Raw genomic sequence first — 60948 nt, forward strand, 5'->3', positions numbered from 1 at the left:
GTCCAGTACCATCCCAACAGTGAAGCATGGTGGTGGCAGCATCATGCTGTGGGGTTGTTTTTCAGCAGCAGTGACTGGGAGATTGAGGAAAAGCAGAAGGAGCAAAAGACAGTGATGTGCTAAAGCAAAAACCTGGTCCAGAGCTCTCAGGAACTCTGACTGGGTAGAAGGATTGACCCAGTCTGAATGTCCTTGAGTGACCCCACTAGAGCCCTGACTTAAACCCAGCCTGTGGAGAAACTTGAAAATGGCTGTTCACTGACGTCCTCATCAAACCTGACAGAGCTTGAGAGAATGACAAAAAATCCCCAAGTCCAAATGTGAAAAGTTTGTTGGGTCATACATAGACTAAAAGTGACAACAAAGTCTTGATTAAAGGGTCTGAATATTTATGTCAATATGGTATTTCAATTTTTCCTTTTTAATAAATTTGCAAAATTTATAAAATTCTATTTTCACTGTCATGAAGGGGTATTAATTGTAGATTGATGAGGGGAAAAAATGAATTAAAATGATGTTAGCACAAGGCTGCAACATAATGAAATGTGAAAAAGTGCAGGGATCTGGATACTTTCTAAATGCACTGTATAAACAAAAGCAAACATTTAGAAAAAAAAATGTGGGGAGTATCACCATGATGGTAACATTTTAACAATGAAAAGTTGCTGCAAAAAAAAAAAAAGGTCTTGCATAATTTTAAAACAACACCACCTGTAGTTGTGCATGTAAAGGTGAAAAAAAATACGTCACCCAGATTATTTTACTCTTTTACTGTCCATCCATCTCTTAAACATTTTCAGTCAGCCATTAAACCCAGAACTAGTAAGTGACATTAGTCTGGCTTTCAGGCTTGTTGTCAGAGTGGTCTAAAGATGAAAGTTTCCTTGGAAGATAGTTCAATGAGTGCTAATGAGATCTGTTTCCTGTGCCTTGCAGGCTGCAGATTAGTTTACTATCGATGGTGCTGTCCAAGAGCGACCATTAGTTTGGGGAATACCCCAGTGGAGACATCTCTGGCGGCATGACTGATAATCTTTGTGGAAAAGAAGACTGAATAAAAACACAGCATTGGACTTCATTTTGGCTGAGAAAATAGATTTCAGCCTCTTTACGCTCACCACACACTGGCAGCTGCTCTGTGGTTCCCAAAATGTAGCAAAATGAACAGATATAAACATAAAAACATTTCTCCATTTTGCCCATTGGTTCGATTGGTTCTTCCTGTAATTTATAAATTGTGTTACGTGTCTTATTGAATTTCCCCCCTTTCTCACACAGAGCTAAATGTTTAGTATGGATTTTCATTAGAGGCAATGGAGTGAAAGCTCTGTTAGCAAACTATCTTTGAGAGAGTGGAGCGCCTCAAGCTGATAGTGCAAACCAACACCTCAGGAACATGCAGTGCACAATGGCCACTAGACAAAAGGAGACAAGACAATGAACAATGGTCTACTATTCCTGTCTTGCCTGTTTTGTTGTTTTCAAAACTTCAGAATAAGAGTTGCTAGCTGTGTTTTATTGTAGTATTTGTGTTCACTGGCTTGTACCTGATGCACCTAGTTATACAAACATACTAGAGAGATCTTTAAAGTGGAAAGTGGCTCAAGCCTGAGAGAAAAGTAACATATTTTTTTAGTTTGCTTCTGTGCTCCACATTTCCAAGATATATATGAGCTATACACAAGGATATTTTCAAGTATATAAACTGAAAATACAAATATGTACGTCCACACAGCTCCAGAATAAGCCTACAGTATTTTGGCATGCCAAAGGTAATCCAAAAATGCCTGTGTTGATGCTTTGCATCACTTGAGCTGGATGGCTAAAAGCTGGAGAGTTAATTGTTTACCACTTGTCAGTTCAGATGCAACAGCTTTCATATAACAGAGAAGAATGAATCTGTTCAAATAATATGATACTAGGAAAATGTGTGAAAAATGCTTTGTTTTTTCATTAAATTGTTATCAGATGATATTTAATATACCTTAAAATAACAGAAAACAAATAACAAGGTGCAAATGTCATATGTCATTTCATAGCTGAAGTGCAACCCAAAGCCAGAATCTGTCCCTGGCAGTACATACAGATCCTGACTGTACTGATCATATCTTCTCTACTTTAACAGCTGAATCTGAAGAGTTTGCACAGCTGAAATGCAGCTTCCTCTTCTCCAGATCTCCCCCTCTGATTGACCTTCCTACCACACATATCTTTCTTGCCTGCTGTGGTGCTACCCAGCATGGTTGACCCAAAGAAAACCCTAACTACCAAGCGCCCATCCAACCTCATGTTTATACTTCCATGATGAGTCCAACCTGCCCAATCAGACTTCCACTGACTGGCCTTGAACTGAAACTGTATACATCTTAACCATCCCAGCCATCCGAAGCAGCCAGTGGAGACCAAGGCTGCATTAATTGCACCAACCAGCCGTGGAAGTGCACCGAGTCCAATGCATTTAGCGTTTCTAATTGGGGAGGGATTGCCGTGTTTACACTGGCGCTAGTTGATAGAGCTGGACTCTCAGCCCTCCAGCCAACTGAACTAAAGCTCTCTGAAGGAGAAAACCCAAACTGCCTTGCCTCTAAATTCTCTCTGGACAGAGCTGGGAGAAAATTATCTGGAATAGAGCTAGAGACAGCTATTTACTAGGATTTATCAAGGGGGATGGAGAGGAGATTAATCTTTTTTTTCCTGTCAGATCTTTCTCTTAAATCTACAGGGTATGAATTTGATCATTTGTGGTTACTAGGGTAATGCCATACTGTGAGAGGGTCAAAGGATTTTAAGAGTTTCTAAAAAGGTTAATGTAGAAGCACCGGGCAAAAGTGTAGCATGTGCTACAGATACTCACTTAAGGCCCGGCCACAGTTGCAGATAATACATATTTTCATTGTCAATTAATCTGCTGCCCTTATTATTTTTTATTAAATGATAAATTGTTCTGTTTGTAAAACACGAGAAAAATAGTAAAAAATGTACATCACAATTTTCCCAGAACCCCGGGCTACATCTCGAAGTGGCTTGTTTTTTCTGACCAGCAGTCCAAAGCCAAAGAGATATTTTCACAATGCCATGATTTTATTTCAGTGTTACCTTACTAGAATTCCCAAGCCCTGGAACACAAAAATTCTATGATTCATCAAGGGATAATATAATATGAGGGCAGTTGTGAAGACCTTTCATAATTTCCTATAAGAACTACAGTGGATGAAGTGATACCATGCAACGTGCAAGAAATTCCACGTCAAGAATTTAATTGCAAATTCTACCGTCACCACAACGTTTACCCTCAGTAAAAAGTCTATTATGTGAAAGAATATTTTATTTGTGATTTTAAGTTGGACAGGGAACACTACTGTACTCAGTCGACTCCAACACCATGTCTCAGGCCATATGTAAGTTCATGTACCTAACATATAATGAGAAATCCAAAACCTTGGAAAAAGCATACCACATCCAACATGAAGACTGCAACGGGTTACCACACGCACCAGTCGACCACAATTGTTTTCTCATTCCTTTTTCTGTTTATGTTGAATCTCACATAGCTAAAATTATGTCAGTTGGAAACATTGGCCGTAACTAATTTTTCTATCCTCTTGGAGTGTGATTAACCCGCTTGAGCTTTTGCCATATATTGATGCAGATTTTTGATGTCTTGTACTGTAAAGTAACCCATGCAGTCTGGAATAAAGTCATAAACAGGGAATTTGAGCAGAACTTTTGTTTTTATTGTCATTGCTCATACGATCAGAATAAAATCCTAAATTTAAAGGATTAGGATTTATTATTTTAGGTGATTCCATTTGGATTTGGAAACACTACAGATGAATCAGCAGCAGGAAAATGGGGTTTTGTCTGTATCTCTCAGCTTCCAGGGTATGACTGATGAAGAAAAACATGTCTAATGTTGCCATGATTCCTCCAGCAGATGAATGTGGACTAGTTTTCCTTGTTGCACCAGCCTGCTGTGTGACAGTTTTAATCCACCGTCTGTGCTGAAGTGTACAGCTCAACATTTTATTTACCACAAACTTCATGAAGCACTGGGGCCTTTTGTGATCCCAGCCAAGCCGAGATGCAGACCCACTGCACCAGTACAGACACACAGTCCACCTGGACACATTTTTACCATCAGCCCACTCATGATTATCTTTTCCACTGTGGCAAACCAGACTGAGCAGCCACAGACACAAACCCACAAACAGATAAATGGGTACATACACGCACACATGGCTCAGGTACATATGTATACATTCACTGTCTGTATAAACAACCATAGGACACACACACATTAGATCCTTGGTCCCTCCTGGCTGTCTGTGACCAAGGAAGGAAAATTTCCATACATCAGTGAAGGCTATATGAATGGAACAATTGGTTGTGCGCTGGCAGCACAGACTCAGTCACATCTCATTAGTTTGACGGGATACCCAAAAGGTTCTGACAGCATCCTGGCTGTGATTGGTGTGGCCCCGGGCGATGGGGACATACCTGTGGCTGCCTTGTGTACTCTGTGGGCACGTGGTGAAGACTAAGCACACGTAGCAGCTGAGGCCTGGCAGCAATGGTAGCTAAGGTTCTGGGTGTCCACGCCAGCCGCCGCCTCACCATACACGTCTTCAGCAATAATAAAACTCACTCTCACTTATTTTGCTGTTATATTTTACTCTCACTTTCACCGTCTCATGCCCTCTCTCACTCTCTTCTGCCCACACACACTCACATTACACAGACATGAGGGGAAACAGTGGGTGATTCTGTGCCTGATGAGCTCAGTGCTAACTTTGAATGTTAACCAAAAGTCCATTTGGAAACCAGAAGACTTTGCTACCTTTGGAGGCTAGTTGTTTCCCATGCTTTTGGCCTTTATGCTATGCTAAGCGAACCAGCTGCTGGACTAAGCTATGTATTTACTGTACAGATGGTGGTATGAATCATCATCATGAATCATTTTACATTGAGCAAGTAAGTAAATTAGAATATTTCTCAAAAAGTTGAACTATTGCTTTAATATTAGAAGACAAAGTCTCTGGAGATTTCTTTTTTTCACATTTGCATTTTTGGTGAGCACTAGTGTTCTTATGCTCTAAAAAATATAAGATTCAGAAAGATAATTTTTGGCATATCCATATGTCCAGTTTAGGATGACACACAGTTCTTCAATGATGTGCTGAAAATGAGCCTTCTGCTGCATTTTCATTCAGTCCCCCGTAGATGTCTCTCTGAGGGGTCTTTGGGAGAACACATGTTTTTAATAAGGTTCTTTGCGTCTGGCCTTGCATAAATGTTTAGCAGCGTTCCTTCTGGGAACTGGGGCCTGTCTTTACAGTGGAAGCTAATCAGCTGTAAATTCTCTTTTAAAAAGGAAAAGGAAGGCATGGAAGGAGTTAATCTCCAAGGCCCATTGCACTCACCTTGTATTCTCTCTATCTCTCTCTCTCTCTCTCTCTCTCTCTCTCTCTCTCTCTCTCTCTCTCATCTCTATCTCTCTCTCTCTCATGCACACATGCACATACAGTATATACTCACTCCTCCTTCCAGAAAGTGAAAGGAGGGGATGATGACAAAAAGAAAAAAGAGAGAAGAAAAGCATGAGACTTTGACAAATGATCTAATAAACGGGCAGGGAGATTACAGGCAAGGTGCCCGCTGGGAGAGGAAGTGGGGCAGTAAATATTTTTTAAAAGCTGTCAATAAATTTGCAGTGTTGAGTTGAGAGAAGTATCTATGGCTAGAGTCAAGGAGATTGGGCTTCTGTGCTGGGTGGTTGCTTGTTTGTAAGAGTCATTGGTTAATAGCCTGTGTTAGGAGTAACTTAAGGACCACAACATTGTTTGAAAAAGCTGTTGGTGTAAACAGAAATGAAACAGAAATTTTAACGCTGAAAATCACCTTGTTTGTTAAGTAAGCTACAACACAGTCAAATAAAAATCAATGCTGTTATGCTGTCAACATGTTGGCAGACATGGTGCAAGGTTTCGAAAAAAGTCATGGTAAAGCAATAAGATAATGTGCTGCTGTCCTCCTCTGTTGAAAAAAATAATACTGATTACTGCCCCCACAACAATAAACTCTAAGTTAATTTACTGTACAAGACAATTTAAGACCAGAAATGAGAAAATATACTGATCTTGTATAATTTAAGTTACTGATAAGAGAGAAAATTGCGTAATTGTTTAGGATGTGGGTTAGGAACTTATAATGTCCTTTCATGACAAAGCCATTGTTTGTGATGATATAGGAGAGTATTTTCACTAGTTCCGCTTCTGCAGTTGGTGGGGAGTCTGTCAGAGCCTAATAAAGTTCACCGACACCAGTCTCTCTTTCCCACACCTTTCAACCACGCTTGTTACTTAGCAGCTCAATTAAAGCTGATTTAAGGGTTCACCTGTGTGCCTATTGGCAAATGCTCCCCTCAGGGAGGTGCTTCCATTTGATTGATGGGTTGATGAGATAATGACAGTCAGCCACAGATCTCACTTGCAGTCACTGGTTTCAGCGCACCAATACTGATTAGCTAATTATCAAGATTAGGCAGATTCTCCAGAAATCTGTAAAAGAAAAGTTTGTCTTGACAGCCAGATTACAGCTCAGTGTAGCAACAGTGAAGGACACAATGTCTTTGCCATTTCAGATATCTGTTTTTGCTGTCTGTTTTGTTGACATTTTTACCTTTTGGCTCACATTGTTATAATTATTGGTGTTATTATCCTTGACAGGTATAATTCACCGCTATTAGCATATTGGACATCATGTTGTCCTTACTTTTACAGTGGATAATTGCTGGATTTGCAAACAGCTGGATTAAAACTGAAGACCAAAATCTATTTTCAAAGGTTTCCTGGAAAGGATGGGGTGAAGTAATACATCTAAGTGGAAAATTTAACAAAAGCAATAACTACTGAGTGTTGAACCTATTGCCACCTATTTCTCTTATTAATAACAAATATAGGAAATTAGAATTGTAACTACTTTTCAGAGCTCCCATAACAATAAAAAACACGGATTTTATTTCCCTTTGCTCCCTCCCCCACCAGTGTGTTCACCTGGCAAAAGATCATCATTAGTGATCATACTGTAAAAATAAAAGTTAGCTCCTTTAATGAAATAATTTTTCTGTATATTCTACAGTAAATTATGTGTTATGCTTCTGACTGCATTAAGTGTCATCTTTGTGATCATTCACGCCTGAATATGTGTGCTCTCTCTCTCTTTAACATGTACACTCATGCACATGAGTTCACACTCAACCACAAACCCAACAGACGCTCCTGAAGATGTGCAAGAAGAGTCAGGATATTGATACTTTGCTTAACACCTTCCTCCTTGCCCTCAGAACAGATCCTCTTAAGTTTCTGTTTGGTAAGCAGAGAGAACATCCTTGAGTCGCTCCTGTTCTCCACTCCTCAGGAGGTTTCCCATCCTATGGATAAGGTTACACTGATCCCCTGACTGTGCTGCTGCTGCCAAGGTGTAGTGGCAAGCAGTTCAAGACACGACCCTGATAACAGGCTTGTCCACTGTATTAGGTGCTAACATTTCTACTGTGTTAGGGTTGATGAGCAAGTACACATTAGAAACAGTCAAATACCAATAAGTGTAGTTTTAAATATCATTTGATTCATTAAATACTACAAAGACCAAATAATAAAGGCTATTTTAAAAATTCAAAAGCTGAACAACTGACATTTGGACATGACACCTGGATGTGACATTGCCTAGATTCATTCAATTCATTAGAATATTTTTATCCAAATAAATAAAGCATTTTGCAATCATAGTTTTCCCATTTTTAAATTACTCAGTATTATATAACAGTATATGTAACAGTCCAATACTTTGCCAGAATTTAAGAAAAATGTTATGTAGGTTTTAATCTATCCCTGCCAGTCTCACTTGATCTCCTGTCAAAGTAACAGTCTTACCTGGTTGCCCTTAGGACAGCATTGGCTAATAAATGCCATTCTTAATCATTCTTCAATCCCTCACACACTTTTGGCCTTAAACTTGCCTAACTGTGCCAGAGACCAAGGTTCAAGCCCCTCTGACATTTATTCAGCTGCCCTTGAAGCAGAAGCAGGAGCTACCAAACAGACATCACTTCCAATCATCATCACAACCTCAGAGCCCTCCGAGAGCAAGCAGCCTGACTCCAGGTCTCCAGTTTCACCTACGAAACTCTTCAAAACCCCACTGGCCTCAGCAGTATTCCCTCGGATTCCCGTTCACTCTAACATACAGGATCTTCTTCTTCTGCAGGAATGCATGTGTTCTCACCCTAACAATAATTGAGAGCAGGAAAAAAAATCACTGCAGGATGATATCATGTTTTTTTTTAAGCCATTATCTTTTTTTGATGGGCAATTGACTTTGGGAACAGGAGTTTGCGGCACGGGAGGGGGGTGGTGGAGTTCGTCTGTGCTTGCCAGTAAGAGCTCCAGGGCCTCCTGCCCTGTTCTGCTGTGATGCCTGTGTGCTGAGTTTGGCTTGGCTTGAGTCTCTGCACTTGATGGTTTATTCATATTCAGCGGTGCAGGAAGCTGTGCCATGAGGTTCCTCTCGCACTTAATATGTCTGCAAGAAAGTGACAGAAAGGAGGTCTGAATCCCAGTTTTGCCGCAAGGGCCTTTGAAATGTTTTACTCTCGTCTTGAGATTGAAACAACAATCATTTTCCAAGTCGGCCAACACCACAGATTTTCAGTATTTCTCTCCAGAAATGCAGATGTTTTATAGCCATAAAACAAGGGGTTTTAAAGTAATTCTGTTGTATTTTATTCTACATCAAGTCAAGTGTAGTCTAATCTTGTTTTTTCTAGAGTCTGTTTTATTCTGTAGTCTGTAGTTTTTCCAGTGTTTGTTTTATTCTCTTAAATTCCAATTCTCCTCTATTCTTCTGTAGTTTCATCGGTTTCAGCCCAGTTTAGTTTCTATTCTTCATCAGCATCAACCCCATGAATTCCTGTGGCTTTCTGAGCCTCTAAGATACTGGAAAAAGAAAGAAGTTACCAAATAAAGCTCACGTCCATCTTACATCAAAGCAAATTAGAGCCAAAACTGAAGAGAAATTTAGACACTGTACATATTCCAGCCTCCCACGTTGTCATCACCCATTCCCATAACTTGAACATGCACATAAATACACAAATAAGTAAATACTGTCACAACTAAAATGCCTAAACTCTGCTCAGTCATTGTGTCGATGGCTTATATTTATCAGTTAACAGGCTACTTGCTATTCAAAAACAAACAACATCAACTTCCCCTGAAAAGGCCAGTCAAAACAAGCAGCAAAGGCTGGCTTGTCCACACTGCCCCTCTTAATCAAAGCCAGATGTCTCCTCAAAAACTATTTCTCTCTTTTCCTCACGGCACCCCTTTCTCCAATCGCTCATTCCCCTTCTCTTCCCCCCACATTCCCTTTCCTGTCTGAGATTGTGTAGACGGCTGGTCCTCAGCAGTCGTGATTTGGCTCTCTTTCTCTCTTTCTGTCTTTTTCTCTCTGTCTCAAGCTTTCTCCCCCCTTTCCCTACCTTTCCCTTTTTCTGTCTCTAGAATCAGCATCTTGTCAAGAAGGCATGGACCTACGATGACCCTCCACAGCATTCACAATCATTCAAGGTGAAAAATTAGACCCACATGGCAGATGCCGCCAAAGAAGTGTGTCTTGCAGAATAACTTCCAGTTGATCTGCCTGCCCATTTGATGTGATGGCGATTTTGAAATACATGCCACAGCCTGCCTGTCTAACTAAGAGCTCTAGACTTCTTTCTGTTTACTTTAGCAGGAGCCATGTCCCTCTAGTTACAGCTCTTTGAAGAGAGCAATCTTGTGGCTGTCGACACACCATTCTCAGTTTGTCAGGGCCGGAGCCAGGCAAAGAGTGAATGCTAATTTACTTTTCCACCTCAGTGCCGAGAGAAAACACCCTTTCCCGGAGATGCTAAACAATACAGGCAGTCCTTTTCTGCTAACTGCTCTTAAGGGGGAAAACCTCTGGAGCTTGTATTCCTACTGCTGCTGCTGTCAGCTGGCTATCTCGCACAGCCTCTTTAATCTGAGAAGCAAATAGCCCCCAGTGTTGTCCTTAGAGCTCAGGCACAACTCTGGACAGCTCAATGGGTCCTTGGAGAGCAGCAACAAAAGCACAAGTCGGGGTGTTTGAAGTCTGCTTAGTGATTGGCACTAATTTACTGGCTCTTTACCCCCTTTGTACATTTGCATTACACAATCTTGTAATACCTTATAGAATTATCTGTGATTTATTCTGCGGTAGTAAGGCAGGAACTGCTTTGTCAAAAGTGTCAAGTGTTCTGCTCTTAGTTGAAATCCTTAGTCATTCATTGTGGAAACCACAGATGGATCCAACAAAATCTGAAATTTTCTTTTTTTCCTTTCTTTTCTTTACAGTAGCTAATAAAAACAAGGACCTAAAGAACTAATTTACTTAGTGCCTGCATTTTAGACATATTGTGCACAGATTTAAGGCAGATTGTTGAAACTTTTGCAAAGCTACCCACATAATAACTAAGCAGTTGCTTACATATTCATTTAACAATATTAAGTAACAGATCTCCACAGGTCAAATATACTCTTTAGTTATTTTAAATTACCATTAAAATGGACATTGAATACAGTACATTACCAGTGCTGGCCTTGGAAAAGGAAACAGGCTGATGGGGGCCATTTAAAATACAAGCAGACTGGCTTCCTTTGGCCTGTTTCACTGCCATTTCCAGACTTTGTTTTTCTCTGCATGGCCTAACAACCATAACAGTTTCAGATACTTCCATTCTGTAAAACTGTATGCAAACATTATCGGAACTAAGTATTGTAAACTATAACTATGCCAAAAATTCTTATTTCAAATTAAGTTTGTGTATTTTAATTCTTGGTGTACAAAATCTAAAAACAAAAAAACATCACTATTTGCTATACAGAAGATGGGTTTTTAGTTAAGTTAATTTAATGCTACTGTTTGTTTAACGTTACTTTACAGCTTCACTGCAATCAGTCCTGGCTCTTATCAGACTGGACTGCATGCCTGATTTGCAGGCGGTGGATGGTGCTTCACTGCTTCACTGGGACTGAAGGGATGGAGGAAGGGGTAGCAGATTCTTGAAGGAGACACTTGTGGGAAGGAAAAGGGTCTCATTGCGAGAGATCAGCTTGTGTAAACATTCAGGTTAATGAAGCTCAGTGGGCCTAATCCTCAGCCCTCTCCCTTGCTGTGGCCTCAAACCCTGTCACCCCTCCCCAGAACACCCAACCCCTCTACCCCACCGTTTTCCACATAATCCTTTGCAGGAGCGGGTACTGTCAATCAAAAGGACCCCAGGGAAGAAAGGCTGGGGAAGACGTGTGCATGCACTTGTGGGTGTGGGTAAATGTGTTTATGTTTGCATACAGTACGTATGTGCATATGTTAACATTTGGGATGGGATATGTGCTTGCGTGCGCAAACCAAAAACCTGTGCACACGCATGTGGGTGCTGCGTGTTTTTAAGGTGGGAGTGAGTTGGGGAACTTCCAATGAGGGCCCAGTCCTACTTCAAACCATATGAGCGGGGAAGGTGGAAGCCCTGGGTCCAGACCTGGACTTGGGGGTAATCAGCAACACATGAACCGTATATGTGCAAGGGGGATGAAGGAGCAAAGATTGGAAGAATGGGAAGGTTCTCCAGGTTTCCAGCCTAAGCTCTCCAAATACTGACATCACACATTGTGGTCAGGCTATCAGACGAAAAACACAGAGCTTAAGGATATTATTTTTTACCCTGAAACAACATCATATGATCAGACTGTACTGGGCCTGTGGTGAAAAATGATTTGCCCTAATGTGCACTGATGGCTACTCCCTCCTGTGAAAATAACATTTAGGCTACAGGTTAACAAGTCAATGAACGTTAGAAGGGATTGTTATATTTCATGGAACTATGATTGATTTTTCATGATGTATCATGAAAAATTGACCACTCGAATCATCTAGTAACAGTAATTGCAAGTCTTGGATTTCTGAAGTTTTGGATTTCTTCACATGCCAAGGCTGTGTGCATGGGTCTGTAATAAGAGGGTTACTTGAGATTTAAAAAGTTTGAAGGGGGTGTTTTTTTTTAGATGATCCAAAACCAAAAACACAAGAGCAAAATTGTAAGAAATGAATTAAACAGTTCAACAGTGTGTTAGCCTGCTCTAACGTAAACCACTGTTAGCTTGTCAGGCTAACTATCTTACTACCTAAAGTAGTAATCAAGCAATGCTTCTGAGGCCAAGAGTAAGAATATCATTAACTCATTACATTAGGTTGATGGGTAACAAGTTCCATTCTGCCAAACACTTCCATTGTGCAGTATTTCCCCGCTTCCACTCAAGCTACCCCAGCCAAAATTGTTTGAGATAAATGCTAAGTTAGCCAAACACATCAGTTAACCCATCCTACAAGGCCTTTCTCTTGTTGCATAGAACTGTTAGCAGAAAGTACTTTTTTGATCTAAAAACTGGGATATAATAGATAAATATACACATTGAGACATTCAAATTACACAGTAGATAGCAAATGTTATGCACATGATTTCAGACACTGGGAGTTTCCTCGTGCATAAAGAGCTTTGTTTACAAGTTTCTCATTCAGTGGAGTTGCCCTAAGGAACAGTAAACAGCATTAACTAACTAACACCTTCTCCACTCCCTCCGAGTGCCTACAACCCAGCTGGCTAGTGGCCACTACATCATGAAACAGATACCTGAGAACGTGTATGTGTTTGTGTGTGGCTTTATATGTAGGCTACAGTATGTGTGTGGATGAATGCTATTTTCACTTCCTTGTTGGTCAACACCCTGTACTGTCTTCTTAACAACAATGCCATTAAAGCCCAAGGACAGGAGCCTGAAATGGCCATTCAACTCTACTGTTACCATATTGGTTCCAGCTCTACGTCAGGGAAAGGTATAGGGAGTATAAAATGTACACTGAGCTCATGTTTTATTTATTGATTTATTTATTCATTGTTTTAAAATGAGACATTCACCATCATTAAAAGAATATGAGCTTCAAATTTAGAGTGACTTTGTTCATGTTCAGGTGGTTCATAACGTCTCAATCCTGAGATCATTTTTACCTAATTCCCCTAAACACTAATGTGACACATTTCAAATCTGGAGGATACCAACAGAGCTTACATCTGGTACCTCACAATACTGGTACCTCATCCAATTTGAAAAATTCAGTTGGGAAGAATAGAATTTAGAAACATGTCTGTATCTGCATCTTACATTAATTAATTTTTCTTTCTTTTTCTTTTCTTTTTTTGTATATTGGAGGCAGCAGAAACAAATGTTAATACTTTCAATTGATATGGCAAACTTATACGCAAAGAGTTGCTTATTTACATATCCAGAAAATACAAACTAACATCAGTATTTATTTGGAGTTGTTCACACATTTTATTTTCCTTTTAGCTCTTTTTCACGCTCCGCCACCTCCAGAGGGAAATAGAAAAGTCCTGTGCTTGAACACCAGAACAATGATCTGAAAGACGATGTAATACTCTGTAGAGCTAAGAGGACCAGTAGAGTCAGCTGGTAATTGTCAGCTGTATAGATTTCATGTGCACACAGTCATTTGATCCACTGTTTTTATAAAATACTAATATTGCTGCCTTAAAGATTTAATACATAAGTGCTCTGTTTTCACACAATAATACATGGCCCAATTAAAAATGTGTTTTTAAAATTAAAATTAAATTGAGAACATTTTTGTAGCATGATTTTTGATTAAAAAGAAACTTGGCAATTCTAGTAGATAGATGGTGTTCAGGGCATGTAGGGTAATTTTGGAAGAGCACTGACGGCATGACTAGTCATGGCAGTATTAGCTTACTGGCCATATCTGGCCTTTGGTCTGTCTCCTTTTTCTCACAGTTCTCATTTTTCTGTCGTCTTTACGGATTTCCCTTTTGCCCCAACCAAAGGTTTGGCTGCCGTTTTATGATGGCGCAGTTATTGTGATGATGATGATTTATGTTCTAATACGCTTCTCTCTCATTTATTCCTTCTCCCTGGGTTCCCATAAATCAGTGCAGATTTGGAGCCAAGCTTGGCTGCGTGCCACTCATGCCACAGCAAACTCCTCTCAAGGGACAAGCAAAGGCTTAAAAACATGGGGGGCGTAAAAGACAAATCAAACATACCTGAATATCATCAACGTCCAGTTCTTCCCCTTTAACAATAAATTCAGTGACAATTATCAATGATCTAAGACCTTTTGTACTTTTTTCTTCACTCATAAAAAAAGCATAAGAAATCCGCAATTATTTATTGCCTGCCTTCAACTATTTATTGGCAAAGCTGTCACTGAAGTTTTCACAGTGAGATTTGGAGAAATAAAATGAGCCCCGTTAACACCACACAGACCAGTATGACTGAGCTGTCTGAGAGCTTCTGTCAAAAGTCTGTTCACTGAAGCCAGATGGCAAAAAGAGAGAAGGGAGAGAGAGAGACAGATGACAGAAATGGCAAAAAAAAAAAAAAAAAAAGAATGAGGTAGGAAAAGGACAGGATGAAAAACTGGGTGGTTTGGGGTTCCCCTGGCATTCTGCATTAAGCTAGGAACACAAACATGCACACAAACCACACACACACACACACTCATGCACACAAATATACCCACACATAAATGCTGAAGTATTCAGTCCAGCTGCTGGCTCTGATCCAAAATTAACATGGTACGGTCCATGGCCACGTGTGGCACCATAGAGTAAGACCAGGTCGTCCTGCCAACTTTCTTCTTCTGTGGTAAAGCTGGTGTGTGGCACCAGAGAACGAAGCCAACAGCATCCCACTCTCCTTGCCAACTCCTTCCTTTTTCTCTTCTTCTGTGGTAGTGGAGCTGATGTGGTGTGGTGACAAGGGCAGCGATGCAGCGAGGGCCCCTCACTTGAATGAATTATCTCATCAGGGTCCTTTTATTAGGAACTCAGCAGGCTTATTATTTTTATTATTAACGGCCTGTGTTTTCATCCTAAGGATGCCAGGCTTCGGTGCACACAGCTGTTTCTCCTCAACTCATATGTTTTCTTAACTTAAGAGGTGCTTTAGCAAAATGCCGTTCAGATATTTTTCTTCAGCATCCCCCCGCTCTATGCCTATCTTTTGACTGGTCTGGCTTTCTCTTTTTTTTTCTTCCTTAGGCAGGATTAGGCCAAGTTTAACAACCATGTCTACAGGCTGGAGTGACAGGCTAGTAAAATTATGTTGAGTACAGCGAGCCAGATAATCATTAAAGTATGAAATAATAAATCCAAGTTTGCCTGGTTTGTCTCAAGCAAGGTACTTCAATGTGTTTGAATATTAAAAGTGACAGTAAGAAAGCATGCCATTTTCAACAGTATATTAGTATAAACCTTTGGTGTAAATACTTTGTAGTCTTTGGAGACGTCCATTATGTATTGATGATTAAATATGCATCATGAAAAAGAAAGAAATGGTCCCATCAGCAATAGGGTTAAGAGAATTATTGGTCACAAACAAGAAAGTATTTAAAATCCTCAGAGAATCTAAATGCTGAAATCCTACAGGGAAGATTTATGAGGTGTATTTTTGTCTGTCATTCATCACACTTCCACTGTCTTTTAAGAGAGGGTCATGAAGTGAATGTGGAGACATCAGGCTGCTAGCTAATAACCTGGTAGTGGAAGTCAGATCAATAGCACAGCTCAGGTTTCCGACTACATCACGGAGAGAAAGTGTAGCAGCAGCTTAACATATGGACACTTTGTTTATGTCAAAGACGACAGTTCAGCTCAAAGGGCAACCATGCTTTTATTTTTTTATTTTTTGTGAGTATCAAGTCATTTCTTACAGTGGGACAATTTGGTTTGTAACAAAGATTACTCAAACAGGAATACATTTTTGTTAGTGACTATTTTAAGCCATAGATTAGGTGTACTTAGGTTTTTAGTTGATGTAAATCATTGCTCATTTTGGTCTTTACAAGCAATTTCTTATCAAGGTCATCATAAACCTCTGAGGGGCGTTTATTATTATTAAGCTAATAAACTCATACAATTAATTCTATAACTGCAAATTGTATTTCCAAAGCTGGGACGAGCACACTACAAAGGGAGTACTGTTCAAAACACAAAAAGTACTGCTAATATTTTACAGATACAGTTTTTCAATAATTCAGACCATATAGCATATGAACTGCAGGGTCCTGTGTTCATGAGCTCCCTAACAACATCTAAAGACTGTGATAAAGACAGAGACAAGCAGAAACATTTCTCACAAATTCAAACCGTACAGCAGAGCTCAAGCCGCGTTCAGAAGCAGAAAACATGATTCACACATTGAGACATGCACACACCCCTGCAGCCATCAGTTTTTATGAATCCCAAAAGTCCTGTTATCACAACCCTCCTGCCTGAAACAGGCACATATTCTCCACAGCTTTGTCACTGGGCCCAGTGAGTCAGGGTTAACACTGGTTTTTCAGCTGTGCCTATATCTCTCCCCAAACTGTTCAGACTTGTCAGAATCACAGTGTGGTTGCTCTCATAGAGAAAGATTTCACCAACGTCTCAGTTGAGGCAGGACTGGATCAGCATTCACTTTTGCCAATGCACATCGTAAGGGTGAAAACATGGAGTGAAAAATTTTTCAGGATAAGAGAGATGAAAGGGAGATGAGTAAGTAAGACATATTGGAGCAGCACAACTCACTGACAGTTTGAGCAAATGATCTGTCGAGATGTTTCTCTCCAATGAAAAATATGATTTGGGCAGTTGTACTATCAGCTAAAGAAGTTCAGCTGTGTAAACCAACTTTAAATGTTGGAACTCGTGCTGCTGAATTTAGATATCCTGTTGAGAATTACATGACCTTGCCCAAATCTGTGTGAGCTTTTGTTGGGCCACCATGTAGCCTGACTTTTCATGCATGCCGTTGTGTGCCAAGAATGTTTTTTTTTTTTTTTTCAAAATGGGGTAGATTTAACCATTGAGTCACGCTTTACTTCTCCTTCACCACAGCTTCAGCTTCAGAGTGGTAAGACTAGACTTAGCAAAACCATAAAGGGGGGATGGTCAGAAAAGAGGGTCATTCACAATGACAAAAAAAAAAAAAAAACTCTCAGCATCCATCAGTCATGGTCCCAAGACAGTTGGCCTTTTTTCCTTCCTGGTGCTTCATCAATAAAGTGATTACCTTAATAGAAAGAACAGCCTTTTAAAAGCCTCTTTACTTGTCAGATAATTAAATTAGCCAATAGAGAATCTGTTCCTGATCAGATGTGTGAATTATTGATAAGCCAGTAGAATCTTTGGATGGGTGGGGTTATTAATAATTGATGCTTCATCTGGATTAGAATGTGTTGTGTCTGTTAACATGAGAAGAATTTTAAAGTTTTTCATTCATCCATTCTTCCATGAATCCATCATGCTCTCAGGCCTATAGCAGTCCAACAGTAGCAGCAGTAAGAACTGGCGGAAAGACAAAGTGCTGCAACCATGAATATGACTGCTCGCCTGTCTTTGATTTCTTAGTATTTTCCCTCAGTTGTGTGCAGAGTTATTAAAACCAAGTCTTGTGTCCTTCACTAGCCAGTCAGAGTAATAACAGGGTAATGCAGTAACTCCAACAGTCTTGTTCTAATTAGGTGCGGTTGTGTTCTGGCGTTCCTGTGCCTGTCGACTGCTCGCAGATAATGACCATAAACACGTTGGGCCTCTGTGCTCAGTGGATTCACAGCAAAGTCTTTTCTCTTGTATTTTCTTCCCCGGAGAAAAGAGAGAAAACACAACAACCAGAAGGGAGTGTTGGTACAGAGAGTGTGGCAGTGGTAAAATATTGTTTTTTGATCAAAGAAGCCACTAAGAGTGATTGTCTCATCTTTTGCTCCAAGTCAGCTTCTTGGACCTTTTGTGGGGTAACTTCCTCTTCACTTCTACTTTATAAAGAATCAGAAACAACGATTGTTCCAAGAAATCTTGAGGAGAAAAACGTCACTTTTCTTATCTGCAGGTTTAATAATAGTTGTTCATTTAAAAAATTACAGTGATTTTCTGCAACTAGAGCTCAATACACTGAATAGTGTCCGAGTACAATTTGTGGAATCTTACTGACTAGTGTGGTTTTGATTTTCAAGTGGTCTGCAAAATGACAAAATGACGCACTGGGCTGAGGCTTTGAACTGACACAATGACAACTACCCTCAACCAATGTTTGGCTTACAACCATAAAACATTACATATTTAAGTGCTTACAGGACAAATGGAGTCTTACAGCATAAAGACATCTCAGTTATCTCTACAGAAGCTGTCAGTATGACAGCTGCAGCAGTGACACATGAATGTGATGTTCAGAAATGCCCAAAACAGAGGCAAAGCAGAAGCAAATATGTCTAAATATGTCTAAGCAAGTATAAAGCTGCACCGCGACAGAAGGGACGGGCGGCGGGCATTGTGGGTATTCTGAGGTGTGTGAAAAGCAAGTATTAAGCTGCACCACGACAGAAGGGACGGGCGGCGGGCATTGTGGGTATTCTGAGGTGTGTGAAAAGCAAGAATAAAGCTGCACCGTGGTTTTTTGTGTGATGAAGGATTTTTGCTATTTAGAGTATTTATTCTATATTTTGTTTGTATATTATTCTTTAACTTTCTTTATTATTCTAAAGTAGCACTGTCTTTTCAAAGTGGTGGGAATTCCAACTTTCACATTTTTTGGCAACAAGAGAGATAAGTCATTGATTTTTTAGGGATATCATGTCAATGTTGCTAAAACAAAAAGCAACAAAAGTTTTTTCTTTAATATCAAAGTCTTGACTTCAGTTTAGTAAGACTTTTTTAAAGGCACAAAAATTTTAACCTGTTCAAAACACATTTTTGATTCAATGTCCTTTTTTCAGTGGACATCAGGACTTACTAACCCCAATTTCTAATGCATTAGGGAGCAGAGGGCTAAGTGAGGCAGAGAGGATTTTGCTAAGAATTGTGGAGGGAGATTGTGTAGAAAGGGAAATGATAGCAGTTTTAGTTCACTGTTCAAACTGTTGATCAAACACACACACAGAGACACAGACACACAGACACACACCACGTGCGAAAAGCCTGTTCTCTTTGAATGGGAGAAATGCAGAGTGCACAGGTTTCTGCTGGTGGCATGGCCTGCAAAACTAAGAGCGAAAAACATGTTCTCTGTGAATGGGAGAGATGCAGGGCGCACAGGCCTCGGCTGGGGGCATGGCCTGCATGAGGTCTTTCTTTTAATTCACTTTTAAGGTTATATTAACTGCATTTTTAGCACTAGTTAAATCTGTACAGGAGAGGTGAACCACAGTGGTGGCTAGTGTTTTTAATTGTGCTTACACTATTCCGACATTTCTTAACAAGCAGCTTTACAAATTTGCTGTTCAAATTTGCACTTGTCACATTTGTTACTCAGGCTAGTTTGTAACTTTTAACAGCTTTTTAGCAATAATTGTAACACAAATGATACAACTGTAAAGAAAACACGTTGGTTATTACAGGATCCAATAGGTTAGGTATAAATAGATTTAGACCAGTAAGTCTATTTGAACTTATTTCATTTCACTATACCTGCCGCCTTTGTCATCAATAGGGTATTGTGCTTTAAAATCAAGAGAAGATGCTGATATTTCAGATAATTTATAAGAAATTGTAGGACTTCATATTTATTTTGAATCTGTGAGCAAATCAAAGATGTTTTTACATTGAATTGTCTGGGGGCATCCATTGTGTAGAGTGAAATGTGCATCTCAGTAAATGTGTCCTATTTATTTGAAAGCATCCCTATGTTATTGCCCTTTATCACTATTACTTTAAGACACAGATAGGTTGTAAATGAAATTAAAGCTTATTTATTAAAAGGTGGTTTTATTCTCATTTAAGGGCACTCACTAAATTTCAATCAGATACTGTGAATATTTTCAGAAATGGTCTTTCATTTTCTATCACGCACTGCTTAATTAATTGTTAAGTTCCAAATCACCAAATCACATGCAAAGTTGAAAAGCACAATATCATGGCCTACTGCTCATATCATGAAATATGCATCAAACACAAGTTAGGAATATGAAGTATGTTTTGAAGTATGATTTCATGTTTTTTTTTTTTTTTTTTTTTTTGTACATTTTTATCCTCTGTTTCACTGGTGGAGATTGTCATTCTTCACTGACTCTTTTTTTTGCACTTTTCTGTCTTTTTTACATTTTATTTGTAAACACTTTGTAAAGATGTGAATTTTAGGAAACTTATTATTGTATGCCACAGGTATGCTTTATAATGCTCTAATATTTAAGTTAAATGTACTGTATTTTTTTAACTGCCTTGTTGTCACTGCTCAACAAAAAAAATGTATCAGAGGTAATAAATTCAGATTAAATTTACCCTTGTGTTTTTGTGTTTATCATTGAATAAAAATGCCATAACACTGAGCATAGCACAGAGTAGCAGTGGATGACCATTCTGAATTTTGTGCACTTTATTGTAAAGTGTTAACATGGAGACTCCCTCACTCTCTTCCCCTCAGTCTTTAGCTCTTTGTGGGTGGAGTTTTCACACACTTTGCAGTGACAAGACAATGTGCAACAAGGTGAGGCCACGGTGAAAATCCACTGCCTGGAGCCACCAAGCAGACCAGAGAGGAAATGAACACATCGCTCCTTTTTTCACACCTTTACCTTTACTCCGATGCATCCCCACCTCTCCTCTTCTCCCCTCCCTCTTTCTCTCCCACTCAATCACCCCAGGCACCGAACTGATAATCCAAAAGGTCACCCAGTGGCCTCTCTCTCTCTCTCGCCCCTCCCTTCTATTTCTCTTCTACAATGAGAAAAAGAAAAGAGAAAACAAGCCTGAGGGAGTTTCAATACGGATCACCAAGGGCAGGTAACTCTGGGAGTCAAACAAGTGTCTCGTCTTCTCATCACAATTTTCTCCCACATTATTTCCTTGTTCTCTGAGATCCTCTTCTCCATCTGTGAAGGTGAAAAGGTGACATGGATTATTCAGCTGCTAAGACATGTAAGCCAAAGGGTAATTCAGTGATACTCTTTAAGAGTCTGGTCTGCTAAAATGTTGTAAGATCAGAGCAAAGTACCAAAGAGGAAAATGCCACAAGGACATGGAAGATGAATTAGCTTGCATGAGGGATAAACCGGTGGACAGAGACTCTGTTGTGCTAAACTATTCAGTTTTAGTTGTCATTTCTTTCATTTTTTTTGGTTTAACCATCAAAGTTAAACTTTTCATACGACATCAGATGAATCACATATTCCAAAATGTGGTGACAAATATAATGTTCATATAGAGTAATATGTCCACTTCAAAGTCATTGCTCCTTTCGTATATACATTTTATTTTATTTTTTTTTTAGTATTTTGGGGATTTTTCTCTTTGTTGTGTTGACATTAGCAGCTTCCACAAAGCCAGGTACTGTAAAGTGATGTGCTGAAACTCTATACAACATGCTTACAAAGTCTGTGATTCTGCATTTCAAATTCTACCAAAAATAAACAAATGTAGGTAAATGACATACTTGCTATTGTTTTAATTTTACTTAACTTCCTGTAAGTAGAGAAATTATCTTGGCAGTATCATTGCACAAAACCAGTATTTGCTTTGGGGAAGAGAAACAAATCGTCTCACTCAAGAGGATGGGAAACGTTTTTTGGAACCGATGCTATGATTATGTCTTGTAAACATAAAAAGGGTGGCTTTTGCACACACTTTTTAGCTCTACAAATCTCTACAATCATCCATTAGCTTATTGTATAACTATCAGATTTCAAATCATTGATTTGCAGCAATCAATTCAATGGTTTTGTGTAAGCTTTGGGTGGCGGGGTCAAGAGGTCAAGGGTAGGTCACTCTCCCACATTTCATTTGGAATAAATCAATATTAACACAGTGAAAGCAGATGGATAAACCAGCCACAGCAATTTGTTCTACTTGTATTTTATGCTAACAATCCATTTAAAGGAGTTGTTTCTCTTAAATACATATTTGACAAATATGAAGCTGTTTCAAGAGTCTTCAAACATGAAACTGCAAACTCCTGAAAACCACAATTCTGTGCAAAGACTGTCTGCTTTCTCAATTTTAAGACTGTGGTCTGTCTGACTCAGACAGTTTTTTATTATCCGTTTTCATATTTTTCAGACAGACATACTGTAAAAGTACAGTTCATTAGACAAATTGAAGTGATGTGAAGGAATGTGAAAATAAATTAAATGTTAGTTTTAACTGTGACTGTTTCAAAAGTGCTTGTGGGCGAAACAAGCTCAAAACAGTTTGTTAATGAAAAAAATATATTTTTACATTAAACCTCAATATGGTAGGAAGAAAAAACTGTGTGCCATACACAGCAAAATCTTTAAAGTGAGTAAAGTTAATGGCATCTCGGATGTGACCACATAGAGTATATGAGTCTCTGTATTAGTATTATTTTTGACCTACAGTTTTTTTATTATTTAATTATTTCATTGTCTTGTGAACCAAGTACTGTTTGATCCAGTGGAGAGAAGAAGCAGTTTCTCCTACGGAACCTCACTGGTTTTCTTGCTCATTCTAAAATCTGTTTCAGATTGCGAGGCAGCGGGGCTTCTGTAACTCAGGAAGCCATGAGAAAGTATTTGAAATCGTCTCGTTTCAGACAGAAAAGACACCCTGCCTCCTTGTGTTTATAGTCTTTCACTTTTTATCCTTTTGTCTCAGCTTTGCTTTCCCCAACTGTCTATTTTGATGTGTTACACCAGTTGTTTTTTTGTTTTCATTCAGAGAAGATGTGAAGTGCCTCAAAAGCTGGACTTATGAGAAGAGATACGGTATTTGCTTCAGCCTGTCCCCACTGACTGACTTGCAGATGGTCTTGCTAAGAGCAGGTGAAATCAAAAGACGTTTTTTTCTTTCCTCAGCGTCTTCATTTTCTTGCACCCAATGTTGTTTTTACTTTACAACTGAAAATATGTTTCCTTTTCTTTCTTTCTTTCCTTCATTCTTTCATCCTGTCCGTCCCTCTCCCCCGATCTTATTACTCGTTCTCCCCCTACAACTCACTTCCTTTTGCTGACAGTGATTAAATCTTTTCCTTGCCTTCCAATAGAAAGGCAGAAATCACACAGACATGCACATACAGGTCATGTAATGAACTCTAGTTTCCTTCAGCCTTCCAGCCATGGGAATCCAACACAACATAGGCAGCGATGACATCATGCAGTACCCTCACAGGTCAAGTATAATCCCTTATCATTATAATAACAGACACAAAAACCAACACAAAAGTCTTTGTTTTAGCTCAGTGGTTAATAGATCATGAGTGTTTGCAGTGTCTGGCACTGTTTTATATCAAAGACTTGTTTTAAGATTTCAGTTGTGTCTTTGACTTCGGTGCATTGTGGACTGGGTGGGCCCAGATAAGCGGCAGATGATGACATGACAGTTGTGTCTTTACATTAAAAGGAACTGTTGGGGCTCTGTTCACACAATGTTCACCATTAAAGATTTATTGTGAGCTTAATATTAAGTAAGGGAATCCCCTCCTTTGCTCAGTTGTGTTGCCACAACAGTAAAGTGAGACAACCAGTTGGTAATATTGTTTTTAACAATGGCTGTAACTTTTTGTTTTGTTTTAGTTTGTTTTCCGAAGCAGATCCCATGTGGTTGCACTTGGCAACACTTTACATTGTGTTATGATGCAGTGAGTTAGATGGGATCAAATAGGGAAATGGTGCATTTGTCACGCTCAGTGCAACTACCCCAGGGTAAGTTGATTTAAGAGCAATTATAAAAATGACACATAGCCTAATGAAACAGAATATTTGTGAGATACAAGTTTTAGGGTATCACAAGGATAAGAAGCATGCAGGTGTGACTGAAATGCTCACCCTGATTTTATATTTACTGACACAGCTGCATTAATGAACTTCCTTTGTGACAAGCAGGAACCACCTTTGACCGAGATACCACACATATTCTTTTGAATCCCAACAACTGGATCCAGTTACAGAGCAGTGTTGCTGGTGCCAGGGTGTTGCTATGTTTTGTTTCAGTTCAGTTTAGCCACCATGTGCCCTAATGAGTTAGCTAGTTTGTTTGATGCAGGTGGATAATCATGACAACTATTGTGTGAATTGATGAGGCACATAGATTAGATTCATGGTGCCCAGATGATTCATTTTAATGACTTTGAAGAACCCATGAATTTTCCTCTGGTGCCATCAGTCGGTCAGTGTTCTCTCTTATCCAGTGAAATATCTCAACATCTACTTTAATTACTGGCACAAAAGGTTTGTACAGACATTTATGTTCCCAAGAGGATGAATGCCACTGACTCTGGAGATCACCTGACTTTTCCTTTAAGATCAAGCTGGAGTTTGTGGTTTTGACTGAGATGTCTAAACAACTGTTGGATTGCCTTCAGGATTAACTGTATGCTAGATAACCTTTTTTCCCAACATTTCAATTCATCGATTTCTTTGGTTTATCACCAAAACCTGCAAAACTAATAACATTCTCATCAGCAACATCTAAGGTGGTAAACATGGTAAAAATTATTAAATATCGACAAGACTTTTAGTCTTTTTAAGTTAGCTGAGTCTATGCTAACCAAGGATATAACATTAAAATAAAAACCACAACCATTTTACATATACAGAATGGTATGACTGTCACTACTTCAGACCACAGTATTTTCATGAAACCTAAATCTCTCTGACTGCCATGAGCACTGTGAATCTAAAGCTCAGAGGAGTTCATGGAAAAAACTGAAACAAAATAATATGATACTTAATTCGTCTCAATAAGGAAGTTTTCGCCATGTTTCCCTCTCACATCGAGGTCAGAGCACAAGGTCAACAAACAGAACAGGAGCTTGTGAATGAGTCAGCATTTTGCTCATGGAAACGTCAGCAGGACAAATGACTGAGACGTGGTATGAATCATCCCTGAATGGAATAGTGACAGTTGTTCAGAATGATTGGGGTAAATATCATTTTGCTGAATTCAAAGACCACACTTTAATTTAATTTTAAAAACATTTTTTGATGCCAATAAATGCTTTAAACTATCTCTTCGTTTTTCTCTGTTCCTCCTTAAAACCATTACCTGAAGGAAAACCATTCAGAGAAGTATCATCATCATCCTGCAATGTCGTTCCTCAGTCACCACCAACAGCTCAGAAAATCTGAAAAAAAAAAAACATTCATTGTCAACAAAACAATAGGCCGTGTTGTTGTGAAACTATTTCACACCATTCCTCAAGTCACGTGGACAGAACAGAAATGCAATACTCTCGACACGCCTTGTCCTTGTCAGACAGAGCGAGTTAAAAAAAAAATCCCTATGCTTTTAAGCAGGAATCCTCAAGTCCAATGATTTCTGCTCTGTTGTGGGAACTTGTAACGCTCCATGTGAACGTATCTGTCTCACCTCTGGGCCTGTGCACAGGAAATGGAGGAGTTGAAAGTGTGTTTTTGTGTGTTGGTTGAGAGGTGTGGGTGGAGAGTTTCAAAAAGCAAAAGGTTGGGGAATTCTCTCAGGAGATCGTCCATCATATGAGAGAAGGAGACTGTCTGAGGTTTTGCTTTATTTGCATACATGAGGGATTTATAAATCACCAGAAGTGAGAACAAGTGTCAGATGTCCCAGCTTTCATTTGAACACCAGCTGTGTTTCAGATTTTTAGTTTAGTTTTCTTAAGACAGATAGGTGTTTATAGTTGTTTTAGGATGGTTGCACTTTTTTTGTGTTAAGTGGTTTTCTGTAACTGATACAGTAGCAGCTGGGACTGATTAAAGTAGCATCTTGTTGATCCATGGCTGACTTACATAGCGTGTAGTACACAGAGCAGAAATGTGAGCCATTTTCACACAGCCTCTGTTGTGTTTGTACACATGGGAAAAAACATACAGAAGAGTCAAATGAATACCTGCCCTGAGGATGTTCAATTCCTCATTTCTGCTGAGACATTCCTTTAAAAAGTTAATGCTGTGCGCTACAGTTCCTGGGTTTGGTGAGAAAAGTATCAGCAGACAAAACACTTTCTCACGGATCAACAGTGAACCCAGAGGCTGGCACAGAGGATGAGTCTGACAGTTTCAACTACTGAGTAAATAAACAATAAAATTCAGTGGGATTGAATGACAACTACTAGGCTGATAGTAATCATGTAGTGTGTGCATCTTTATGACCTTTATACTGATACAGTGTTTCAGTCCACTATACAGTAGTTGAGGCATCAGGTTGTAAACAAAATAGGAGGAAAATATACCCTTAAATAAAATCAGTGATAGTAAATTTAAAGTGGAACTGCAACTAACAGTTATTGTCCTAAATAGTTAATCTGCTGTCTAATTTCTCGCAGAAGTGATTGCATATTTGGCACGTAAAATATCAGAAAACTGACAAATGCTCTTATAAAATTAACTAATCCAATGTGACATTTTCAATTTTTTTGTTTTGTCAACCAATAGTCCAAGATCCAAAGCTTTTCAATCTACTGTCACAATGGCTATCATATTCTGTGGTGTCTGTTCAGGCAGGGACAAAATACCATGAACACCTTACAGCACAGTATAATACAGCACAACACAGAAACATCATAACCAACCACAATCACACCACAGACTCACAAATGATCAGAGATGAATCATCACCTCACTGACACAAAGGCAGTATTTACTGCAGGGCTATTTTAATGGACTGCATTGTATCGTGCAGTTATGTATGTCGATGTGTTCACTCTCTGTGGATTAAACAGAAGTAATAATAAAATTGCATTCCTAAACTGTTACATCCTTGTTTCATCATCTAAATATAACAAGTATTACAGATTGGAGGTCTACTAACAAATACACAATGCTGAGAACTCTCCACGCATGTATTGTTACATGTGCATTTCTAATGCTATTTCTCATGCTGTACAAACATTAGTCATTTTACACAGTATATCAGTCCAGTGGGGCAGCTCCTGCAGGCTGGGGTTTCATCCCGCTGTGGAACCAACTCTGTCTGAGACTTACAGCCTGAAACATCTGTTGTAATTTCTGTCAAATTGAATTTTTATTACCTGGTCATTAAAGCCGCAGCAATGGCAAAACCAGATGGGTTCTTGCTGACCTTACAACTGCTTCTTTTTTATGGTGTTGGTGAAAATTGAACCAAAGGAAGCCGTGTGCTTTATAAAATTAAGGCAATCATTCCCACATTCCTGAGACATGGGGGGCACTGAGGAGGGCGAAGAGGGGTGTTGAGCAGCAGTGAAGGGGGAGTGCGTGTGTGTGTGTGTATATATATATAAATATGTTTCTGTGTGTGTTTTTGCACAGATGTGCATGTTTACAGAAAATTTACTTTTTCGTCGGTAACGTCCTCTGCAGAGTGATGGTGGATTGCATGTAATGTGTTTAAAATAACTTGGTTACATAATACAAAATCCGTAATGGTCGGCAAAAATACACAATATTGAGGACATAAATGCATCTCAAATGTTTAGCAAATTGTTTTGTACATGACACATTTGGATGAAAGAGAAGAATCAGATTGCCAGAGTGCTCGCTTGTTATTCAGAAACAGGTAATGACACTGGTTGTACTTTTATAGGGCGTACTGTGAGTGGTGTCAGATTGCTTTTTTAGGTAATAAACTTGGATTATCAACTGTCACTGTTTGGATCGTTTCATCAAATAGCGATCTGCAATATATTACATTGGGCAAACAACCTTCTCTGGCCCTGCACATGTGTGTGTTCCTGAGAGGCCTCCTGGCTGTACGGTTAGAGGCCAGGGTCAGTTAAATAACACACACAACATACAACCAGCATGGGTGAGAGCTGTCTCACTGGGAGGGAGGGCTGCTCCATCACTGGTTCCAGTGGGGAGTAATGGAGGGATGCTGGGTGTGTTTATTAGAGACAGAGGGAGGGGAAAATAATTTTAGAAGAGTGAAGAGGGAATATGCCTCTTGTTCTCTCAACGTATATTAAAGTCTGAACTCACAACTCTGCTTTAGACACTTATTAAACAATACTGTAGAAAAGGTTAGAAAGCAAACATGCAACCAGATTTTCCCCATCTGCATTTTAATTCAGATGGTAACTGGCACAAATAGAGAGGAAAGTGTAAGAGGAAGATGAAGACAGGAGCTAGAAAGAACAAGTGGACAGCATGCCTCATAGTCAAATGGGAAGATGCTTGCAGTCCGAGGTGTGTGATTTTGAAGTTGGAGGTGATGCTATGCAGCGGGTAAGCCTAGGCAATATGGAGTTTATTCTTTGAAGGCTGGATAGAGGGGGCATCTAAACGCAGATGTGGTGATTACAGGGCTCTTGCTTCCTTTCACATGGCGTTAAGCCCTGGAAAGTATAATATTACATCCATCCCTCCTCATGTTTATATTCTCTCTCCCTCCCTTTTCCAAGTTCTCTCAGTATCCCTCAGCATGGGACAGTAATGCTTATGTGACATTCACATCAATTTTTCACACAACAAAAGGTTTAACATCACATGAGAGTCTCCATCAGCACAGTTGCAATTCATGACAGATTCTTATTGTTTGTTAAAAATCCCAACTGACATCTTCTTTGTTATTAAAACATACTTCGGCAAACTCAGAGGCACCATTTTCCCATCTCACGACAGAAGGAACGCGGATGACACACTGTGACAGAAAGTGTGTGTCAGCGGATACAGCCAGCTGGCAGGAGGATAGACAGACAGCCAAGTGAAGCCATCAGAGGAAGACAGAGACAATAGCTGCTTTTATTTCTCCACCACACATTCCAGTGGAAGAAAGGAGCCTGCCTGCCCGCCTGCTGTTTGAACCAGAGGCAGACTGGTTCATCATGTCTGGGTCACGGTACTTCCCAGAGCCATTGTCATTTTGTACCTCAGTGCTATAATGTCACAATGAAGGATTTTCCTTGTGTGTCTGTAGATGTTTTTGTACAGTTTCTCTTGAATCAACAACATGGGGCCACATTTTTCCTCTGTTAAATCATCATCAATTACTATGGGTCTATTACCACTGACAAGGTGTAAAGTGGTTGGTATTGGTAATTGACATAGCACTTGTGACACCCCTGATCATCATCATGTCTCGAAGTTCATAAGGTCAAAACTGTTCATATAAAAAAACAATTTTAAAAAGTTCTATATTTCTGCCGTTACTGTCAATGTACCTTACAGTTCTGAGTGCATTTTTTTGTGTTATGGTATATTTTTGTAACTGATATTGAAAGATAACTACAATGCATTTTGGGGCTTTGCATAAAAAACATGATTGTTTATTTATTGTTTACATATTAAATTGTAGTTGCAGTGTTTCTTAAATTTGTGACAGCCTGGGATCTGAAAATATAGAACATATTGATGTTGAAATAAAGCCTTAATAGCTTTGCTAAATCAGGAAGGCATGTGCCCACATCAGGAAGGCACGTGCAGGAACTAATAATAATAAGAAGAATAAGAATTAGAATAATAATGTGTATGATTATTATAATAATAATCATACACAAAATGCAACTCTATTTGTGACCTTAGCACTCCATACATACAAACTCTGATACGGTGTCACACAGCGTTGTCACACAAACCTTAGAGGAAAAGTCCAAAGTGCAATTTTTTTTATTATTATTTTTTTCCTGGTATGGTAACTTGTACTAATGACATCACAGGCAAAATGACCTTCCCTGACCTGCACACCCTGCACTATCACAGCTCATTACTTCCTGCATTTACCCTGAACACAACAAAAATCACTCATACAAAATGCAAATTTAAGACAGGGTTAAAGGGCTTCCTTCCCGGCTCATCATAGTCAGCACTCGTCACACAAGGCAGAGAATCCAGTTTCTCCACTGACAGTAGCCCGAGTAAACCAGAACGCACTGCTGTTGCTACAAGCCGTCCTGTATATTGAGTGAGGCCCGTAAATCATTTTCTCAACTAGAAAATGTTCCCTCTTCCTTATTGCTGTCACTATCACTCTCGCAGCTGACGAGTGCCAAAAGAAGCAGGTTCAGGCACATTCTTCTGGGGGATTTTGGAAGGAATTCTTGGTAAAGTAGAAAATTACTAACTGAAGCAATTCTTGATAAGTAGGGTTGAGGAAATAAAGTAGTGAGCACAAAATAACAACTGGAATTCATTGGATGATAACATTTTCATTTAACTTCAGAAGAAGCCTTCATCCATTTTTGGATAACAGTTATGTTTTTTCTGTCTTTATCTCATCAACTAGTTGCACCCATGCAACTAGTTTTCTAATATGCCTGTAGCTTTCTTGTTATTTCAGCATTATTAACTAAGAGCAAAAAAATTTGTTTCTCCATCTCTCTTGCTCCTATTCTTGATTTTTGTCCTTACACAGTGTTGAAAAAACACCTTTTCATCCAGGACACGTGTTGTTATCCAGCGTTTCTGAAAGCCATCTCACCCTCGAGGATGTTCTTTTCTTTTATTTTGGAAAGGTCAGTGATGCCGACACTGGCCCAGATGTAAAGTAGCATGAATCTCCCCCAGGTGCCCTCACATATCCATGTCTGCTGGTGTTGAGATGGTGTCAGCGAGGGCATCCTGTTGTCCCCGCTCAGGAGAACCTGTTTCCTCCTGAGTCATGGCTCCCAGATCCAACACACTCTTCCTCATATTACAGAACACACAAAGAGACAATGGCACAAAGTTGGGCACACATAAAGCAGACACAAACACTCATATTCTCATTATATTAAACAAACAGAGAGGCAGAGGATGAAACACCCACCTGCATTGTGCCTCCTAAGTTTCCCGGGAACTTATGGGGAAAATGTGATGGTTGCACTCAGGCATACAAAACTGTCACATATTGCTGTTCTCCAGTTCAGCAGGTGTTGTTAAGACTACACATCCACATGACCTGTTTTGGTAACCTTAAAAGATCTTTGACATTTCCCATATTCACTGCTGTGAGCAGGTGATACGCTCTAGGCCTTAGGCTGAATATAAGAGTCTAAGAATTCATGTAAAAATGCGTTTGATGGTTCAGATAATTTATACTGGAAATGCAAAAAGAATAAAGAAAAAAGAAAAAGAAACTGGAACATTTAAAAGCTATGTAGAAGAAAGGAAACTGACAAATGTCCTGATGTCGGTATACCTATAGATGATTTAAAATCAAAATATGACAAAAGATTTCCAGCAGATTTTGAATAGTGAGATGATTTAAGCTTGCAAATATTACATTAGCACCATAGTACGAACAGTATTAAAGCATTTCCCCTGGTTAAGAGATGTCTTACTTTTCTAATTTCTGAACATTTTACAAGTAATAAATAACTATGAATATTTGGTCAGGACTGATGGGTAAAATTTTTAGGTATTTATTCTTCATTCGAGAATTTCCATGTTATGCTCATTTATACTTCATCTCTAGAAAACAATTTTTCATTTAGCTAACTTTATCTTGGTGCTGTAAGCAGTTTGAAGATTAAGACTTGACACAATATATGAAAATATGAAACAGCTAAAATTATTTCCAGATTAACCAACAGGTTGATAACATCAACCTGTTGCAATAACAATAATAATCATAAATATGTATATGAAAATACTAAAGTACTTATACATATGATTTATAATTGAATGTAGTTGTAGTTTTTTACGTGTAATGCATTATTTTCGTACTTTAAGTGTTACCTTTATTGCTACCTTTACTTAATTATAGGATATATACTTCTTCCCCAACTGTTTATATACAATAAAAGAGGAACGTAAAACAGGGAACTGGCACCTGTAACAAAAGTCAGTGTGGAGGCAGTGATACTCCCCCACACACATCCACACTTACACACAGTAAAAAAACAAACACTCTTGATAAAACTGTCAATAGCCTGGAGTTATTTGCCACAAACTAAGAAATCCTGATATCTGGAGAGCAGACAGAGAGTCCGCAGCTTCAGAGAGTCGGACTGAATAGTTCGAGGGTCGTTGTGTAAACAAACGCGGAGAAGAGCCCTCGACCAAACAAAGATTTGACGCGCAGATAGAGGTGAAGCACTCCTGCAGGAATAAATGAGAGGAGTGGCTGAGATAAGGGGGGAGGAGGGGAGGGGGGCGCACGCACTCTCACAAACACACACACACTCACAAATACACACGTCCAGGTTGAGTGTAGCGCGCGCACTGCTCGGGAGGAGGAGGAGGAGGAGGAACCAGAAATCTTCGCTTCGTTTAGTTAACATCACTTCCCCACCGCCTGGAAAGCAAACACGCTTCTGAAGCTGCGGAGGAAGAGAAGTGAGATCGATGTGAGTGAGTGTCCGCAGAAAGCTGTCAGCTGTCAGCACCTGGAGCCTCTCGACCAAAAGCCTGTGCTTCCTCTTCTTCTTCTTCTTCTCCTTCTTCTCCTTCTCCTACTTCTTCTTCTTCTCCTCCTCCTCCACAGGAGCCGCGAGGCTACGGTGTCGCTCACTTTAGTCACTCATTTGCGGGACACTTGTGAAAAGTCTGCGGAGTCTCTTCTGGGCATGGAGACACCGCTGCTCTGACTGATAATCGGATTTTTTCCCCTGCACATTCTTCCTTCTGAATAATGGTAAGTGTGAAATCGTCTTCACTCCTTCCTCTCGACAACTGGTTTCTTTTCCTTCTTCTCCTTTCTTACACTTAAGTTTTGAACATGTCTTGTTCGTGATTTCGACGCTGTTTATTCCGGTCAAAACATTAAATTTAATTAAGTGCATCCTTCATAATGCGACATATTTCTGTTGAAGTGTATTTCTGCTCTACTGGTGCTCGCATTGAGATCAGTACATTTATATCAGAATGATGGCTCCTTGACTAGTACTCAACTGCTTCTGTATGGATTTTTAAATTTTCCTAGAAGACACTATGATAGTACGTTTATAATTATAATAAGTTTGTAATAAAATAAATAAAAGAGGGCAAATTTAATTTTATAAAATATTTTCCATTATTTACCCCTGCTTTATTTTAGTGTTATGCTAATATAATGTTTACAATATTTAAAAATGTTAATTTTCATTTTGTGTGAGAGTATTTGAGAAACTAAAGAGGCACAGATATAGATATATATAGTTATTACATTATGCTTTGAGGGAAGAAGACTCTCAAAGGCCTGATACAAACACCAAAAGCTTGTTGAACACATTTTGAATTTCTGTGTAGGTAACCTATATTGTAATGTGCGAAAAAGACTGGCCAGTGTAAAAGTAAAATTTTACTTTTTATTTTCTTTTTTGTGCAATTTGACATATTCTGTCAGATGAAGAGACTATCACATAATTTTCTACTTCACCACTCAGCTCAACTCTCTGTTATTCATTCTTATTCATTCTAAGAGTCATTAATACGAACAGAAAACCCCCAAATCCTCCATCAACAAATCAGTTATTTGTGTCTCAGTGAGGCCTTTAAAAGCTGTGGGAGGAAAAGTGTGTGAGGCACCTTCTCTTTTGATTGAGCTCCTTTGTTTTTCTTGGTTCTGGTTGAATCCGTGCAACGCTTTTTGCTCGGCTTAAGTACAGAAGATTACACCCAAATCACTGACACCCCCTCAGCAGACGTGGAGGGACCCTCATTAACTAAATTAGGGGAGCCTCGCTAAGCATTTTTCAAAGGCTGGTATTCATATTTTTCAAGGACCCCTTCATGGCTCCAGACTAGAAACTCACCCACTGTGTTTTGCCAACTGTTTAAATCACCTTTAAACATTTCTATCAGCTGCACAGTCAGAGGAGCAAAGACGGGGCCCACTGGTTTTTAAAAAATGTAAATAAATAGATATAAAGAATTCTGACATTGCATTTTCTTGCAATTCTTAGAATATGGTTCAGTTTTTGTCATTGTATTTTAATTTATTGTAATCTTACTTTGAAATACATTATGGAAAATCAATAACATTTCTTTTATAATTTTATTCAAATTTGCATCGTATTCAATATAATGTTTTTGTTTCAAATATTCAGAGATTGTCTTTATTTGAGCTTTGTTCAATACTATCATTGCCGTTGCAGGGCAAGCAAATTTTTAACTGCAGAGAAATGTGTTTCCCATATTCCAACGCTTAGAAATGTCACACTCACTTCTGCCCAGTTTATAAAATAGACTGGACATATGTCTCTCCTTGTCACTGTCAATTATCTGTTCTCTGACAGGTTTTAAATCTTACTAAATCTCCCTATATACCTGTATTTTAACCCTCACATATAACATCCAGGGGTCTGATGGAGGGGGGGTGGGAGGTGACCACATACCGAAGGTGTGTGCTCGGGTGTGTTTGATTTAACACTGTGGTTCGTCTCCTAATAACATTAGGCCCCATTTCTGGACTCCCTCTCCACGGTTAGTCCGGGACCCTCTCTCAGTCTCTCTCCTCGGGCTTCATGGTTCTTATTACTTGCTCTAATAAATTGTGAATAAGCAGCAGCCCAAAAAGTCCCGGGCTGTGGAGAATTCCCCATCCTGTAGCGCAAGGCACCCCCTCTTAAGAAAACACAAATTAATTCCAAACCCCTCTGTAGCCAAACGTTTGTGGAATGATAAATATTTTCATAGGAAGCTCTGCTCTTCCTGACTTTATCTGCACCAATTTCATTATATTTCTTCACAGCCGCAGAGTTCTTGATGTCTTTTAGCTTCTGTGCATTTCTCTCCATCTCTCTTTCTCCTTCTCTCTCTTTCTCTCTGGGAGTCAAACAGCCCTGCTGATTTGAACTCAAGGTTACTGCAGGACTGTCATGTTTGACCCATATAGTCTGAAAAAAATTCAATCCATACAGTAAGTCTGAAATGGAGATATCATCCTGGTTCAGTCTCAGTGTAAAAGTCACAATCACGGTTTCACTTCATTGACTGAAAGTGAGTGTTCTGTATTTGGTGCAGTAAGTTTGCAGTTTTAGTCTTTCTGAACTAGATGTTGAGATACTGAACTTATACAGATTGAGGTGAGCTTTATAAATGAGTTTGTCCTTGTTTTGACAGTGAGAAACAGATTACTTAAATAATGTTGAACTGCTGAAAGACCATAAAAGAATCTCGCTAAGTTTGCTAAAATAATAATGGCTACTTTAAAGTAACTACTGCATATTTACCAGATTGTGTTTGCTTGTTTATGAATTTATTTACTTATAATTTTAATATTTTTTGATGTATTTGTTTGCTTGTTAATGGGAAATTAGTTATTTTAGTTTAGTTTAGTTTTAAATTGTTTTTGTTTTTAATACCTACTTGAGAGGTAATCATGGGATAAAGTACAGCGAGTTGCAGAGTAAAATGTAAGTTAAACTACAGGCTAATAAAATCACACATTTCAGTTTTTTTGGTCAGGTTAAAGGAGCATGAAAGTATTTCAGTTTAAAACATTCAAAAATTAACCTTAAAGTCATTGTGTTGCAGAGGTATAAGGTTAGCATGCTAACCAGCTAGCCCCGGCCTGTCTCGTCTCATAATACCACTTTGTACTGCAAGAGGTGACAGTGAGTCTCTGTAGCGTCCAGTCCGCCCTCAGATCAACCTGAGGGGATGAAGAAGTAGAGTAACTGCGAGTATAAACCTGTGTTGCAGCCGTCCTCTGTGTGCAACATTAATCTACTCTTTCCTCAAGCTCAGCTATTGATGCTGCTGCTCGAGCTGCTCTCCCTCACGTTCCCTAACCTCTTATGGGTCGTCCTCTATTCCTGCCACCGCTACATCCTCTTTTTCTCTATGACTTGGGCAGACTGGATATGAAATTGTCTTTGTCATTGTAACAATAACAAAGCAATGTACCACTTACATGAGCAGATCGCAAGGTAAACCTGTGTGGAAAACATCCCAGTAACTACCCTACACTGAGGTTAGATTTATTCAAGCTAACATTAACCCAACGTGAGGGTGAGGGTAGAAACTTGGTTGTGATTGGCCTGTGAGTCCAGTCCTCAAACACACATGCTGTACGCTCTTATTCGCACCCCAAATGGTGGGTACACAGAGAGGGGCCGGTAAAAACTTTATGGATTTTTTTGACAGTCCAACCGGCCCACCAGGATTTGTCCCGATATGCCCAGTGGCCAGTATGACTATGGTACATGGGAAGTCTGGGAGTGTCTCCGGATGTGTGCAGCTGTCTGCCCAAAACAGTAATTCTGACCAAACCAAAACTTTTCCAATTACAGATAATTATCTGTAAAAGTTATTTACTTAAAGGTTTAGCAACAACAGGAGGTGGTGTTGCTAAGCAAAGACAATCGAATAAAGATTGTTTGCTTTTCTGTCAGTGTGAAGGATTAAAGACAATGAATTAGAATTAACATTAAAAAAAAAGTTTCACCCCCTCTCCTCTAATCCTCATTTTCTCTCAGTGTGACTTTTCTTGAGTATTTGCTTTGTGTCTTCTACAGTTAAGTTTTAGAATGCATGTATGTGTGACAGGCACTTGATCAGTGAATCTGCATATATTTGTCAGTGTGTTTGGTGAAACTAAAGATCAGAATTCAAAAGAGATGCTGGTGACACCTTGGTGAGTCCTTTACCTCTCAAATAGTTTCAGGCTCAAAAGTTATCACTCTTCCCCCTAAATGTCTTCTCCTCTGCCGCCCTTCCCTCCCCTCCCCTTTTTAATTCCCTTAAGCCCCAGAGCGCACCCGGGGAGGCCTCGTGGCGATGTGTGTGTGGGTCTGTGTGTGTGTATTGAACCCTGAGCTGTCAGCAGACAACAGCTGTCTCTCAGGCTATCCTTATCACATCTTGAGAATGGTGAAGCCACACACATCGCAGCGTAGCCCGCAGTGACCATATTTCATTTTTTTCGTGCTTAATAACGGTTTGGGTGCTCTCCACTGAAAAGAGAATTTAATAATTCTCTGTGGCTCTGGGAGTATTTTTTTAGGTGTCAGAATTATTCTTCAGCATCACCTTTCTCCCCTGAACTTTTTCCTGAACATAGTTGTTTCCCCTCCATTTTCCATTTTTGTAAAGTCAGTTTGTATTTGATTATATCTCATCTCATTTATCCTGCATTTCCATCTTTCCAAAAATAATATAAATCACTCTCTTGCTTTCTCTTTTCTCTCACTTTCTCCATCTGTATCTCTCTCTCTAAGTCACACACACACACACTCATGCACAGTAAATCTACCAGTAAAGAAGTAATTGGACCTCAGTCCGTCTGTAGCGCCTGCAAACTTCAGCTACCAGCAAGCTCTGTCTGGCCAGCTGTTATCAACTAGGGCGGCCACCGCCGTCATCTGCTAAGGAGACCGATCGAGGGCAAACCTTTCTGTCCTAATGACTAATAAAGCAGTAAGTCTGAGAGTGTGTGTTCATTAGAGAAGGCAGGAGCACTCATGCAGTCAGGCGTGTGTCACTTTTGAATGTGCACGTGTGTGCGCGACCACCCTCCCATCACTGGACCAGATGTTTTTTACCTGGGAGCCAGACCACCATCTGACTGGGGTCAGCCCAGTCCTCCAACCCCACACCCGCTCCTCCAGGCTGCTGGGAGGTCTGCCAGCTGTCCCTCATTCTGACCCTCGTCCCAGGGCACTGGTTCTGGGGGAGAATGAGTCTGGGCTTTGGGGTAGGTGGTCCTTTTTGGATTTGGCAATATTACTGGGGAAAATTATTAGGGATGTTATTAGAGTGTGAGGGCTGGGGTATGGGCAGTGAAGTCGAGTGAGGAGGAACGAAAGAAAGGATTAAGAAGGAGGAAAAGGAATGCAAAATGTTTTGAGAGGTCATTTAGAAAGGAGTAAAGAGTGTGTGCTGGAGAAACTGAGATAAAGACACTGGCATTGTTGAATAAAAGGTATTTGATTACTAAGGGACAGAGCGAAGGGTGGGGGTGGGGGACAGCTTCTGGCATTAAAGCAGTCTTATTGCAGGAGTTAGTCAAGTAGAAAGAAAAGGCCACCAAGTCTGGGAGGTAAAGTTACAGAGTGCGGATTCGGCAACAGGTTCAGTGCTGCCAGAGATTAATTGGAGCCTCTTGTAGAATGACTTCTATTTCTTTCAGAGGAGCTCTGTATCTGTCATTGTGTGACTTCGGTTTTCATTTAAAGAACTGCAATATTAGCCAGGTGTGTGTCTGCGCGTGTGTGTATTTAGGTTACTTGAGGAAAAATGTGCAGAGTCCCGTGAGAGTTAAATTTCAATAAAGGGATTAATCGCTTGCATAGGCCATAAACCGGTTGCTCAAGGTTCCTACTTTTTGGTTGGTGATGTAAACGTCATAGCTCAGTTAGTGTAAGGTGGGAACATTTGCATGCTGGCTGTGTGAAACCTCACCGAGATGGGTCACTCTGATTATAAACAGGTGACTCAAACATGGAAACATCTTACTCCTGTGTTTTTGCTTTTTACTGTCTCAGCAAGTGTCAGGCATGCACTGTGGAGTCAACAAAAACATCTAAGGTCACTGATCTGTTATCAGTTTGCTCAACATCGAAAGTAGCCCGCTGTTGCACAGCACCTTGTTTTCAAAATATAAACAAATCACGCAAATAAGATCTCAATTAAAATGTGGCTGGTTCCCTTTATAATCCATACACACACACACAAACTCAGGCACACACACCCTTGGAATTCAGTTTCCTCTTAATGAATTCCCTGGTTGCCGAGGTCGAGGTGGGTTATCAATCCTGAACATCTGTTAGCAGACCACCGCTGCCCTTTAGCCCCCGTCTCTGCACATCTAAAATACAAATTTCAGTTTGCCACAGCAAAATTCAATTTTCTACATTTCTCTCTTTTACACTACGTTACACCTTAAACTGTTCTCACTGATCTTCTTTTATGAGGCATGTTCGTTGAACTGCCAGCCGAAGTGATGTTTAACACTGTAAACAACGTGATGGCAATTTCTGTGAAATTTTTGAAAGCTCTTTGTGGAGCTGAAACAATTAGTCGAAAATCTTTGTTGATTCATAATTTAAGTAATTTTTCAAACAAATAGCTAAACATGGCCTGGTTTCAGATTGTGAGGATTTACTGCTTTTCTTTATCGAATGAATATCTTTGGCTTTTGTACTGTTCATTGGACAAAACTAGAAACTTGAAGAGGCCACCCTGGATCTTTGGAAATTGTGATGGGCATTTGCACCGTTTTCTATCTTCACTATCTTGATTACCCAAGAAAATAACTTGTAGAAGAATGCGCTGCTTGTGTTGCATTTAGTATGTATTTGTTTATAAGTATATAAATATTTTTTATGCTATTCAGATTGCAGATTTGAAAGTAGTCTATGTGCTGCCTGTAAACAGGATCATCAGGTTTATCTGGACAGAGGTTGCATGGTCTGAAAGGGCTGGTTATCTGTTTTTATAACTATTTATTAGGGATTTTAAAGACATTGTAAGGTAAAACAGCAGTGTTCAGTGATCTTAGTTGCTTAAAGTCATCTACTGTTCATTTCATTTAGGAGGTGTTGGCTTTGTATTTACTTCTGAACAAGGAATTAGGTTTTTAAAAATGTAATGCTAAAGCTAATTCTAGCGAATAAAGCTATTTACTGAGATATAAGTTGCTAATGCTTTTGCTTTTTACTGCAGTCAGTTCAATGAGCTGTCAGATGTGTGTCAAAGGTGCTGAAAAAGGGCAATAGCTGGCAGATGGCACCGATTCCCAGCACGAAAAGCCTGATAGTGTCACACAAACCTAAATACTGGGCCCTTGTTCTATGTCTTTTATCAGCAACTGGGAGAGAGAGGGTTTGTGTGTAGCAATGAATCAAGGCCCAACTTCCCCCCCAGGCACTTAGACCGACTGTCCAAATGGAGGACTCCAGGTGGGGTCCCATATGGCACGATTACAGACCAGCAAGTCACCTTGTCAAACCGTTGATTGAGAACCACAATGTTTCAATAAAAGTGTGAAACCAGACTCTGGCATGTCGTATCAAGACTCAAACAGACACCGACAAAGCACACATGACACTGTAAACAACTGTCTAACCAGACACACACATGCACACACACACACAACAGATACCTGACATAATATTCAAATAATTTTTTGACAAATGTAAATAAGATAAAACAGAACACACCCTTCATTTATTTAGCAACCAGTGACTAATCATGCAGTGAACACTTTTGTATCATATTTATTCTTTGTAAACTGTACACATACACTAAGTCTAACTCCATTACTTGACCACATACAGTATTATATTTCTTTTGTCGGTTGCCATTTGGGTTGTCAGTTTCTATTATCACTCAGCATGTGTATGTTACAGAGTTTAAGGGGTCAGTATGCTTAAAACAAAGTGCCCCTCCACACACACACACACAGGATTTTAACTTCTCTCTCAAGCTTGGTTTTTTCACGCACAAAACTATTACACAACTGCATCAATTAAAAACCACTGCAACACTATGAATGCTTATGACGAAAAACAAAAGGCACTAAAGTGTGTGTTGTCAATAATTATTGTGTCTCACTCCACAATAGCCAGCTTTTCAGCCAGGCCGTTTAGGCCGTTCAGAACAAACTATAAACACTATGGCCTTCAGATGTGGTTGGACGGTGTCGAATGAGCTAGTATTGAGTTTAGTATTGAGTCTACCTTGTTTTGAGTTTGACACCCTCCTGATAAGTGAAGCTAGTTGGCAAATTTGGATAATTTTTACGTCTGTCGTCTTTTCCTCACTCAAAAGTTTAGTTGAAGAGCAGGTAAATGTGCATAAGCTCAGTGTATTCCTTTAACTGTATCAAATGACATTTCAACTTAAAGCACAATACACCATCCTGTGATGTAATCCATCAGCACAAAGGCTAGAATTTGATATCCGTGAAAGAAGCAGTGGTCTAGCAGAACCCTGGGACCCAGGTGAAGCTGGTGGGACTGGCCTTGTGGCCCTGTGGCCTCCTGTGGCCCTGCTGGGTTTGTTTTAGCTTCAGTTTCAGCCCTCAGCCCTCCACATCTCTGCTGAGCTCCGCTCATCCTCCCTCCGGTGTCCTGCAGTTCCCATGGCCTTGTGCGCCCTCCTCCCAGGCCTCACCCTGAACCAGGAAGTGACTTTGCTATCACACACAGTTTTTGTATTTGTGTGTACGTGCATGCATGTGCATTAAGGACTGTTGCAGGGATGCAGCTGAAGTCAAGAGGACTCTGAACAGGCGTTGCTTTCATTTTTGATCCCTGGGAAGTACTAGGAAATGCAAATACAACAACCCTTTCCTTATTTTTCCTCTGTGCTGTGGGATCAGTGTTAGTCTCTCTTGAGCTTCACAGTCTGTCTATGATAAAGGTCAGATCAGGGTCTGCAATGGCTACAAGGCCTTCACCCAGGTATAATGGTCCTTTCTGAAGTGGAAAACCTTTCAGGAAAGCAAAAGATGAACACATGATTTAGATTGAAGGTCAATATTTAAAATTAAGTTGAAGCTAAAGAAGGAAAAATTTAGTGCATAATTTGGGTAGGTGGTAAATCACCTCTTTATTGTCAGTTTTACAGTCAGTTTTATTTATGTTTATTTAACCGTCAATAACACAGATGTGCAGGTGGATTTTACGCCGCGGAGTCTTTGTGCCTCCTTCATGGTAGAAATATACGTATTTACTCAAAAAACATTGAAGGCCATCTCGGGTGTTTTAAAGGCCAGGAGGGCAGCTGCATCAGCAGAGCTGATACAGCATGAGATTTGTTTTCTTGGCTATTCTAGGTCTGTCAAGCACTCTGTTGTTAATGACATGAGAACAGTACAAAGCATACTGTAATTCAGCTCAGGTTTATAATGCCACTGACAGTGAATCTTCTGTTGATGAACAGTTAGACTGTCACAGTTTTTGTCATTAAAGTCTTTATCTCTCAGCCAGCTTTTACTCCCCCCCCAACCTCACCTTCATCTCTCTGCTGCTTTTAAAAACCCTGCTGCCCCTATAATTCATGACTGTCATCTGTCTCTGTCGTTGTGTTGTCAGCGAGGTCGGAGGTCAAGCAGTTAGCTACAGCTTTGCCAGATTGGAATGGCCCAGAGGCAAAGAGAGAGAGAAAGAGACAGAAGGAGAGACAAAGAGAGAGATGAAATCATTGAAATAGCTCTGTTGTGCATTGTAATATAGCACAAATAAATAAGATTAGCTGTAATGTAGCTGCAACAAAAACAGGTTTCTTGTTTTGTTTTCTGACACACTGCATGGCCATTGGAACAATACACCTGTGCGTGATTCCTGAACATCTCACTCTAGAACCATTCATATGCTGAAATCAAGAACTTCACTCTTCTGAGACGGTCTTCCATGAGATTTTGGGACTTGGCTGCAGGGATTTTCTCCCATTCAGCCAAAAAAGCATTAGTGAGGTTGATACTGATGTTGGGTGATGAGGCCTGACTCGCCGTTGGCACTTCAGTTCACCCCAAAGATGTTGGATGGGGTTTAGGTCAGTGTTCTGTGCACATACATACTGTACTTTCCCGCCAAACTGGGAAAAATGTTTCTTTATGAACATGGCTTTGTGGTTAGGTTCATTTCCATGTTGAAACAGAAAAGGGTTTTCCCCCAGCTGGTGCCACAAAGTTTGGAGTAGTCTGTTGTTGTCTGTTGTCTAAAATTTCACTGTAGGCTGTTGCATAAAGATTTACATTAAATGGAACTAACTTTTGATCTCACAGTCAAGAGGACATTTTACTTCAAAGTTTCCCAGTGCAGCCTCAGTCACCCACGATACAGCTTGCTTCAGATTGACCGCTACCTTGTGTGAGTGGGATTTAAGCGCTGCAGGCGGACACACTGACCTCGTTCAGCTTCCTGCTTAGACTAATTCGTGTGGCATTGACCTTTTGACCTCCAGCCTGCTCAGGCGGAACTTTTTCTCTCCTACTCCTTTCTATCACTTCTGTGAATGGGAAGGAAAATATTGCAGTTTAAATCTTCTATCACGGTAAATTTAATCTTATATAATCTTAATAGTACAATATACAGTATTGAGATATATTTCTAATAAAATAAACCAGTATTTCCATGACTGATTTGCAAGGCAGAGTTTTTAATGACCTCACGCATTCAGAGAAATACAGCTCAACCTCAGTGCCAGTACAAATCTCTAACACCTCATGATATCATCATATCACCCAAAATTCATGAGAAATTCTGCTGAACTGAGAATTATGAACACCCCACGCACAGCTATTATTATAAATTTGGACCTTAGCCTAGATCTGGACGTTTTTTCCTGGTTTATTTCTTGTAAGAGGCTACACACAGTAAACATGAAAAAAATCAGCAGTGATGCAGTGAAGCAATTTAAAGCATTTTTCCTTGAAACAGTGTTACCTGTCAGGTTTTTGTTAGTCATCCTTTGACTGTTCTGCTTCTCTGATGACCACTCGTTTCTCATCAATAGCACAATTATCTTGTTGTCTTCTTTTATCCTCCCCTCAGTCTATCCTTAAACCGATTCACCTCTCGATCTGTGTGGATAGAGAAAATATATCTCCTCATTGTCCTGCTTCAACATGTTGTTGCCATGTTTCAGTTACCTGCATACCTGTGTCCTGATGGTGTGTGTGTTTGCTATTGTTTCTACAGGAGAGTTGACGGCTTGAGAGGAACCTGACTAACAGCAGTGCGACGGGATAAAGAGGATAAAGCTCTCTCCACAGAGGCAGGTTAGAGAACAATACTAGAAAGAAAAGAGTAAAGTTCTACAGATAAAAAGTGGTTGTTTGCTAGCTGGAATTACTGCACTTGTCCAGTCTGCCTGTGAAGTCAACATTCAGATTGTATACCCTTAAAATAAACCCTTACATAATGATGAAACTGGTCACCAGGATTGAGCACCCATATGTTATTGAGTGAGGAGGTTAATTTATGCTAAAAAAAAAAAAAAAAAAAAAAAAAAAAAGTTGGAAAAAGGTGAAAGTGCAGTTGAAATATTTGATTCAAACTATTAATTCTATATATTTTTAAAAATGCATTCACTTTTTGACCACCGTGTCTTTTTCTGAAATTTTACCACATTTTTGTCGGAGTCGGAGAGTTTTCCCCTCATTGGTCTTTTCCTAACTGGCTTCACTGTTAATTTTCTAACTGTGTCCTTTCTTCCTTCATTCACAGGGCTTTTTATTGTCTATCTAAATCTCATCAGATCTACTGCAGGTGAGGTTTCATGACATTTGCCACTGAAATTAAAACTTGAATTGAGTTACCATTGATTAAAATCATAATGAGAATTGCAGCATCCTTTTGGTTCATTGTGAACACTTTAAACGGTGTTGTGTTCAATATAAACTCATTCAAGTTTGCTTGAACGAGAACTGTACCGGATACTCTTAGGTTTTCTTTTCCTTTAATTAAGTCCAACTGAGTTTTTTGTCACTGTTTACTGCTGTTTAATGAAGTAGCAATAAATCAGTAGCAAAAAATTCAAACTGTCTACTCTGATTTTTACCAGTTTATGTGGCCCAGATTTGATTGATTTTATAGTCTGTAAAAGAGAAAGATATGTTTTCATATTTATGACAGCTGAGTATGTTTTTCCTCACAGTCACCTCTAACCTTGACAAAAACAGATGTTCTGTTGTAACACATAAAGAGAAGAAGAATTTGTCACCAAAAGTTTCCTCATTATTTCTGCCTTCTGCAGAACCAGCTGACAGGGGAAAAGTGTCATGGCTGCATATGGACAGACTCAGTACAGCCCCGCCCTCCAGCCTGCAGGACCATACGCACCTTACACTCACCACACACAGGGCTACAGCATGCCATCGTACAGTAAGTACAGGAGTAAAAACAGGAGGGAATGGGACAGACAAGAAACATTGTGCCATGTATACAAGAAACAACAGATAAAAATGAGAATGAACATATGCAGAGTCAAAAACTAGTTGTCAAAATTTAAGAGCTTTTTCTAAATAATCTGCAAGATATAACTTGCAAATTGCCGTAGGAGAGCCTGCGGTGGCCTTCAGGTAACGTAAAAATGGGAAAGCCCTTCTGTATAGCCAGTGATTAATTTGTCCATTTTGGACTACATGGTGGTACAACATGTCAGACTCTGTGGAAGAGGGCCTGCTTCCTATGTAGATATGAAGTGCTCATTCTAAGCTATTGAAACACTAATGAAAAGATAATTGTAAATATCAAATTCCATTTAATCACTGGTAAATGAAATTAAACAAAATATCAGTTATTTAGAAATATTTCTCCTTTGTGTGGATGTCTCTAACACAACGCGTTGGTTAGGTTCATCCTGAATGTAACATAAATCTTCTGCTTTCTTTCTAGACATTAAAACAGAGGACGGCGTGAGTCACTCTCCAGGACAGACAGGACTGTTGGGATACTCAAACTTCAGCAGCACTCCTCCCAGTCAAAGTCTCTACAGCTACTCACACACACATGGTTAGTCTGAAACACTGTGTATACTGAATGTAAGGACACACCATCACACACAGGGGCACACTAGGCCTTTACACTATTTTTGACTTTGTCCTTATTGGAAGGAGCATCCTTCCTTATGCTGCCATCCTCAACTCTTTGACTGCTTTTCCCCTCTTTTCTCCTTCTTTCTTTTCCTTTCTCCTCTCCTCTCTTCATCTTTCTCTACTTTCCTCTCCTCTCCTTCTCTCTACCACACCTGTTCTCCATTAGCTGCGGTCTGGACTCCTGGCGTCAAAAGTCTCCCCACCCCTCCTCTTTTCTCGGGGTCAGGCCCCCTTTCTCCACTCAGACCAACAACACAGCATGCAAGCGCTTGTGTCTTTTAGAGAAAAAAAAGAGTGAAAAAACAGATAGAAAGGAAGAGAAATAAAAGAGGATGGAAAATAGGAAATAAAACAATAACGGCGAAAACAAACGATGGGTACAGGGTCTTTGCCAAAAACAAAAACGCTCAAATGAAGACGTGGTATTCTTGGGAGCGTGTGCAGCTCTCTGCCCACGCATGGCTGTGTGTGAGTGTGTGTGTGTTTGTGATTGTGTGTTGGTCTATCTATGCTGTACACATTCCTCAGTCGTCCGGCGCCCAAAGCATGACTCGCTCAGTGCGACTTTATGGCCTTGAAAGCAGCGTGAAATTGACCTTGTGTGTGAGAGGGGAGAGGTTAAGGTGCATTTTACGGAGGGGTGAGTAGGTTTAACGTTGCAGACGGCGGATGGCCCTGGTTCCACTGTGCAAATGAGACAAAAGACAGGCAACACAGTATAGAACAGTAAACAGTAAACAATGAAATCTAGCAAAACAATTATAATAATTTCACAGAGCACAACTTGACTTATTCAGATTGCCTGTTTTGTCCAACCAAGACCTGTTTCAGCTCTTTTCTTGACCCTTGTGTGATAAATGACCTACTCACAGATTGTCTTTAGCATCAGAAGTGAATGGGCCTCCTTGATCTTTCTCCAGCCACCACTGACTCCTGAGCTATGACTTTAGAGTCCTTCCCAGACAATTCTAGTTTTCCATATTGCTCCCTCTTTAAGAGAATATTCAGATGTCAGACATTATACGGGAATGTAAATATTCATGTGAACACACTTTTGATGAAACCTCTTACAAACTGCAGAGCTTTCAGTGGCTGTGTTCTGTCAGAGCACGACTATTGTACCAACAAACATCTTCTAACAGAGTGTAGTTTGAGTTTGAAGGACACTGTTCCCAAACAAAATAAATTTGTTTGAATATTTTTATGCATAAATCATTAACTGCAAACTTCAAACGGTAATAAACTGCCACAACAACCAAATGTTTGTAGGATTTCAGAATGTTTCCATGTCATCCATTATACTGTACACAACATTCAAGCCCCCCCCCACATACTGTACACTGTGTGTACAACTGAAACCAAATGGGGACTATGGGAGCCTTTTTGTGTTTACTCGAGAGACCTCCTGTATTTTTCCTTTAGTCGCTTTGAAGACTGTTGTGTTGTCCGGGGAGGTTTCAGTGTGGTTCTTCCATTGAGTCATTACTCTCCTGTTTGTCATGCACTGTGGAGTGGAAGAGAAGAAATGGACTGATGAAATGATGGGCGGTAGACTGGAGGAAATGAATCTAGTATTTCAGGACAGTTCAGGCCATGTCAGAGAAGAGGAGAATAAATATCACAGACAGGAAACATTGTACAGTTAGTTGTTAAAACAAAGGTCTATCACAACTTTCAAACCATTGCCTGCAATTACATAAACTTTGTTATATTAACTGTATCTTCCTGAAGCAAAAAGCACACATTCAATAAACATTACAGTTGAAAACCAAGCAATTATTTGCAAACGTTATTTGACCTGTTTTCTGTTTGGATACAGGTAATCTAATTACAGTGCACACAATCATCTGTATAAGCAAATGTCTTGTCAGTAATAGGCCCTTTATCTATATTTTGCATATCTGGACACGTCTTACCTGAAATAAGCATTGTATTTGTTGAATTGGAAACCAGGCGCTCTCCATTGCCCCTGTGCTTTTGTGATTGATAAATTGTTTACTGTCTGCTCTTAGAGAGCTATCAAAGTGTAATAATCCTACAAGAAGCCTTTGGGAAGTTTCACGCCCTTTACAAGAAGCACACACAATGAACTCTTGTCCAGGTGGTGTCAAAGGTTCATCAATTCTTTCTTGGCTCTCACCCTTCCACAAATTTTTGTAAGGAGAATTTTAAATACCTTGTATGTGAGATACCCAGCCAACAGACAAACAGGAATGGAATGAAAATTAAAATGTCGTCCAGTGCCGTAGGTGGAGGTGATGAGATTACAGGAGAAATAATTCATCAGACAAACAAACAGTATGGACTGACTTGACAGGAAGATGCAGGGTGAGACAGTGTCACTGTGGGGAGAAATTGCTCGGAGGAAGACATTCCTGCCTCGGCTTGATAAGACTGAGAAGACTCCCAGAGCAGCAGCAGAAGCAGCAGACTTTCCCACCTGTATTGTTATGTCAAACATAAATCTCACCCTCAGCTCCTGCAGCACTGAACTGTCAAGGAAGGAGTCAAAGTTAACTGCTCGTTACTTCCACCACACAGTTTCACAGATCAGATCCGATGCTGTGAAATTATATCCGAAGCTGATTCACACAGCATGTAACACAGGCAAATCTCCTACCAATATAAAGTTTTGTTTTTTTATTTTTATTTTTTATCCTGAGTAACTGATTAGTTTGTCTTTGCATAATTTCTCAGGTGGTGGTATTTCATCTGGAATTTTTCAAGGAACCCATGCAATCTCCAGTTCAACGCCATTCAACCCTACCCAACAAGTGAGTGATTCAACCACTTTTCACTCCTCTGCCAACACATCTGTAGCAATTTTGGCAAATAACATCTTAATGTAGCTCCTGTCGTTTCTCTGCTAACAGTAATAATGTCATTGTTTCTGTTTCAACAGGAGTTTTCAGCGTACTCAAGCTACAGTCAGAGTCAGTACTCTCCATATTACAACTACAACAGTCCCTACCTAACCAGCAGCAACATCAGCCCTGCTGCCATCACAGCTCCGCTAGCCTATCAGCACCCAGAACACCCTGTCATGCTGCCCAATCACAGCCCAGAGTCACATACAGGTAAGAAGCAGTGAACCATGAACCACCTTTTTGTTTGGCTGTTTGGTTTGTTATTTCTTTGTTTGTCTGTAATGGACAGATCTTTTGCCATTACAATAGGTAAGATAATGTATCTGGAAGAATATCTTAGTTTTGTTTGAGTGATTTTTGTTGGACTTTATTTTTTCCGCATGCCATTGTGTTATCATTTTTGGTGTATAGTATATTAAAGGGTCATTCCAGTTACTTCCATGAAGTTGATGAAGTTGGGGGACTTTCAAGAGACAGACTAACAGGGTTTTGATTTAATAAATATAAGTCTTGAATCTGGTAAGAAAAAACATATAAAGACTGATCAGCGACTTTGCTGTATGTCATTCAGGCGAGTACCATCCACCACCCAGCCCCCCCACACCAGGTAAAGAGGAAGGAGTTGCAGCACGGAGGGGGTCAGATGGGAAGTTGAGAGGGAGGAAAAGAGTCAGTGACCCTGCTCCACCTCTGGACTCTGATATAGAGGTAAACACTCACTCACACAGTGTTGAAAATTCAGTATTTCTCTACAATATTTATCTTTCTCTCTCTCCCTCAGACACACACACACACATAAACTTTCATGAGGTTAACATTACATATCTGTTATTTCACTGCAGCGAGTGTTTATCTGGGATCTGGATGAAACCATCATCATTTTCCATTCACTCCTCACGGGAACCTTCTCCTCACGATTTGGCAAGGTACAGTGATACAACCCCTCCTTTTGTCATTTACTGTAAGAAGTACGTGCTGTAGCTCATCACACTTTGACAACAGTTAATTATAAAGTAGGTGGGTACAGTCTGGCACAAAGTCCTCCCAACAACAAACCAGTATAATCTTGCCTCTGTCAAATGACCTTTTGTTTCAGAGATCGAGTGCTTATTTGACTAACAGTCAAAGGTTTGGCTGCCTGAGCTGAGTCCACAACCTTTGGGTCTCATCCCTCTGCATTTTCACACGCTGGCTGTTTTGCCTTTCTGCCCTCTTGTTTCTTTTCTTAATGCACCGGGGTTGTTTAGCTACCCTGGCATCCTACAGCGTGATTGACAGCCAGCAGGACCTTTACATAACAGACCGGCAGCTGACAAGGGGCGGACAGTGGTGCGTTTCTTGTTTTTGGCGGGGGATCTGTGTTTTGAATTCTCACGGTCCCCCCGCGGGTTGACACAAGGCTGATGGGAGTTTGAGAGCACCATTTCTGATCGGTTCAGCCCCCGGCAGGCCATGCATGCCGTTGTTTCTTTTTCTTTCTTTTCTTCCACAGAGAGAAAGGGGGGTTGTGTGTGTGTGGGGGGGGGGTAAAAGGGAGGAAGAGCCAGCAAGAGAGTGATAGAGAGCAAGAGAGTAGATGTGTTGAAATGTGACTCATGTGCCAAAAATTCCTGATTCCTCCCACCACCCAAACACCCCGCTGCTGGATCCAGGGAAGCTCAGTTGGACAGACTCTGACATCAAAACTCAGACATGCAACAGAAGAATTGAATGAGTGACAGCAGAAAAACAGATTAACAGTCCAAAGCGTCAAGACAGCTTACAGGCCAACAACATTTTTTTCCTTTTTTTTTTTCCTCCCACCCAGATCCACAGGTAACTCATCCAACCCTGACAACCATAATACATGTTTTTCCTGGCATTAATTATCTCCACTTTGTGTGCTTCTTTGTGCCTAGCTTTAACAACCACTAGGGTCAGCCTATTAAACGCTTATCATAAACAAATGTTTGGACCTATACATAAAGGCATGTCTGGGCCCAGCATGCAGGAAAGACTAATGGATGTGTTGAAAGACAGTTGTTTTCAGCAGTTTGGTGAGCCAGAGGTGAACAGACATCCACATGAGGAGCTGATTCCCTCCCCTGTAACAGGTCTTCCATTATCTCATCGATCATACAGCACCCCACTCTGTCCTCTGCTGTGTGAATTTTCTTCCCTAGCCCTGTCTTTCATATCAAACATCCCCTGCGTAATAGTTAAGGTGGGAACTGAATGTTTTGGGGGCTTGTTTTTTTTCTTTCTTCTTACATTCCTGTCTCAGATTAACAGAGGCCTTTGTTTGTCCCTCTGTATAGAAGCAGCCTTCATCAATGGAGGAAGGTGATTACAGATAATTATTTCAATTATTTGACAAGCAGAACAAACCTGTCTTAAGCCTTTAAGCCCTCCCTCTTCATCCTCAGCATTCATCTCCTTTTCTTGCCAGTGTTTCTCAGTCGCACACCTCGTCATTTTCTCCTTGTCATCCTACTCCTCCCGTTGAACTTTTGCTGCCCTTCGTCCTCAATTACCTTTTTCTCTTTACACCCTTTTTTTGGAGAGGTGTATTTTATAATTGTCATCATTTACCCTTCTTGTGTCACCAAGCCCATCTCTAAAACCCTGAGCCAGGAGACAGCTCTGCTTGTCACTTCAGATTCACTAATCTTCACCTTTGGCTGACACCCATCTGCTCCTCCTGTCTCGCTGCCAGACAAGACAACGCTGCCATCAAAACAATACGCCACACATACATACGCACACACCTGCTTTTGTAGTCTTGAACAACAGCAGCCTGACAAGTTTGTGCCATTATGCCCAGCACATTATGATTCATGTGTTTATCCAAGTGATGATTTATCATTTTCTTATTAAGAAACAAAACTGACGCTGGTGTAATGCAACACTTGGATATTTGGTTGATGTTTTTTTTTTATTCTAGAAGATAAGAGAAGATTGGCTGGGTGGTGTAAAGTGTTGATAAAAAGTGAAAAAGGCTGTTAAAAGGTGAAGATTTTGAAAGACCAACATTGACAAAGAGCACAATATATCAGAGATACTTGCTCTTCTTCCCAAAATAAATAACTAGGGGATGTCCTATAAAATCTACAATACATTATTATTTTGAACTGTTAAGTCTTCTGCACTTATGTAGGGCAATTATAGTAGAGGAAACATTTTTTAAGAATCATTCTAGGCTATTTCAGCCATTTACTATAAATCGCATGGACTTGTGGTGTTGGTGGTGGTGTTGGGGTTTTTTCCTGCCATGCCAGGAAGACGTTGATTTCTATTAAATTCCATTTATGAAAATGAATTAGCAGATTCATGGTACTTGCTAGAGTTGTGTAATCTTCCATAGTGCCATGGCCCTGTGGATGGCAGTGTGTCTCTACGTCTGTCAGTCGGTCTACCACTTCGATTGGTCTACCACTTTGAGCTTAACAATATTTACCATTTAACTAATTAACTGTTTACCATGAATTAACATACCATACATACCATTTAACCACATTTTTATAGTGTTTTTAATACATTTCATTGCAGTGACAAACATGGATTCAATAAACACCTGACCATACTACTAATCAGCAGCGCGCTAATTCACTAGCCGTTATAAATATTTATGCCGTAGCATAAGCAAAACACCGCTAGTTTAGCCATTAGCAATCGTGTTAGCAATTAGCGGTTAGCGCTAGCGTCTTTTATACAGAGAAAGGCTCGTAACCACATAACAATATTCTTATGACTCCGACTGGTTTTTTATGTACAATATCTTAACCTCAACATATCTGGTACTTTCCAGAACAGGGCACTAACTCACTGGAGTTCCAACATCAGCACTTGAACTGAAGTTTTTTTCTCACGCCTCCAACTCTGCTGCAGTACGCCCATAGACTGTCAATTTTAAAACATGGACGTAGCACCGGTGACGTCAACCATTGGTTTCGGGGAGTCGGTTTTGTGACCAAACCATTTGGGCATTTGAGCTGCGCCATTCTACGGGTCAGTCGGGGTCAGCCGGCCGAGAACCCGGCCACTTAGCTCGGAGCAACCGAGCTAGCCTAAGGCTAATCAGCTAATCACCTAGGCTAACAAGCTAAGCGGCAGCTACACGCAGCTACATCCACCACACGACAGTCCCCGAGTCCGACCCGACTAGCTCGACCCCGTGTAACCGCGACACACAGCATACAACAGAGATCATAATGTTGCTTTTGTGTTTTAAACATGACTGTTTCAGATAGAGTGGTTTTAGGTGGAGCTGCAGGGTTTGGTGGAGTTGTGGGGGGAAATTTATTTCTAGCCCATTATTTAACTGTGAAACCATCATTATTATTTCATATTAATAAAGTATATAAAAACGTTAAAAACATTATTACAATTATTGTCATTATTATTAATGATAATAAAAATAATGATGATAATAATAATAAATTCAAATGTTTAATATTTATTATTTATCGGCTTTCACCCACTACCCACTACCCACTTATAGTTACAGCAGCACACAAACAACAGCAGCCGCTTACTGACGGAGCTGCTCTGTCCATGCAATGATGCAATGTCGGACTTTTTAAACAGAAAAATGAGACCAAATAAAATTGTAGCCTAGTATTCCCGCAATAAACGGACTCTGAGAGCACGGAACACATCGCGACAGGCAGCGTTCCTAACATTAGCTGCTCCGGTCCTTTATCTGTATCAGCAGCGACCAGAAATCGGCAATTCAGTCATAAGCCAGCGGCAAAATATGCTAATACATGCTAATTAGTGCAAACATCCAGGTAAAATAGTGAGAAAAAACTGACTCCTTCGACGATCAGTTAGTACAGTCTACACTACAACAAGACATATTGTCACAAAAACCTATCCGAACATTAGCAAACAAACACGGACACTTCAGCCCCTGTCAACCGCTCAAACTATTAATTGCAGTTGGCCGTTAGTTTTCCGTTAATTGACAAATAGATTAATCATGTCATTATTTTAGCTCTAAGACTAACTTGGTGATCCCTTCACTTTTCCAGTTGCACCATCATCAGTAACCATTTTAATTTATCCAATACTTAGGTTTATGAGACTAGCAACTACTGAGCATACTTACAAGATAAACTACTGTACAACGTTTAGCTTGGTAAACACTATGGCTGCTAAACTTTAACATGTTAGTTTGTTAATGTTAGCATTTAGCTCAAAGCACTGTTTTTTAGTCTCACAGAGTCACTAGCATAGCTGTAGGCTGTGACCTTGTTGGTAAATTAGATGCATTATGAAGTTGCTTAAGTCATGAGATAATTAAATGCATGGACTGTTCATGAGTTTAATATAAAGGTGTCCCTGCGCTTAGGGTTTTTCTCAACATTTCCTTTAAGAGTCAACAGTGAATTAAATACATTTAATGTAATGAGTTTGCGCTTAATTTCCTGGAGTGATTCAGGATGGACTAGTGAAGAGCAAAGGGGAAAATTCTGGATTAAAGAGAGCCTAAACAAATGAGTTTTAAGTGATAGTCTAGATAAGAATCAGCAGAGCGTTTGATTGACAGATAAATATTCACACTTGCCTCTCCCTGAAACCTGTTTATGTCAATCCAGTTGATGGATTTGCAGAGGATGTGAAAGAAAGGCAGTTCAGAGAGACAAACAGGCTGCTGCACTGACAAGGCAAGAATAATGACAAGAGTGATAATGTTCAATAATCCAATTTAACTGATTATTCTCTAAATACCAAACCTCTTAGGCCATCAATCTCAGCCCGAGCTCATGATTTCATTATTTATTAACTAACTATCAAGGGTGCAGCCTCTGAAGTGATAGAGAGCTGTTGTTCCTACATCATTTTTATTAACTAGGTCAAACTAGTTTTCTTTCATTTGAAAGTGTGTATGACTCTGGTTGACAGAGAGAATCATAAGTGTGCCTGAAGGGAAATTTGTTTCCACAGTATATATACACTGAACATGCCTAAAGACATATGTACAGTATACAGCACATCCATTGAAGACACACATTTAGGTCCATATGACGAACACAGATTACACAGCAACCTTTAAGGCTTGGAGAAGATGTTCAGTCCTTGTTTTGAACACTGTGATTCGTGTGTGAAGTTTTTAATTTTAGGGTGTGTGTATGTGTGTCTGTGTGTGCATTAGGACTCCTCAAAGGCGGTGTCTCTTGGTTTGTGGATGGAGGAGATGATCTTCAACCTGGCTGACTCAAGACTCTTCTTCAATGATCTGGAGGTTAGTTTTTGAATTTGTGTAATAATTTGGAGAATTTGAGAAAGCTGCACAATTATATTACAATTTAGTTCTGCTCACTACCGTTCCCTTAAACTGGTATCCTGGAAATCATGCCTTCTTTCTCCCAAAAATCTTACTACAACTTATTCACATTCTCCTCACAGTGCAATTCATCTCTCTCATTTTTTTAAGCAATAATCACAAGACTTTTTCCAGTAATTTGGAAAATAGCAGCAGTGAGAGCATATCCACTGGTGTAAACTGGCATACAGCTGACCAGAAAACCTTCCCTGCAACAGCCGAGCAAGAAGTTTGACATTTGGGAGCTGTTTTCTTACCTGGCATAAAGCACAGTGGCTGTCATTGTAGAAATTCCCTCACACAACATCTATCCTGTATTAACTCCTACTACAGCATTTTCCAAACAATTTCCCCTCATGAAGTGATGGTACAGTAAGAATACTAAAAGGAGGGGTTGTTAACAGTTGGCATAAGTGCTCTCACTGTTAGACCTAACCCACTGCCTAAAAATCCACCAAATTTAAGTATTGTGCCGACCTCTAAAAAGGATGAAAGGATTTTACTACCTGCTAGTGACTGAACAGTACATATGTTTTTCATCCTGCATTCCTCTGCCTTGTCCCGACAAAGAAAATAGATTAGAAAGGGCCAGAGAGAGAGAGGACAAGAACACTTTGTGCTGTAATTATAGGTGTGTGTCTGAGTATCCAAAAGGAAAATTAGTCAAATGGGAGGAGGAACAGTCAAGAAGAGGGAAACGAGCCAACAAAGCCATTTGCGAACCCGCTTTTTATTCCCTCTTTTGTTGTCAAGGCTCAGAAAATCTCTAAAGCAGTAGGCAACGGTTGGCTGACAACTGCTGCTAAGTCTTTGAGGTACAATTATCTTGTCCCTCTTATATAAGTAGCTACATCAGTGGCTACGAGTGTTATCGCTGCTGTCATGACGGTAATACCACCAGAAGATCACATAATTGTAACTGGCAGGCATGACTGGCTAGTTAATCAAAGTCAGAATTTTCAGTTGAAATTTTCCTGATTAAAAAGTGATTAGGTGAAATCTCTGCCACCACTGAGCGAAGCTGTTTTGAGTTTGAGCATATTTGTGCTCTTCTAAATGGGTCATTTGCATTGTTTGGTCATTAGTAGTATCTCTGCATGGGCAGCTGGCACCTGAGTGGGAGGAGAGCTGTAGCTCTTGGGAACTGAACTATGTAACGGTGGAGGGAAGATGAGGTAGCGTCTCCGTCTGGCTCAAGACGACTGAAAAGTGATAGGAGAGCCTGTCTGTCCTGGGTCACTGCGTGACAACAAGGAGTTATACTAGGATTCTCTTTTTGCACATATGTGTGCATGGCTGTGTGTGTATCACTGCATGTGTATTATGTTTATGTGAAAGTTAGACGGTTTGGGATTTACAGGTCTGTAGCTGGAGAAAGGCACAGAGAAATAAGAGATCTTTGGATTTTTTTCAGGAGACAGTTACTGTCAGTTCTATGTTGTCCTTTATTTCTAGATCTATGATGATTGATTTATGCTCCTTATTATTTCTTTTTTGTCCAACATATCCACATTTAATAACTGTTTTCAAGTTTCTGTTTTAGCTGTATATTGCTTAAGGTGTTTTGGCTGTAGCCACATTTTTAAGCTGCAATGTGGTTTTAATCCCTGCGGTTTGGTTGGTTACAATAATGTCCAATAGAGAGGAACAACATGCACACCACTGTGCTTGTCAAAGACAATGGACCATTCTTAAGAGGATTTTTTTTTTACCAAAATGTTGGATCCACTATAAAAAATGTAGATTTTCTGTACTTTAATTTACTACTTGGTTACACTATATTTGCTGTTCTGTATCTCTGGCGCCTCCCTGTCCCATGTCCCAACACTCTCCTTGCCTTTTATTTTAGCTTTTTTTTTTTTTTTTTTTAAGTTTTGTAGTTGCTATCTCTCCCAGAGGCTCCCCTACAGAGGAGAGACTTGCCTGTACAGAGCTCCACTCTGAAATGGATCTCTTGATATATCCGCTCTCCTTTTAATTTCCCAGGAATGTGACCAGGTTCATATTGATGACGTGGCATCAGACGACAACGGACAGGACCTGAGGTAAAGCTTCTACCGTGTTACTGTACTTAAAGCTCTGCAGAGAGACTCTGACAGCTCTACTGTGGCTTGTGAACCAGACTTGCCCTCTGGGTTTTAGTGCACAGGAGAAAAAAGCAGGGAGATGAGATGCGGAGTGTGTGCGTCTGCGTGTGTTCATGCATGCAAGCATGTGCATGTCTTATATTTTCTCAGCGTCCGCAGCAATATAATATGTCAGAGGATTACCCAATGCTTTCATTTCTCATCAAAATATCTCTTTATCATTCCCTCTGTCTCCCGCAGTCCAGACATTTTATGGCACAAACTTGTTGAAGCACTTTAGGAGTGATTTGAGAAACAGCCAGACTGTACCAAAGTACTTTTATGAAGTATTTATTTTACTGAACTTGGCCTTTTTCATTCTCAAAGATTTTTTTTTTTTTATATTCATCCTACCCGTGCTGAATGTATATACTTCATGATTTCTTACTGACAAAGCTTCATTCAAGGCTACATTCAATTTTAAAGCATTTCTTGTCCCTGAAATTTTTGCGGTTGCTCTGGCACGTCTACCTAAATTTGATGAATGGTTTAAGCACTGCCTTCTTGTTCATAGCCTGAATAGTTTGAATCAATTCCTAGACCTAGAAAATGTAGAAAATATAGTTGTATTGATTCTTGGAGCATCACCTCTGAAACACTGATCATTGTGTTACTATAAGATGCTCAGGAAAAATGCAGTTTGTTTTCTTTATGATCTACATCCTTGCTGTTTCCTGTATTGTGATCCTGCAGCACTTACAACTTTGGATCGGACGGTTTCCAGAGCCCAGCAGGGGCCGGCTCTCTCTGCCTGGGGTCTGGGGTCCACGGTGGGGTGGACTGGATGAGGAAACTGGCTTTCCGATACCGCAGAGTCAAGGAGATCTACAACACATACAAGAACAATGTTGGCGGTAAGCTGTCCTTTTCTTTACATGTAACACTGTTGCATGCAGGAATTAAATATTATGTTAATCTATCTTATATTTAAAGATATTTATACTATCTCAATTTCTCTGAGCTCTAACTTATGGTATATGTGTAACAAAAAAGACCAAATAATGTCAAGAAATTAGTAACATTTGCGTGTAAATATTTACCTTCTGCAGAACCTCAAAAGCCTGAGCTGATGTAGGCCTTCTTTAGAAAAGTGCATTTTGAATATTCCAAACTTCAGCTTGATCATCATCCAAATCAGGATCAAAATGCTGTGAGAACACCTGCTCTTTCCAAAGAGAATCTGAAAAAAAAAAAAAAAAGAATTACTGATGTTTAATCTGTTAAATTAACTGAATCATGATGTGGTGAAAAAGCTAAAGAGAACCAGACAGGTTTGATTGTCAACTAGGATGATTAGACAGAAACTGTCCCTGGTGCACTGGCTGATTACTTCTGTCTGCTTTAACTCTGCTGGAAACCATGTGTTTGAGGTTTTGGCTAGAGGGTGTTGCATTAGAATCGTCTGTCCGGGGACTGCAGACAGTCCTGCTGTCAAAATAAGGCTTTGTAACGTCTCACTAAATAAGAACCTTTATGCATTGGAGCTATAAGGATTCAGATCATCCCTGTTTTTTTACTGACCATTGTGCTTGTTCCTCTCACTGGTGGGCAGGTTTGCTGGGCAGCCCCAAACGAGAGGAGTGGTTACAGCTGAGGAGAGAGATGGAGGTCCTGACTGACCTGTGGCTGACTCAAGCACTCAAAGCCCTGGCTCTCATCAACTCAAGGTCAGCTCATGCTGCAATAGCTTGATTTACACCAGCCGGTCAATTTGCATTAGCTGCTGTAAAATGAAAAAAATAAAATAAAATGAAAAATGAGAACACTCCACCACTGGTCATAGCTTAACCATTATATAAATGTGTCTGTCCTGTGCTGTTCCAGGCCTAACTGTGTGAATGTGTTGGTGACTACCACCCAACTCATCCCAGCTCTCTCCAAGGTGTTACTGTACGGTCTAGGCTCAGCCTTTCCAATAGAGAACATATACAGTGCCACCAAGACAGGTAAGAAACATCTTAGAAAGAGCAGACAGACAAAATGATAATCACAAATAATCAACAGCACAGTCAACCTCAATCTCCTTCTGTCTTTAAGTTCTCATTTTAAACCTCTGATTTTCCCTCTTCTCAAAGGCAAAGAGAGCTGCTTCGAGCGTGTCTCTCAGAGATTTGGTCGGAGAGCAGTGTATGTGGTGATAGGAGATGGAGCCGAAGAAGAGACCGTGGCCAAGAAGGTATAACTCAATCTGTTTTTTTTTTTTTTCCGTGACTGTGACGGCTGAAAATTGGGCCACAACTAATCAGTTAACCTTAAAAGACATTGGATTTCTGCAGCTTCTGTGTCGGGGTTTTTTTGTTGTTGTTAATCTTTCCATTGAAATGTCAGAATTTTTCCTGGATTTGACAGTTTAGCAAATACATCAAAGGCCAACATGTACTTTGTCACATACTACACTTCCCCTCCAAACCACATTTCACATCTGCACTGCATCTGTAGGAGCACTGCAAGTTGTTAAAGTATGTCACCCTTAAGTTTGAACGATTTACATAAAACCTGCATTTCATTTTAGTTTTATTTTTGTTTTCTCAGAAGAACATGCCGTTCTGGAGGGTGTCCTGCCGGGCTGACCTGGAAGCTCTGAGCCATGCACTGGAGCTGGATTACCTCTAGAGGGCACCAGCTATCACATTCTTCTCTTTCACCTTAATCATGAAATGCTCATGAAATGCAGAGTGCAGCAAGCAGGTGAGGATGCCCCCAGAGACTGATTCAGAGTCAGTAGTGCTATTTTAAGTAAGCACCCAGATGGACAATTTCACAGCACAGGCAAAGGGACTGTGAGGATTTTGAACTGGGGCTGCATAAACATAAAGCTAAAAATGCTGGACCAAAATAAAAAAGACCAAAGTAGAATAGGGGACCAAAACTTCATAACTAACCACAGGGAACTGTGGTTAATACTGAAAATACTTGTTTTTAAAACAAAAAAAAATAATTCACTTCATCTCAACTTTATGGATGGTAGCCCACTTAGATACACAAACAAGTGTTGCACTGAATGCTAAATCTTATACCCTGTTTAATGAACACGGTGAGAATGTCTGCACAGACGAGAAGCTCAGATTGGTGTTAGACTGTTTGTTCTGCTGTGTCTTTTTATATTTGTTGTGAGACTTAAACTCTTTTTTTTCGCTGTCCAATACTATTTGAAAGACAAATGTTAGAAACAGGTTGAGATGTTATGTGGGATAGATTTGGTTTTCACTATTATTTTATAATTGTTTTATTCATTTGTTGGATAGATAAATGCCTAATAACATTCTCCTCATAGTTAAAGGCTATTGAAAATAGTCTGTATCTTACCATTACAATGTGAGCTATTTATTGTTGGTTCAATTCTACAAAACAATGAGGTTTATTTACTTTGGGAGTTTGGCATTAAAAAAATCCCTTCAAAGACCAAAAATCTGCTCTTGTAAAAATGTTTTGATAAGAAGTTGTCTTGAAGATGCTGTATTATAGGCTAGTGCTCAAATCCTTACTGTTGATTCTGGGTTGTATATGTTTTCATGTTTTAATTCCTCTTCTTTTCTGTACTTGTTTACTTTCCATAATAATCTGTTTGTAATATAGATGAACTGGTATGGTTGTGCATGTGCCTATTACACTGCCTGTCAGCTTAGCTATGTTTGTATATAATGCTTTATTGTCGATTTGTTTTGACAGAGTGAAAATAGATTAATAAAAATAAATTAATTACATTGTGGGGAAAGGCGAGCTGAGTTTCATTTCATTTCACTCAACCTAGAGGCGTATGAAACATGAGCTTTCACATGACAAATAAATAAATGAATAATGATCCTGGTGTGAATTGCATGTAATTATCAAGAGGGACCAATGAAGAGCACGCAGTTTGACCAATCAACTGTCTGAAGACTGAGATCAGTTGATTAAATGAGTCAAGTCTGGTGTGCTTCTGCTTGGTTGGAACAAAAACCTGCAGCCACGCGGCCCTTTGTGGAACAGTTTGGACACCCCTGGTATAAGACATGGACGTAGCACCCGTGACGTCACCCCTTTCCATATTTGGCGAAGAGGCGGTTACTCTACGGGTCAGCCGGCCGCGAACCCGGCCACTGAGCTCGGAGCAACCGAGCTAGCCTAAGGCTAATCAGCTAATCAGCTAATCAGCTAGGCTAACAAGCTAAGCGGCAGCTACACGCAGCTACATCCACCACATGACAGTCCCCGAGCTCGACCCCGTGTAACCGCGACACATAGCCT

The 60948-nt window shown here is 39.9% G+C and overlaps 1 protein-coding gene across 2 annotated transcripts; it reads left to right on the top strand.

Moving 5' to 3' along the window:
* Positions 1-32211: 32211 nt before the first annotated feature.
* Positions 32212-60425, top strand: eya2 (EYA transcriptional coactivator and phosphatase 2). 2 transcript variants are annotated; one of them, XM_041034911.1, is made up of 16 exons: positions 32212-32587; positions 43524-43603; positions 44052-44093; positions 44581-44708; positions 45222-45338; positions 48119-48195; positions 48324-48498; positions 48860-48996; positions 49131-49214; positions 54425-54514; positions 56582-56640; positions 57415-57575; positions 58274-58388; positions 58546-58667; positions 58797-58897; positions 59254-60425. In XM_041034911.1, the coding sequence occupies exons 4-16, from the start codon at positions 44606-44608 to the stop codon at positions 59332-59334; spliced, it is 1422 nt and encodes a 473-aa protein (XP_040890845.1). In that variant the 5' UTR covers positions 32212-32587; positions 43524-43603; positions 44052-44093; positions 44581-44605; the 3' UTR covers positions 59335-60425. The 2 variants fall into 2 exon arrangements, with proteins under 2 accessions (XP_040890845.1, XP_040890846.1); XM_041034912.1 differs by having other exon boundaries at positions 43524-43599.
* The last annotated feature ends 523 nt before the right edge of the window (positions 60426-60948 follow it).

The sequence above is a fragment of the Toxotes jaculatrix genome, chromosome 3 (assembly GCF_017976425.1).
Source record: "Toxotes jaculatrix isolate fToxJac2 chromosome 3, fToxJac2.pri, whole genome shotgun sequence".
NCBI classification, from domain to species: domain Eukaryota; kingdom Metazoa; phylum Chordata; class Actinopteri; family Toxotidae; genus Toxotes; species Toxotes jaculatrix.

Excerpts from the sequence above, each read along its gene's own strand:
- eya2 (XM_041034911.1), top strand. The coding sequence starts at position 44,606 with ATGGCTGCATATGGACAGACTCAGTACAGCCCCGCCCTCCAGCCTGCA. Across the intron at positions 56,641-57,414 it reads GACAACGGACAGGACCTGAG|CACTTACAACTTTGGATCGG; the intron begins GTAAAGCTTCTA and ends GTGATCCTGCAG. Across the intron at positions 58,389-58,545 it reads CTGGCTCTCATCAACTCAAG|GCCTAACTGTGTGAATGTGT; the intron begins GTCAGCTCATGC and ends GTGCTGTTCCAG.